Source organism: Lepus europaeus, chromosome 11, assembly GCF_033115175.1.
Source record: "Lepus europaeus isolate LE1 chromosome 11, mLepTim1.pri, whole genome shotgun sequence".
Taxonomy (NCBI): Eukaryota; Metazoa; Chordata; class Mammalia; order Lagomorpha; family Leporidae; genus Lepus; species Lepus europaeus.
Genome location: NC_084837.1, coordinates 76,525,438 through 76,586,385, shown reverse-complemented (window position 1 = coordinate 76,586,385; position 60,948 = coordinate 76,525,438). Strand labels below are relative to the sequence as shown.

At 40.7% G+C, this 60,948-nt stretch overlaps 2 pseudogenes; both read right to left on the bottom strand.

The window, feature by feature from the left end:
• Window positions 1-322: 322 nt before the first annotated feature.
• LOC133769572 (phosphatidylinositol N-acetylglucosaminyltransferase subunit C-like) lies at window positions 323-1,498 on the bottom strand (annotated as a pseudogene).
• Window positions 1,499-8,490: 6,992 nt separating this feature from the next.
• On the bottom strand, window positions 8,491-44,150 carry LOC133770581 (eukaryotic initiation factor 4A-II-like; annotated as a pseudogene).
• Between the last annotated feature and the right edge of the window lie 16,798 nt (window positions 44,151-60,948).

Sequence of the window (60,948 nt, the reverse complement as noted above, 5' to 3'; positions counted from 1 at the left end):
CTGGTCTCCCATGCGGGTGCAGGGCCCAAGGACTTGGGCCATCCTCCACTGCACTCCCGGGCTATAGCAGAGAGCTGGCCTGGAAGAGGGGCAACCGGGATAGAATCTGGCGCCCCGACCAGGACTAGAACCCGGTGTGCCGGCGCCGCAAGGCGGAGGATTAGCCTGTTAAGCCACGGCGCCGGCCTTTCTGTTTTTCTTTTGACCTCTGTTCTCTTACATCAGTCTGCTGCTTCCAGAATGGCATTCTTCCTTCAAATTTTGTATTTGTTAGAAGGCTAATCTGTTAGCTTGCTTTAACAATATGATAATGGTCCCTGATTTAGCTGGGGAACCTGGACAAGTCTTCTTTGATTTCAGCTTCATCCCAAGACCCGTGAATATTTTCCTTAAAAAGCTGCAGGCAAATGAGGTAGAAAGGGCAGAGACACGAGATAGAAATCAGCAGAAGGGCAAAGAGTATGGCTCCCACAACACTAATGGACAGCAGGCCTCCCAAGGTTGAAAATGCAAAAAGCAGTGTGACCCCCACATAACTGCGGGGAGTTCATGCCTTCAGTTTCTTCTGCAACATGGGCCACAGGGCAAAAATCTGGATGGCAAACGTCACCATGATGAAGGCATTCAGGGACCGGGGAAGGTGTAAGGCTAGGCAGACAGAAGCGAAGATGGCCATGTTCAAGGCCATGTGCTGGACACAATGGCAGCATTGGCACCATAATCAAAGAAGATGAGGTGGCCTAAGAGCATGAAAACGGACATGGCATAGATGGTGTCAGTGCTGACAGATTCTGTAAGGGTCTTTAGCACTGGTGAAAAACCATAAGTGAAAGTAATGAAAACCAGAGCACTCTTCAGGTCAGCTCACCGGGTCCGCCCACTCTTCTTCCGCCCTTCACCTCCATCAATGAGATTGAACAAAACGTACCCAATCAATGAAGAAGCCAGGCCAGTCCCAAAAAGCCAGTGAGGTGCCAGAAGACCCTCATCCATATACCACCAAATAACCACAAAAACACAGACACTGCAGAGCTGCTGTACCACAACACTGGACTCAAATACCACAGCCCAGTATTGGTATTTCCGGGCATAGATATTTTTCCGGAGCTCTTCCAGGAACCTCCGGTCCACGTAGTTATCAGGGAAAGGCTGTTGCTCATATAAGACCTTCTGCCACCTGACCTCTTTGGTGTTAGTTACAGGAAGGGCACACATTATCCTCTCCTTCACTCAGGCCAGTTCAATCTCCCTTGCAGAAGTCCATGTGTTCTTGCTCTTTATGAAGTTTTGAAGTAAGACCTCTCTGGAAATTCCATGCTGTGCTGTGGCTGATACTCTACTGACCTTTCCTTGTTTTCAAAGGCAGCAACCCAGGCTAGGTCTGCAAAGATGAATTTGTTCTCTGAGGCAGGATAACACAGCCAAGTTCCTTATTTCTTCCATGAAGACCACCATAGGTTTTGCTTCGCAAGCCCAACACCCTGTGAGCCCCCCTCACTGCAGCACGGCCCTCAACCCAAGCATCTCACGGCTGCCGGTCCACGGCCCGGAAAAGTGCAAGGCACGCCAGCAGGGTCGGGCTGGACCAGGGTCGGCTAACACACCGTAGCGCAGGGTGTCCCCAGGGGTGCCTCACTCGCCCTCCCGGCCTCCCCTGCCCGCCGCCGCCCCTCAGCCAGCCTTGCGCCAGCAAGGGACGGCAGAGGAGGAGCAGGCCGGGAAATTACAGCCCACGGGGGACCCACCTGCCCACGAGTTCCTAGGGCTGCACGGCCGGGAGAGGGCGGCCGCCTGCCTCTGGTTCCAGGTTTTACTAGAAATGTTCCCAGCTTTTTTCTGCTCAGTATGATGCTGGCTATAGCCTTGTCATATATTGCCTTTATTGTGTTGAGATATGTCCCTTCTATACCCGATTATTTGAAGTGTGTTTTTTTTTTTTAACCATGAAAATATGTTGTATTTTGTCAAATGCTTTCTCTGCATCTATTGGGATAATATGATTTTTCATCTTTCATCTTGTTGATGTACTACATATATTGCTTTGTGTATGTTGATTCATCTATGGGATAAATCGCACTTGAGTGAATGATCTTTTTTGTTGTTGTTTTGTTTTGCTTTTCTTTCTGTTTGTTTTTGGATGATCTTTTTGCTGTGTTGGAGTTGTTTTGCTTGTATTTTGTTGAGTATTTTTACATCAGTGTTCATTAGGGATATAGGTCTCTTTCTGTTTTTATTGTATTTTTTCTCTTTTTACTTCTGAAAACACTAGTGCATGGGACACCAGATTGGTTTCAGTTTTTTTTTTTTTTTGTAGAAGTTAAGTCAATGACCACTTCCCCTTTACAGTCTCCAAAGACCATAGACTGTCATGTTTATGCCTCATCTCCCAAAGTCCATTTGCATCTATCATCATCCCTAGACCACAGTCTTACAAAGACTCCTGTGAAAAACAGTTGCATCAGTTTTAAGACTTAACCCTGTAGCCACAGGGCTTGTATGTAGTAGAAGGACTTTAACCCAGTTATTCAGAAATGTTCTGAGCTTGTATATATATGAGTACTTCAAAAATTCATGGAAAATAGAATTAAAAGACAGGTTAATTTTGGTATAAAATTTTTTGAAATCCATGCATACAAGGGCTCTTCAAAAAGTTAATAGAAAGTGCATATTAGGAATAAACTGTGCACTGGTTTATATGTATATAATATTTATATCTTCTCATTACTGATGGCTGTGCAGTTTCTGCCTAACCTGAATGGACAAGGTAATACAGGGCAGTGAAAAAGAATCCCAGAAGGCTGAAAAATCAAATATACTTCATAGAAAACTCAAGTTCAAATAGAATCAATTCAATGGATACTCAGAAATAAATTGAGCCTCTGAACCACTTGAATACTTTCTGATGTCTATGTGTTGGGGATTTCTTTTTTTGCAGACTTCAGTATCTTGGGAAATAGAATATGGCACAGTTTGAAATGATCATGCAACTTTTTAAAGTGGCTTCCTTCTCCTGAAAGATAAAAATCTCAAGGGCTATTGGTTGACGGAGTTCTCACTGGAAACAGTGTGGCCACTGCATTGGAACCAGAGTTAAGCCTAGGAGGATCGAGCTTCCCTCTTCTTCGATGTCCTTGGAGTTCCTAGAATTCTCTGGGTGTGGTGGTTTGCTGGGAACCATGTAGACTTGCAACAAGGGATGCTAGCACTTAAACATCCTCCCTCAGTAGGCAATGGGATCCCATTGGGGTTAGAGAATGGGCTGTTTCTGAAGTTAGTGCTGGTAGAGATGACTTAAGTTAGTGGTTTCAATCTCTCTACAGCTCCCTCTTTACACCACACATTTAGGGATCAAAGCATTATTTTTTATTAGGATAGATGAAAATATGTATACATAAGTTCATTGATTAGCACAAAGATATGTTCTCTTTGCCCTTCATATAGGTACAAGACTACATTTCTAGTTAGGAGACTGAGGTTTATAACTCATCTGAACATGATTTGGATCTCTAGATGAGAAATATTGAAAATGTATTTTTTACTTTCAGAGTAATGTTTGAAGACAGGCTCCACAGAATTGAGTTGAGAAAGAAGGGCAATGCATTTATTTCAGCAGAAAATTGATTCGGTTGAAAGCATGATATATTGACATCTTAGGTCATAAACATGAGTGGTATTAGGAAGAGTGATTTAATTCTTCTCAAATTAAAAAAAAGTTATTGTGGATATTGGTTGGGTACGTGTGATTAATTCCCTCTATCGCTGCATCAAGCACAATTGATTTTGGCCAGAAATGAAGTAACCACAAATATCCAACTATTTGCCTACAGGAAATAAAGCCACCAAAATATTGCATTTCACTGACCAAGACTGATCAGACATGCTGGCAGTGAATCATTAGAAAATAAATGGTTTCTTTTCCCACTGAAAATGAGTTCTCAAAGGGTGTTTGGCTTGCTGTTCCTGTATAGTGTAGATTGGAGGTATCTCAATTATTCTAGATGATTTCTCTAGCAATGACTAGAGCACCCAACTGACCGTAGCAATGGAGGAGTGCAGCAGCCAAAGGTTTAGTTCAAAATGAGTAAGGTTGAGAAGGTCAAGACACCATCTTGCCCCTGCTTCAGATTGGGCAGTTCTCATTGCCTTGAGGGTAATTATATCAAAGATCCTTTTTTGAGTTCTTACTGTGTGCTGCGTTCATAGTAAGGCACTAGGGAGGTGAAAATGAGTGAGGCATCATCCCAGCCCTTGACTCTAAGCGGTAGCAGACATACACAGTCAGAAATTAGTATTAACTATGCTAGTGATTATATGATGCTTTACATGTGTCTAGCACCATTTGAAGAATTTTGTATATATTGACTAAAATTCAAAGAAATAGGTGGGGAGATACAGAATAGGGAAGTGAAATGAAAACTAAGCAATTGGGGGTTAGAAGATGAGGGAAAACCACAGACTGCAGATAACATGTGGCTAGGGCCTTAATGAGTGAGTAGGAGTTGGCCTCATTGATAGGACGTGGAGTGGGAAGGTAAAGTCTTCAAAACAGAAGGAAGAGCTGAAGCTGTGAACGCATGTGGTAGGTTCATTGTATGTCCAAAATATGTGGTAGGTTCAAGACATAATAGAAATTTCCAATGAGGTGAATGATTGTTGGGAAACTTTCATGTGCAGTGGTGTGCATGGTTTATAACACTGGGACTGATGGACGCAGAGAAGGAAAAAAAATATCCCTCCCATCACCCAATAAAAAAAAATCAAACAGGGATATGTTCTGGGATTCTGAACAACATTTTAGAAACTACGTTTTTCTTCTCATAAAATGAACAGATTTTCAGCTGAGAAGGGCTTTGTTTTTAATGCCTCCATTCCCCACCCCTCAATCAACATTCGTTATATCTTTGTAAGACATTCATTATGCCTTTGTAAGAAGTGGATTTCCTTGAAAATCTGTTTCCACAGTTATATAAACCTGCTTTTTTAAGGCAAATGAACTTCTAGAGGCCAGGGTATTTGAAAAGTGTTCCATTTGTATATTCGTGTGCCTGAAGCTGACTGTGGAATCTTGATATGTGAGACTCACATTAGCGCCTGACAACAGCACAGAGGGTCTGATAATAGATGAAAGAATTTTCCTCTGTGACCTTAACCTCAGAGAGCACACACTCTGGAAACCTCAATTTCCCTTAACTGATTATGAGGGTAGGTCTTGTCATCCAGCAGGTTAAGGCACTGGATCGGACACCTTGATTCCATATTGAAGTGCGTGGGATTGAGTCTCACTTCTGATTCTTTTTTTTTTTTTTTTTTGACGGGCAGAGTGGATAGTGAGAGAGAGAGACAGAGAGAAAGGTCTTCCTTTTGCCATTGGTTCACCCTCCAATGGCCGCTGCGGCTGGTGCACCGTGCTGATCCAGCAGGAGCCAGGTGCTTCTCCTGGTCTCCCATGCGGGTGCAGGGCCCAAGGACTTGGGCCATCCTCCACTGCCTTCCCGGGCCACAGCAGAGAGCTGGCCTGGAAGAGGGGCAACCGGGACAGAATTCGGTGCCCTGACCGGGACTAGAAACTGGTGTGCTGGCGCTGCAGGCGGAGGATTAGCCTATTGAGCTGCGGCGCCGGCCTCACTTGTGATTCTGATAGAACGTTCTGCTAACGCATCCTGGGAGGCAGGAGATGATGACCCAAGTACTTGGGTTCCTGCCATCCATATGGGAAACAGGGGTGTGAACCATGTATTAGGGAGTGAACCAGGGGATGGAAGGTCAGTCTCTCTCTCTCTCTCTCTCTCTCTCTCTCTCTCTTCCTTCCTCCCTTCCTTCCTTCCTTCCTTCCTGCCTCCCTCCCTTTCTCTCTCCCCCCCTCTCATTCTACTTTCAAACAAAGAAATAAGTATGAAAAATATAAATTAACTGACTATGGAATGATCAGCCTAACTTGCTTATAGGTCTAGACATTAATGTCTCTTGGAAATCATTTGTTTTCTTAGTTTGTAAGACATGGTGGATACAGCATGTTAAGGGAATATCTTCTTAAACCACATTTCTTTTTATTTTTTTAAGTAGTGTATTTTAAATTCTATGTTTTAATTCTGAGTGAAGAAATTAAGAAGGTATGAATAATTGGAAAATATCATATTATGGTTGATTTTCTTAATGTTATAGGTTTGTCACTTTTCCATAAATTATCTACAAATTAAATGCAATTCTAATTTAAAATTCCAGCAGTACTTTGAGAACACAAAAATCTTACTTTAAATTTATATGTCAGAATACTAAGTCTGTTCTGAATCGCTAAGTAGATTTTGAAATAAACAAGTACAAGGAGGAAGAGCATATATTACCAGATACGATGAAATATGTCAAATCAATAGCAATGAAATCAGTATGGAGGGGGCCCAGAAGTAGACAACAAAACAGAGTTGAGAGAATATAAAGAGAATTGCTCACGTGAGACCCTGGTATGGGGTTTAAAATAGCACCACATAGCAATGGAACATGATGGACCATTTGGTCAGTGGGGCTAAGGAAATGTGATAGGGAGAAAAATAAAGCTGGACTCCTTATTACCCCCACCTTTAACCCCTGGCAATCACCATTCTATTCCCTGATTCTATGAGTTAGACTTTAAAAATTTGATATGTAGAGGAGATCATATAGTATTTGTCTTTGTATCAGGCTTATTTCACTTAGCATGATGTCCAGTGGGCTCATCTATGTTGCAAATGGCAATGTTTCTTTCTTTTTAATCCAGAATAGCAATTCCCTTCTCTCTTTTTCTCTCTCTCTCTGTGTGGATATACACTCACTGTAGGTGGATTCTATATCTTTGTTATTGTGAATGATATATAGTATAATACACAAGTTGAAAAGCAACCTACAGAACAAGAGAGAATATTTGCAAACTATGTATAGGATAAGGGGTTAATATCCAAAATACATAAGGAATTCACACAACTCAATAGCAATAAACAAATCAACTGATCCAAAAATGAACAAAGGATTTAAAGAGATTTCTCCCAAAGAAATGTTATAAATGACCAACAGGTAGATGAAAGAGTGTTCAATATGACTAATCATCAGAGAAATGCAAATTCAGACTGTAATGAGATGTCACCTCAGACCTATTTGGAAGGTTATTATCAAGCATACAAGGGATAACAGGTGTTGGTCATACTTGAGGGGAAAAGGAAATCCTATGTACTCTTGGTGAGAATGTAAATCCATACAGCTTCTTTTAAAAACAGCATGGAGGCTCTGAGTTAAAGAATATGGTGAATCAAAAGTGATCTACCCACCAAAGGCACAGAGTAATACAGTATTCTTTTTAAACTTAGGTTATTGTACTTGAAGTCCAAGGAAAAATGGAAAATTTTTAATCATATACTTTAACATTTTTTAGTTTCCCACTTTGGACATTTATGAGAGCAATTAGAGACTTCAAAAGATATAGAAGTGCACATAGAATTCTTCATTCAGGTGATAGAATTTTTATGAAAGGGCAGAATAACACTTTATTATTTTCGAAGCTTTTTTATTTTTTCCTGGGCTTTTGCTAAGACAAATATATTGAGCTGCTATCTTAAAAGCTTTTCTTTTTTTAATGTGTAATAATTCTTGGATTTCTTTTCTACCTAACCACAACTCAGAGTTTCTCAAATTATAGGTATATTTGAGTTAATTTTCTTTAAGCAAATGTCTTTAATATTGGCCCACACTGCAGTTCAGGTACCAATTCTCATCCCAGTCACAAGATTTGTTCCTGTTGGCTTAGCATTTCATGAGTTGGAAGAACTTAATACCATCTACAAATTTGGAAATATTGCCTTTCCAGATCTTGTAAAAAATGCCAAATAACATAGAAGTCCATTGCTAATTTTTATCCTCAGAGAACAGTAGGTTTAATGTTCTGCTCTATTAGAGTCTACCACAAAATATTCCTCCTTCTATCCTGCTTGAACTTGTGGTGTATTTTGTTGTTCGTTTATTAAGCCTTTTCCAAGAAACTCTTTAAGATATAGTCATTAGGCCGGTGCTGCGGCTCACTAGGCTAATCCTCCGCCTGCGGCGCTGGTACTCTGGGTTCTAGTCCCGGTCGGGGTGCCGGATTATGTCCCAGTTGCTGCTCTTAAAAACAGTCCAGCTCTCTGCTGTGGCCCGGAAGTGCAGTGGAGGATGGCCCAGGTCCTTGGGCCCTGCACCCGCATGGGAGACCTGGAGGAAGCACCTGGCTCCTGGCTTCGGATTGGCGCAGCGTGCCGGCTGTGGCGGCCATCTGGGGGGTGAACCAACGGAAGGAAGACCTTTCTCTCTGTCTCTCACTGTCTAACTCTGCCTGTCCAAAAAAAAAAAAAAAGATATAGTCATTAAAACTAAGTAAATTCTACTTTGCTTCTTATGGAGCCCATAGGTATATATTCATTCAAAGGGGGATGCACAGTTCATGTTGTGACTGGGGGTTCAACAATAGGGAGCCCTGCATTCAAAACTATCTCACTGCAGGAATTCAATAAGGTTGGCCATAGTCACGGACATTTCCGCCTCTGTAGTATTGTAGAAAGCCTCAATGTCTTGAAGAATTCTCTTGTCTTATTCAATAACAAAGCAAGCCACACCTTTCTTTCAAATCCACCCCCCTCTGCCAATTCTTTGAATACGGTTTTCACGATTGCTGGACAGATAGTAGTTATAACCAAAGACACTTGTACATGAGTCCCATGAGCCAACAAGTCAGCAGTGTTCAGTACCCAGCTTGACTCTCATCGCAATTGTCTGATGATGACATCTCTTTGCTTCTGGTGCATGTCACCATGCCGAGCAGAAACTGGGAAGTCCCTGGCATGCATTGTCTCAGTGATCCAGTCCACTTTGCACCTTGTATTGAGAAAAATGATGGCCTGCAAAATGGGTGTTCTTTCCTACAAGTCACAAAGCTTATCCAACTTCTGTTCCTCTCTTTCAATATTAACGTAGAACTGTTGGATTCTTCCATGGGTCAGTGCTTCCTTCTTCACCAGAATTTGAATTATATCTCTCATGATTTTTTTTTTTTGGTCACTTCTACCACATCGATTGGCTTGAGGCAGAAAGCAGCACATGACCTGAAAACTGGCATTTAATTTAATTTAATTTTAACAATTTATTTGGCAGGTAGAGTTACAGACCTCGAGAGAGAGAGAGAGACAGAGACAGAGACAGAGAGAGACAGAGAGAAAGGTCCTCCCTCTGCTGGTTCACCCAAATGGCTGCTACTGTCAGCACTGCGCCGATCTGAAGCCAGGAGCCAGGTGCTCCTCCTGGTCTCCCATGCGGGTGCAGGGCCCAAGGACCTGGGCCATCCTCCACTGCACTCCCGGGCCACAGCAGAGAGCTGGACTGTTTTTAAGAGGGGCAACCGGCACAGAACTAGCGCCCATATGGGATGCCGGCGCCGCAGGCGGTGGATTAACCAAGTGAGCCATGGTGCCGGCCTGGTATTTAATTTTCAAAAAATCTCACCGGTTTGATCCTTAAATCCTTGGGCCAACATTTCTTCTGCTTAATCCAAAACATTTTGATCCATTTTGGAGAAAGATTATCTTCTGTTTACTATATCAAATACTCTTTCTGGGGTACAAACAACAATATGTGGTGTTTCAGGCTGCAATTTTTGCATTTCATGTCTACTGTTGCACCAATTCAGGCATCACAAGTTGCTCCCATGTAGTCTCCAAGTGCCAGAATCATCTTTTGGATCTTCCATGCCAGGAATGATAGCCTTTTGCTGATTAGCTGAAGGCATCTCAAAACCATAAGCATAGAAATTCTGAAGAAGAGACTGCCTTAAATTCTTATAATCAAAGTTAGCAACAACCTCATTCCAGTTGCTCTTGATGCCATCATTGGTGTCCAGTCCCCCGTGCTGCCATGTCCTCTGTTAGAGTCCACAGAACTGCCAAACAAATCCAAAGAGGCATTCAGTGCCTCACTCTAAAAATATTTTATTTATTCACACAAAAGGCAGAGTCATAGAGAGGGAGAAAGAGACTGAGACAGAGATCTTCCATCTGCTGGTTCACTCCCCAAATGACAACAATGGCTAGGACTGCACCAGGCTGAAAATAGAAGCCAGGAGCTTCTTCCAGGTCTCCCACATGCAAGGTAGGGACCCAAGTATTTGGCCACCTTCTGCCTTCCCAGGCATGTTAGCAAGGAGCTGGATCAGAGTGGGGCTTGGGCAGGAGCCGTGGCTCACTTGGCTAATCCTCCGCCTGTGGCGCTGGCACCCAGGGTTCTAGTCCCGGTTGGGGCACTGGGTACTAGTCCCGGTTGGTCCTCTTCCAGTCCAGCTCTCTGCTGTGGCCCGGGAGGGCAGCGGAGGATGGCCCAAGTGCCTGGGCCCTGTACCGCATGGGAGACCAGGAGGAAGCATTCAGATTGGTGCAGTGCTGGCCGTAGCGGCCATTAGGGGAGTGAACCAATAGAAGGAAGACCTTTCTCTCTGTCTCTCTCTCACTGTCTATAACTCTACCTGTCCAAAAAAAAAAAAAAAAAAAAAAAAAAAAGAAGTGGGGCTTGAAACAGCATTCATGTGGATACCAACATCACAGGTAGTGGCTTAATCTGCTGTGCCACAATGCTGGCCCTATTTAAAAAAATAAAATTCTTTTTCGGGGGTATTATCTCCTTAAATCCTTGAAAGAACATTATGAAATACCTTATAGTGCCCACTTTATAGAATAACAATAAGTGGTGGAGGCCAGATTGGAATCCAATGTGCTTGGCTCCTGAGTTTGTGCTCATCAAGTATCTGCTATATGGCCACTCACCAAGCTAGAGAAATTTGTTCAGCCTTGGCTGACTGGGGAGGTGTGTTTTGATTTATCCCAGCAAGCAAAACAAAGCAAGGAGATAACCTCTCTTCCACCTGTTTTCCATACCTGCACACCTGATGCTGTAATCAGACTGCCCTTTCTGATTTTTCTCTTATGCATTGTTGCCAAAGCTTCTGTCTAGAACAAATTCCCTAACTCATTTTTCAAGGTTGAGGTCAAGATTACTTTCCCTATGAGAACTTTTAAAATTTCCTATTTAGAAACAATCCTTTCCTTTTATTTTAAATTTCTTTGTATTTTATTGGGTTGGAGGGAGAGAAGGGAGGTAAGAAAGTTAGAAGGGAAGGGAGAGAGAGAAAATGTCATATGCTCTGGTTCACTCCCCAAACAGTTGGGAGCCAGGAACTCAGTCCTTGTCTGTCATGTAGATGGCAGGGACACAACTACTGGAACCATCACCTGCTGTCTCCCAGAATTCCCATTCCAGGTAGCTGGAATCGGAAGCATAGCTTGGCCTTGAACCCAGGCACTCTGATTTGGGACATGGACATTCCAAGTGGCCTCTTAACTACCGTGCCAAATCCCCATTCCTCCTCCTTTTTGAATGGCAACAGAATTTTACTAGTGCCTCTACAGGGGTATTTTGTTTTTCCTTAGTGAGATTATTTATTTGAAAGTCACCGTGGGGGGAGACAGTGATAGAGATCTTCCATCTGCTGGTTCACTCCCCAAATGGCCACAACAGCTGAGGCTGCCCTAGGACAAAGCTGGGCATTCCATCCGTGTCTCCCACGTGGGCGGCAGGGACATGAGCACTTGAGCCTCCATCTGTTACTTTTCAGGCATCTTAGCAGAAAGCCAAATCAAAAGTGGAGTAACAACACAATCAAGGCAATTTATGACAAACCCACGGCCAGCATCATATTGAATGAGGAAAAGTAGGAAGCATTCCCATTGAGATCCGGCACCAGACAGGGATGCCCACTCTCACCATTGCTATTCAATATAGTATTGGAAGTTTTAGCCAGAGCCATTAGGCAAGAAAAAGAAATCAAAGGGATACAAATTGGGAAGGAAGAAGTAAAACTATCCCTCTTTGCAGATGATACGATTATTTAGGGAATCCAAAGAACTCCACTAAGAGACTATTGGAACTCATAGAAGAGTTTAGTCAGGTAGCAGGATATAAAATTAATGCACAAGAATCAACAGCCTTTGTATACACAGACAATGCCATGGCTGAGAAAGAACTTCTAAGATCAATCCCATTCACAATAGCCACAAAAACAATCAAGTACCTTGGAATAAATTTAACCAAGGATGTAAAGAATCTCTATGATGAGAATTATAAAACATTAAAGAAATAGAAGTAGATACAAAAAAATGGAAAAATCTGCCATGTTTATGGATTGGAAGAATCAATATCATCAAAATGTCCATTCTAAGCACCTGGTTCCTGGCTTCCGAAAGCAATTTACAGATTCAATGCTCTATAAGTTTTATTTATTTATTTTGAAATTCTGAGTTACAGAGGAAGGGGGGAGGAGAGATATCTTCCATCACTGGTTGATTTTCCAGATGGATGTAATGGCTAGAGCTAGGCCAAGCCAAAGATAGGAGCCAGGAGCTAGGAGCTTCATCTGGTTCTCTTACATGGATGGCAGGGGCCCAAACACCTGTGCCTTCTTGCACTGCTTTCCTTAGGCCTTTAGCAGGGAGCTGAATTGGAAGTGGAGCAGCTGGGGCATGGATTGGTGCCCAGATGGGATGCCAGCATCACAGGCAGAAGCTTTACCCACTATTGCATGATGGCAGCCACTGTTCTTATTCTTTAATTTGCTTAAACAGTACTCAGCATATAGGAGGCATTCAGTCAAGTTTAACTGACAGAATGAAGAGGAGTGCAGAGGCAACAGAACATTTTGTTTTAAGCTGGCTTTAGTCCTGGTGCTGCTTTTGCCTAGCTATGTTGCTTTGGATTTGTTATATAATGCTTCTGTGCTTCAGCTTTCTTGGTTATAAAATTGGGAAAATGGTAGCATTGAGGATGGTTAAGGGATTGAATAAGCTAATATGTGTAAAGTGCTTGCTCAGTAACCATGTTTGTAGTATTTAATGCTGTGAGCCATCACTTTTACTAAGTTTTTAGTCAAAAGGTAGGACTAAGAGGGCCAGAGACTCCCTTTTGGTTGGTTACCTTGGGAGCACTGATCTTTGAATTTGCACAGACACAGGATAAGCCTGTAGTCTGAATGCTGACAGCTGATAAAAGGGAATAAGCAAAGAATTTGACCCAGTGTCAAGATTCAGAGTGATTGTGAAGTCTCATTTTATAAATATTATATTTAGAAAAGTGAAGCAACATGTATGTTGGGTCTTACAGTTTGTTTTACTGTGATCTGTTTTGATATCCTCTAATTGTGGCTATTAAAAAAATACTCCCAATGCACTATATGCTGAAACATGAGATTATCCTTCATGGAGTCTTTTAAAAAATTTTTGTTTAAGGTAAACAAAGTTTATATATTTCATATGTACAGATTTAGGAATGTAGTGAAACTTCCCAACCTAACCTCACTTCTGCCCATGCTCCAACCCTTCCTCCTCCTTTTTTTTTTATTCCTTCTCTTAATTTTTTTAATCTTTTATTTAATGAATATAAATTTCCAAAGTACAGCTTATGGATTACAATGGCTTTCCCCCACATAACTTCCCTCCCAACCCGCAAATACTGTTGGAGTACTAGTTATAGCATTAAATAACAGTGTACATCACATTAATGACAGAGATCCTACATGATATTTAAAAAAAAATTGAATAATTTTCTATGTAATTTCAAATTTGACCCCAAATTTTTTTTTCATTTTCAATTATCTTTATATACAGAATATCGATTCAGTATATATATATATATATATATATATATATATATATATATAATTTTCTTTCTTTCTTTTTTTTTTAGTGGGAGGTAAAATAGCAAGGTTTATTCCAGCTGGCACCACGGCTCAATAGGCTAATCCTCTGCCTTGCGGCGCTGGCACACCGGGTTCTAGTCCCGGTCGGGGCACCGGATTCTGTCCCGGTTGCCGTTGTTCCAGGCCAGCTCTCTGCCGTGGCCCGGGAGTGCAGTGGAGGATGGCCCAAGTCCTTGGGCCCTGCACCCACATGGGAGACCAGGAGAAGCACCTGGCTCCTGGCTTCGGATCAGTGCGGTGCGCTGGCCGCAGCGTGCTGGCCGTGGCGGCCATTGGAGGGTGAACCAACGGCAAAAGGAAGACCTTTCTCTCTGTCTCTCTCTCTCACTGTCCACTCTGCCTGTCAAAAATAAGTATATATATAATTTTTACAATGATCAACTTTCAATTTACTTTATACTCATAAGATTAACACTATACCAAGTAAAGTGTTCAACAAATAGGAGATACAAAATGCTATTCCTAAATAGTAGAGACAAGGGCTGTAAAAGATCATCAAATCTCAAAATCTCAATTTCAATTTTTTGAAAAGTTTTTTTTATTTATTTGAAAGTCAGAGTGACACAGAGAGAAGGAGAGGCAGAAAGAGAGAGAGAGAGAGAGAGAGAGGGAGGGAGAGAGAGAGAGTGAGAGAGAGAGAGAGTGAGTCTTCCATCCACTGGTTCACTCCCCAAATGGCAGCAATGGCTGGAGCTGAGCTGATCTGAAGCCAGGAGCCAAGAGCTTCTTCCAGGTCTCCCATGAAAGTGCAGGGGCCTAAGGACTTGGGCCATCTTCTATTGCTTTCCCAGGCTACAGCAGAGGGCTGGATCGAAAGTGGAGCAGCTGGGACACGAACTGGCCCCCGTATGGGATGCAGGCACTGCAGGCGGTGGCTTTACCCGCTATGCCGCAGTGCTGGCTCCTCAATTTCAATCTTACACATTACATTTTTGGTACTCTATTAGTTACCACAGATCCAGGAAAACATATGTATTTTGGGGACTAGCTTATTTTACTAAGCATAATGGTTTCCAGTTGCATCCTTTTTGTTGCAAATGACAGGATTTCATTTTTCTTTTACTGCTGTGTGGCATTCCATAGTGCATATATACTATAATTTCTTTTTTTTTTGCAGGACTTTTTTTTTCATTTATTAAACTTTTATTTAATGAATGTAAATTTCCAAAGTACAGCTTATGGGCTACAATGGCTTCCCCCTTCCCATAACTTCCCTCCCACCGCAACCCTCCCCTTTCCTGCTCCCTCTCTCCTTCCATTCACATCAAGATTCATTTTCAATTCTCTTTATATACAGAAGATCAGTTTAGTACATATTAGGTAAAGATTTCAACAGTTTGTCCCCATATAGCAACACAAAGTGAAAAAAATACTGTTGGAGTACTAGTTATAGCATTAAATAACAGTGTACAGCACATTAATGACAGAGATCCTACATAATATTTTTTTTAAATTAATTAATTTTCTATGCCATTTCCAATTTAACACCAGGTTTGTTTTTTCATTTCCAATTATCTTTATATACAGAAGATCGATTCAGTATATAATTAGTAAAGATCTCATCAGTTTGTACCCACGCAGAAACACAAAGTGTAAAAATACTGTTTCAGTACTAGTTATAGCATCACTGCACATTAGACAATACATTAAGGACAGATCCCACATGGGATGTAAGTGCACAGTGACTTCTGTTGCTGACTTAACAATTTGACACTCCTGTTCATGGCGTCAGTAATCTCCCTAGGCTCTAGTCATGAGTTGCCAGGGCTATGGAAGCCTTTAGAGTTCGCTGACTTTGATCTTATTGCGGTAGGGTCATAGTCAAAGTGGAAGTTTTCTCCTCCCTTCAGAGAAAGGTACCTCCTTTTTGATGGCCCCATTCTTTCCACTGGGATCTCACTCACAGAGATCTTTCATTTAGGTCTTCTTTTTTTTCTTTTCCATGGTTTCTTGGCTTTCCATGCCTACAATACTCTCATGGGCTCTTCAGCCAGATCCGAATGCCTTAAGGGCTGATTCTGAGGCCAGAGTATTGTTTAGGACATCTGCCATTCTATGAGTCTGCTATGTATCCCACTTCCCATGTTGGATCCTTCTCTCCCTTTTTGATTCTATCAGTTAGTATTAGCAGACACTTGTCTTGTTTGTGTGATCCCTTTGACTCTTAGACCTATCAGAGCCATCGAATGTGAACTGAAATTGATCACTTGGACTAGTGAGATGGCATTGGTACATGCCACCTTGATGGGATTGTATTGGAATCCCCTGGCACATTTCTAACTCTACCATTTGGGGCAAGTCCGATTGAGCATGTCCCAAATTGTATATCTCCTCCCTCTCTTTTTCCACTCTGAAATTTAACAGGGATCACTTTTCAGTTAAAATTTAAACACCTAAGAATAATTGTGTGTTAATTACAAAGTTCAACCACTAGTACTAGAACAACAACAACAACAACAACAAATACTAAAAAGGATAAAGTATTACATTGTACATCTAGAGTCAGGACAAGAGCTGATCAGGTCATTGTTTCTTATAGTGTCCATTTTACTTCAACAGGTTTCCCCTTTGGTGCTCAGTTGTCGCTGATCAGGGAAAACAAATGATATTTGTCTCTTTGGGACTGGCTTAATTCACTCAACATGATGTTTTCCAGATTGCTCCATCTTGTTGCAAATGACTGGGTTTCATTGTTTCTTACTGCTGTATAGTATTCTATGGAGTACATGTCCCAAATTTCTTTATCCAGTCTACTGTTGATGGGCATTTGGGTTGGTTCCAGGTCTTAGCTATTGTGAATTGAGCTGCAATAAACATTAATATGCAGATGGCTTTTTTATTTGCCAAATTAATTTCCTTTGGGTAAATTCCAAGGAGTGGGATGGCTGGGTTGTATGGTAGGGTTATGTTCAGGTTTCTGAGGAATCTCCAGACTGACTTCCATAGTGGCTTAACCAGTTTGCATTCCCACCAACAGTGGGTTAGTGTCCCTTTTTCCCCACATCCTCTCCAGCATCTGTTGTTGGTAGATTTCTGAATGTGAGCCATTCTCACCGAGGTGAGGTGAAACCTCATTGTGGTTTTGATTTGCATTTCTCTGATTGCTAGTGATCTTGAACATTTTTTCATGTGTCTGTTGGCCATTTGGATTTCCTCTTTCGAAAAATGTCTATTGAGGTCCTTGGCCCATCTCTTAAGTGGGTTGTTTGTTTTGTTGTTGTGGGTTTTCTTGATTTCTTTGTAGATTCTGGTTATCAACCCTTTATCTGTAGTATAGTTTGCAAATATTTTTTCCCATTCTGTCGGTTGCCTCTTCACTTTCCTGACTGTTTCTTTTGAAGTACAGAAACTTCTCAATTTGAAGCAATCCCAAATGTTAATTTTGGTTTTGACTGCCTGTGCTCCTGGTGTCTTTTCCAAGAAGTCTTTGCCTGTACCTATATCTTGCAGGGTTTCTCCAATGCTCTCTAATAATTTGATGGTTTTGGGTCGTAGATTTAAGTCTTTAATCCATGTTGAGTGAATTTTTGTGTAAGGTGAAAAGTGTGGGTCTTGCTTCAAGCTTCTGCACGTGGAAATCCAATTTTCCCAGCACCATTTATTGAATAGGCTGTCCTTATTCCAGGGATTAGTTTTGGATCTTTGGTCAAATATAAGTTGGCTGTAGATGTTTGGATTGATTTCTGGTATTTCTATTCTGTTCCATTGGTCTATCCATCTGTTTCTGTACCAGTACCATGCTGTTTTGATAACAACTGCCCTGTAGTATGTCCTGAAAACTGGTATTGTGATGCCTCCGGCTTTGTTTTTGTTGTACAGGATTGCTTTGGCTATTCGAGGTCTTCTGTGTCTCCATATGAATTTCAGCATCATTTTTTCCAGATCTGAGAAGAATGTCTTTGGTATCTTGATTGGTATTGCATTGAATGTATAAATTGCTTTTGGGAGAATAGACATTTTGATGATATTGATTCTTCCAATCCATGAGCATGGAAGATTCCTCCATTTTTTGGTATCCTCTTCTATTTCTTTCTGTAAGGTTTTGTAGTTTTCATCGTAGAGATCTTTAACGTCTTTGGTTAAGTTTATTCCAAGGTATTTGATTGTTTTTATAGCTATTGTGAATGGGATTGATCTGAGAAGTTCTTCCTCAGCCGTGGCATTGCCTGTGTATACAAAGGCTGTTGATTTTTGTGCATTGATTTTATATCCTGCTACTTTGCCAAACTCTTCGATGAGTTCCAGCAGTCTCTTAGTAGAGTTCTTTGGGTCTCCTAAATAAAGAATCATATCATCTGCAAAGAGGGATAATTTGAGTTCTTCCTTCCCAATTTGTATCCCTTTAATTTCTTTTTCTTGCCTAATCGCTCTGGCTAAAACTTCCAGAACTATATTGAATAGCCGTGGTGAGAGTGGGCATCCCTGTCTGGTACCAGATCTCAGCGGAAATGCTTCCAACTTTTCCCCATTCAATAGGATGTTGGCCGTGGGTTTTTCATAAATTGCTTTGATTGTATTGAGGAATGTTCCTTCTATACCCAGTTTGCTTAGAGTTTTCATCATGAAAGGGTGTTGTATTTTATCAAATGATTTCTCTGCTTCTATTGAGAGAATCATATGGTTTTTCTTCTGCAGTCTGTTAATGTAGTGTATTACGTTGATTGTTTTGCAAACGTTGAACCATCCTTGCATACCAGGGATAAATCCCACTTGGACTGGGTGGATGATCTTTCTGATGTGTTGTTGCATTCTATTGGCCAGAATTTTATTGAGTATTTTTGCATCTATGTTCATCAGGGATATTGGTCTGTAATTCTCTTTCAATGCTGCATCTTTTTCTGGCTTAGGAATTAAGGTGATGCTGGCTTCATAGAAAGAATTTGGGAGGATTCCCTCTTTTTCGATTGTTTTGAATAGTTTGAGAAGAATTGGAGTTAGTTCTTCTCTAAATGTCTGGTAGAACTCAGCAGTGAATCCATCTGGTCCTGGGCTTTTCTTTGTTGGGAGGGCCTTTATTACTGTTTGAATTTCTGTCTCTGTTATGGGTCTGTTTAGGTTTTCTATGTCTTCCTGGCTCAATTTAGGTAGGTTGTATGTGTCCAAGAATCTGTCCATTTCTGATAGATTTCCCTGTTTGCTGGTATACAAGTCCTTGTAGTAATTTCTGCTGATTCTTTTTATTTCTGTGGTGTCTGTTGTTACGTTTCCATTTTCATCTCTGTTCCTATTGATTTGGGTCTTTTCTCTTCTTTTTTTAGTGAGTTGGGCCAATGGGGTGTCAATTTTGTTTATTTTTTCCAAAAAACCAGCTCCTCGTTTGGCTGATTTTTTTGTAATGTTTTTTTTAGATTCAATCCTGTTGATTTCTTCTTTGATTTTAATTATTTCTCTTCTCGTACTGGGTTTGGGTTTGGTTTGCTGCAGATTTTCTAGATCCTTGAGATGACTTGAAAGCTCATCTATTTGGTGCCTTTCCAATTTCTTGATGTAGGCACCTATTGATATAAACTTTCCTCTTAACACTGCTTTTGTTGTATCCCATAGGTTTTGGTATGTTGTGCTGTTATCCTCATTTACTTCCAGAAAATTTTTGATTTCTCTTTTAATTTCTTCTATGACCCATTGTTCATTCAGGAGCATGTTGTTCAATCTCCATGTGTTTGCATATGCTCTAGGGATTCCCGAGTTGCTAATTTCCAACTTCATTCCTTTGTGGTCTGAGAAGCTGTATGGTATGATTCTAATTCTTTTGAATTTGCTGAGACTTGCTTTATGGCCTAGTATGTGGTCAATCCTAGAGAAGGTTCCATGTACTGCTGAGAAGAATGTAAAGTCTTTAGATGTAGGATGAAATGTTCTGTAGATATCTGTTAGATCCATTTGGGCTATAGTGTCATTTAAATCTACTGTCTCCTTGTTGATCTTCTGTCCTGTTGATCTGTCTATCTCTGAGAGTGGAGTATTGAAGTCCCCCAGTACTATTGTATTGGGGTCTAAGTCTCCCTTTAAGTCCCTTAACAAGTCTTTTAAATAAACTGGTGCCCTGTAATTAGGTGCATATACAATGATAATCGTTATAACTTCCTGTTGAATGGATCCCTTAATCATTAAATAGTGCCCCTCTTTGTCTCTCCTAACAGTTTTGTGGTAAAGTTTATGTTGTGCGATATTAAGATGGCTACGCCCGCTCTTTTTTCATTTCTGTTGGCATGGTATATATTTTTCCAGCCTTTCATTTTCAGTCTGTATGGGTCATTGTTGGAAAGATGAGTTTCTTGTAAGCAGCAAAAAGATGGGTTTTGTTCCTTAACCCAATCAGCCAATCGGTGTCTTTTAACTGGACAGTTCAGGCCATTAACATTCAATGTGACTATTGAGAAGGAGTAACTTTGCCCTGTCATTTGCCAAAGATATTTTCTAATATATGGTTTGAGATTCCTGTGATCTTTTGCTGTGAGGTTTCCTTCCTTTACCTTCTTTCATATTGGTGACTGTTCCATTTCTATACTTTTTTTTTTTTTATCCATACCAGGCTATTTTGGTTATAAATGCCCTGTAGTATATCTTGAAATCTGGTATTATGATGCCTCTGGCTGTTTTCTTTGTATAAGATTGCTTTAGCTATTCTGGGTCTCCTCTGTTTCCATTAGAATTTCAGAATTTTTTTTTCTATATCTGAGAAGAATGTCCTTGGTATTTTGATTGGAATCACATTGAATCTGCATATTACTTTCAGTGATATGGACATTTTGATGATACTGATTCTTGCAATTCATGACCATGAAAGATTTTTTTTTCATTTTTTGTGTCCTCTATATCTTTAATGTTTTGTAAGTTTCATCATAGAAATCTTTGACATCTTTGTTCAAATTTATTCCAAGGTATTTAATTCTTTTTGGAGCTATTGTGAATGGGACTGATTTATCAGCTATGACATTGTCTCAGTATTCTAAGGCTATTAATTTTTGTGTGTTAATTATATATCCTGCCATTTTATCAAATTCTCTTATGACTTTCAGTATTATCTTAGTGGAGTCTTTTGGGTCCCCTATATATAGAATCATGATATCTGCAAATAGTGACACTTTTATCTCCACTTCCCAATTTGTATCCTTTTGGTTTCTTTTCTTACCTAATGGCTTTAGCTAAAACTTCCAGGACTATATTAAATAGCAATGGTGAAAATGGGCATCCTGGTATGGAGCTACATCTTATTGGAAATGCTTCCAACTTTTTCCCATTCAATAAGATGCTTGTTGTGGATTGTCACAAATTGTCTTGATTGCATTGAGGAATGAATGTTCATTCTATATTCAACTCAATGTTTTTTCCATGAAACAATGTTGTTTTTTTTAATCAAATCCTTTCTCGTATGTATTGAGATAGTCATATAGTTTTTTTTTAAGATTTATTTATTTATTTGAAAGTCAGAGTTACACACAGAGAGAAGGAGAGGCGGGGAGGGGGGAGGAGGGAGAGAGAGAGAGGGAGATAGGTCTTCCATCCACTGTTTCACTCCCCAATTGTCTGCAATGACTACAGCTATGCTGATCTGAAGCCAGGAGCCAGGAACTTCCTCCGGGTCTCCCACACGGGTGCAAGGGCCCAAGGACCTGGGCTGTTTTCTACTGCCTTCCCAGACCATAGCAGATTGCTGGGTCAGAGTGGAGCAGCTGAGATTTGAACCAGTGACCATATGGGATGCTGGCACCCATATGGCCGCAATATTACCCACTACGCCACAGCACTGGCTTGTCATATGTTTTTTATTTTTCAATTTGTTACTGTTATGTCTCACACTTACTGATTTGTGTATTTTGAAGCATCCCTGCATACCAGGAGTAAATCCCACTTGGTCCAAGTGAATGATCTTCCTGATGTGTTGTTGGATTTGACTAGCTAGTATTTTGTTGAGGATTTTTTCATCTATGTTCATCAGGAATATTGGTCTATAGTTCTTTTTCTCTGTTGTATCTTTTTCTGGTTTAGGCATTAAGGTGGTGCTGGCTGTATAGAAGGAATTTGAGAGGATTTCCTTCCTTTCAATTGTTTTGAATAGCTTGCAAAGAATTGGAACTAGTTTTTAAATGTCTGGTAGAATTCAGCCATCTGGTCCTGGGCTTTTATTTGCTGACAGGTTCTTTATTACTGATTTAATCTCCATTTTGGTTTTTGGTCTGTTAAGGTTTTCTATGTCTTCATGACTTAATTTTTCATGTGTCAGGAATCCATCCATTTCTTCTTGAATTTCCAATTTGTTGGCATATGGCTCTTTGTGGTAGTTCCTAATGATTCTTTTTATTTCTGCAGTATCTATTATTGAATCTCCTTTTTCACCTGTGATTTCATTAATTTTGTTCTTCTCCCTCTTTTTTATGTTACCTGGGTCAATGGTATGTCAGTATTATTTATTTTTTCAAACAACTTTTCATTTCACTGACCTTTTGTATCTTTTTTTGGTTTCAGTTGTGTTTATTTATTCTGTAGTTTTAATAATTTCTCTTAATAATTCTGGGTTTGATTTGTTGTTTTTCTGTGTCCTTTAAATATGTTGATAGGTCATTTATTTGGTTCCTTTCTAATTTCTTGATAAAGGTGCTGATTGCTATAAACTTCCCTTTTAATAATGCTTTTGCTGTATCCCATAAGTTTTGACACATTTTAGTCATCCTTCATTTGTTTCCAGAAATTTTTTTATTTCCCTTTGACTTCTCTATGATATATTGTTCATTTGGAGCATGTTGTTAGTCTTCATATGCTTGCGTATGTTCTAGAGATTTTTGCGTTGTTAATTTCCAGGTTCATTCCATTGTGGTCAAAAAAGCTGCATGGTATAATTTCATTTTTTTTTGATTTTTCTCAGACTTGCTTTATGACCTAGCATATGGTCTATCCTAGAAAAAGTTTCATGCACTGATGAAAAGAATGTGTATTCTGCAACTGTGAATGAAAGGTTATGTAGATATGTTAGGTCTATGTGATCTATAGTTTCAATTAGCTCTACTGTTTCTTTGTTGATTTTCTGTTTGGTTGATCTCTCCATTGCTGAAAGTGGGGTGTTGAAATACCCCAATACTATTGTACTGAAGCCTGTGTCTCCATGTAGATCCATTAACATTTATTTTAAATCACCATGTGCCCTGGGAATGGGTGCTTATACAGTATTATAGTCATTTCTTATTGTTGAATTGATCCCTTAATCATTACATAATACCCTGTTTAACAGTTTTTGCATTAAAGTCTATTTTGCCTGACATTAGGATGACCACACCTGCTCATTTTTGTTTTCCATTAGCACGGAATATCTTCTTCCATCCTTTGGCTTTGAGTCTGCTTGTATCTTTGCTATGGAGGTATGTTTCTTGTTGGCAACAAATATATAGGTCATTTTAAAAAATCCATTCAGCCAGTCTATATATTTTTATTGGAGAATTTAGGCCATTTATGTTCAAGGTTATCATTGACAAGTAATGACTTGGCCCTGCCATTTTCCCGTCAATATTCCTATTTTTTCCTTTGGATTTCTTTGGTACTTTTATTTGGAGATTTTCTGCCTTAATTTTCTTTCCTAATGATGACTGTCTTTCTGTGCTTCTGTATGTAGCACATCCTTAAGCATCATTAATAAGGCTGGACAAATGGTGACAAATTCTTTCCATTTCTGTTTGTTATGGAGGGTGTTTATTTCACCTTCAGTCCTAAACGAGAGCCTTGCAGGATACAGTATGCTGGGTTGATAGTTTTGTTACTTAAAGACTTGAGGGGGTGGCACTGTGGTGCAGTGGGTTAATCCTCTGACTGTGGTGCAGTGGGTTAATCCTCTGCCTGTGGAGCTGGCATCCTATATGGGTACCGGTTCTTGTCCTGGCTACTCCTGATCCAGCTCTCTGCTATGGCCTGGGAAAGCAGTGGAGGATGGCCCAAGTCCTTGGTCCCCTGTGCCCCATGGGAGACCTGAAGGAAGATCCTGGCTCCTGGCTTTGGGTTGGTGCAGCTTTGGCCGTTGTGGCCATTTGGGGAGTGAATCAGTGGATGGAGGACCTCTCCCTCTCTGTCTTTCCCTCTCAGTGTCTGTAACTCTACCTCTAAAATAAATAAATAAAATTTTTAACAACAGCAACCAAAAGAACATTTAAAGTTAGTGTATTAAAAAAAAAAAGACTTGGACTGTGTCTCTCTATTGTCTCCTAGCCTGTAGATTTTCTGATATCAGCTGAGTCTAATTGGAGATTGTCTGAAAGTAATCTGATGTTTCTCTCTTGCACATTTAGACACTTTATGTTTTATTGCTGAAAGTTTGACTACAATGTATCATGGTGAAGATCTTTTCTGAAGATGTCTATTAGGAGTTCCTGCGCTTCATGTACTTAGGCGTTGCTTTCTTTCTCATAATTAGGAAAGTTCTGCGTAATTATTTCACTGAATAGACTTCTTTCTTTTTTTTAAAAAGATTTATTTATTTATTTGTTTGAGAGGTAGAGTTACAGACAGTGAGAGGGAGAGACAGAGAGAAAGGTCTTCCTTCCGTCGATTCACTCCCCAAACAGCCGCTATGGCCAGAGCTGCACCGATCTGAAGCCAAGAGCCAGGAGCTTCTTCCTGGTCTCCCAGGCGGGGGGCAGGGGCCCAAGAACTTGGGCCATCCTCTACTGCTTTCCCAGACCATAGCAGAGAACTGGATCAAGAGAGGAGCAGCTGGGACTAGAACCAGCACCCATACGGGATGCTGGCACCGCAGTGGAAGATTTACCTACTGTGCCACAGCGCTGGCCCCCGAATAGGCTTTCTAATCCATTCTATCTTTATACACCTTCAGGAACTCCTATGACCAGTATGTTGGGTCATTTGATAGTATCCCATAAATCTCCAACACTTTTTAAATTTTTCTCATTTCTTCTTCTTCTTTTTTTTTTTGTTCTGATTGATAATTTTCAAAGATTTGTCTTCTAGCTTGGATGTTCTTTCTTCTGCATCACCAAGTCTGCTGTCCATGATTTCCACTGTATTTTTTATTTGACATATTGAATTCTACATTTCTAATATTTTAGTTTGATTTCTCTTCAGAATCTCAGTTGCATGGGGAAATTTTTCTTCCATGTCATGTATGGATTTCTTTAGCTCATGAATTTGCTTCTCTTTCTTCTGATTAAAATTGAAATTGAAATCCTATTATCAATGTTTTGAATTCCTTTTTAGGCATTTCATCTATCTCTTTTTCTTCTCATACTAATATTGAAATGTTGTTGTGTTCATTTCAGGGAGTGATGTTGTCCTCCTTATTCTTGTTTCTTGAATTTTTGTGTTTATTTGTGGGCACTTGTGGAAATATGGGTTTTCTCCTCTGATGGCTTTTTGCTTTGAATGCTGTCTCTGTGGCTTAGTGTAGTGTCTGATCTTCAAGTGAATACCCAGAAGCATGTTTTATGTATGGCCAGGGAGCTCTGGTCAGTGCTCCAGGGTGGGGCGTGTAACCAGGATGACACCCAAGTTGGGTGTGGTATATGTCTTCTACACCACAGTGGGGAGAGTATGATCACCACTGTTGTTGTAATCATACCCTCACCTCCTCTGTACTATAGTGATCAGTGCCCAGGGTTAACCCACAGGGGGTGCAGTACTCAGTGCTACCACCTGAACTATACAATGGATCTGTGCAGTCCTCAGCATGAGCATGGATCCCACTGCAGTGTCTCACCCCAGGCAATCAGGGAGTTCTGAGCCTCCAGCACAGCACATCATGATTGCCCAGAGACCTAGCTGCATCTGCACCCTATCCTGCATTCACAGATTTCCCATTGTCTAAGCACACAACACTTGCACAATCACAGGATGCAGAGGATCTGCTCCACCTTGCTAGCCTGTCCTGTCCACAAAGAGAGCAGAGATATTCCCAGAACCCGCTGCCTGTGGGGTGCTCCACCTTGGTGGTTTGAGCCTTGGAGCCTGTGATATGTTGTTAGGCTGGGGGCACCTTACAGTCCTACATGGATACCCTGTACCCTGTCAACCCTCCCAGCCAGATTCCAAGTCGATGGGGATACAGATTTTTTTTCCTCCAGTAAAATACTTGGATCACATGCATGTGCAAGAGCTGCTGAAGCTCCCACTGTTCCAAAATGCTGCCATCTTCCCTCCGGTTGCCGGAAGCCCCTGTGTTGGGCCTCTGCTTCACCTGAGCAGAAGAGAAACCACATTCATCAGATATCACCTTTGTGCTTTTGAGACATCCTCATTTAATCCCACATCTCTTCTTTACACTTTATAGATAAGGTGAATCCAGCTCTAGCCGAGAGGCCAGTGAAGAAAGGAGGGATTGAGCACAGCCTTGCTCGGTGTGCTTTCCCACAAGAGTGGTCTCACTCTTGTCTCTGCTGGCTTAGCTTCCATCTTCAGATTAACTCTAGGACCAATGAAGGCAGCAATCTTCTGGTCTTCTGTTCACCCCTTGCTAGGAGATTTTGTGCCAAGGCCTTCTTCAAATTCTCTGTTCCTCCTGATGTCTCTTGCTTCCTTCGTCTCCCATATTATCAACTTTCTGCCCCAAAATATCACTACTGATGTAGGGAAGAGGTGTCATTTTCAATAAAGAACTGATTTACAAACATAAATTGGGCCTATCCCTGGAGAAAGAATGATCTGGAGGTTCCCAAATACTGGGTAGTAGAGAGGTTGCATGGGAGTCACGTGTGTTTGTGAGTGTGTGTGTGTGTGTACCTTAACCACAATATCCCAGATCCCGTCTCTGGAGAGATTAATTTAAGAGGTTAGTGGTGAGACCAGAGAATGAAAATTAAAAAAAAAAATAACCTTCTCCAAATAATTCAGCCACTCCATGAGGTGTGGTCTTGATAAAACTCCATTGACTAGAATTGGGAAGAAGTGGATTATCCTACCCAGGCCACAGACCAAACAGCCCGTTCCTTCTTGGATTACATCATACACCAGGAGCCAGAAGGAGAGAACCTGAGCAGGCAGTAACAGCAACTGGCTGATGAGACTGCATTGCATGAAGTATCTTGAGAGGCTCCCTGAGTGGGGCAGGCTTTGCTCTGTGTGATTGAAAGTAGATAAATCATGGCCTGTGTCTTCAAGGAGTTTGCAGTCTCGCTGTGGGAATGTGTGTAGCCAACATGATAAGTCTTGCAGTTTGTGAATCACTTTAAACCAAAGACTTTAAGGTTGAAACACTAATAGTGGGAATTCGGAGGAGCAAAAATGATAGAGGTTAAAATGGTATGCCTTCTTATATTCAGACTACAAAATTGACACCCTGGGATTTTGTGCATGTTGCAGTCAGGTGGATGGTCTCAAGTATAAATGAGAAGGGAAGGAATTCGACACCCTGTGACTGAGATGTGCACTTTGGAAAGGTGAGTGTTGTCTGGAATGTCACAGGAAGACAGTTTTGCACTGGTTAACTATGGGCTGGGGTGAGGACTGGGCCTTCAGGAGAAATGCTCAGGAAGACACAGGTTGGATTTTAAGGGGAAGGGAATTCTTACCATTGAGATTGGACAGTCATTTGGAACAAACAGTATTCAAAGGTCAGAGAGTACATGAGTTCTAAGTCTATGGTGTCATGGGCCTAAGAAGGAGCTGATGAGAAAGAGAAGGGAAATAAAAGGGTGACAGTGGGCAAGAGACAGCAGTGGAGGTAGAGAAGGGTGAGGAGAGGGAGGAGAGGATTTGGGAAGGGGTTCCTTCCGAGAGAGCAAAGTTAAGGTGTTTGGGCAGCCTTATGGTAGCCCCTGGAGCTCCGATCCTCTGTGAATCTTGTGTAGCTGGAAGCAATCTCACAGGCCAGGGGAGTGGAGCTGTTGTTGCTCCTCTGATGGAATTTCATCAGGCCTTGGGTGAGTGTCAGATCGTGTGTTTCTGCTCAACCTTTCCTTAATGTGTAATCACTGCTGCTTTTTGTGTCAGGAAGGAGTACGGTTGCTGAATTTAAATTGGCTGTTGGAAAAAAAAAAATCCAGGAAGCACTACCTAACAAAAGAGAAAATAAAGAGAAAGATGTACAATGAACTTGCCTTTTCCCTGTCAACCGGCAATATTCTTGAGCAAAACCTGAGGGCATAAAAATGCAAGAGGTTATTTCCAATGACCAGACATTTATTTTCGACATCATCTTCTCCTTTAGCAGAAATGGTGAAAGGGTAAAAGCACATCCTTAAACTGTTGTAGGCTATTTGCTTGTCAAAGAGCAGCCTGTAAGGTGCTGGGAATTAACGTCCCAGGGAATGGCCTTGGGGACGTTCTTCTTTAATTATAGATTAAAGCAGACCTTGGCAGTGTCCTTTTGGATCAATATGAAATACAGCATGTACATCAATATCACTACACAGCACAGTGCAGAAATTCTTGAAAACAAAGTAGAAATTACAAAGTGTTTTAAACAAAAAGGATTCTTATTGACGGTGAATCCATTTCGATCAAATTAAAAATCATGCTCCTTAGATACGTTTGTAGGTAGATGTGCTGATTGTTCATCAGGGTGCTCCCTTTTCTCTTTGTTGAAAAGGCCTAAGAGTAGAAATGTGTGTTCAGTTCCAGTGTTTCCTTTAATTAGTGGGAAGGTTATTGCTAGGTCACGGCTTCCTTCCTTCTATGAGTGTCGGACTAGATGAGCTCTAAGAGCTCTGTTTCTCAAAGGTTCTGTGATTGTCTCATGAGAAAGATCTTTGAGATTTACTAAGTCCAGAGAGTCTGAGGAAGGACCAGCACCCATGGAAGCATTGAAGGGAGTGCAGGGAAATTTGGTGAAAAACAGTAAAAGTGTTTACTTGCCTGGAGAGGAACAGCTGAAGTAGAGGGAAATATCAGCTTCCCTGGTGGGGGAATTGAACCTTTCATTATATTGAGTTTCATACTTTGCAAAGAACTTTCTGATACATTCTCCTGCTTGAAACTCTTGATGAGGAGTTTCCAAACTGAGAGGCAATTGGTAGCCTGCAGTTTTCTGAGGAGGAAGATGTGTTTGAAATGATGCTGGAGCAATTTGGTGACTTCTAGAGGTAATGTTTGTAAAATACCTGGAGAAGTGCCTGGCATATTACAAATGTTATGAGGTAAAAAAAAAACATTGTGCCCTGGTAGGAAAACGGGAATGCTGTTTGGAAAGACGCTGCTAACATCATCTCTGTCGTCTTTGTGTTGGGAAAGTAGGCAAGTGAGACTTGTTTCCTCTTTCATTTTTATTTTTTAAAAGATTTATTCATTTATTTGAGAGGTAGAGTTTGAGACAGAGAGAGACAGAGACAGAGACAGAGAGACACAGAGAAAGGTCTTCCATCTGTTGGTTCACTCTCCAAATGGCTGCAATGGCCAGAGCTGAGCTGAACTGAAGCCAGGAGCTTCTTCCAGGTCTCCCAAATGGGTGCAGGGCCCTTAGCACTTGGGCCATCTTCCATTGCTTTCCCTGGCCATTAGCAGGGAGCTGGATTGGAAGAGGAACAGGTGGGACTCGAACTGACGCCCATATGGGATGCCAGGACTGCAGGCAGAAGCTTAACCTACTATGCCACAGCTCCGACCCCTCCTCTTTCATTTTCTTTGGAGTACATACATTTTTTCTCTTCTCTAAGTGTGATGTCAACCAACTGGAGCTGAGCCATTCAGCATTTTTTCTTCTCTGAATTTCTTTTATAACCAATCCAAGCACTGCAGGGCATAGGTAGCAGAAGCACAGAGTCCAGACATGGGAAGATTTTTCCATCAAAGCCACTTACCTTGAATAATTTTGATGCAAAGCAAATATACTTCATAAAAAGGGAAGATAATAGGACACAGAACCACACATCAGGAGTGCTAATTCTGGATCCTGCTTTGCCATCAAATGATGTGATCTTGTGCCAATTGTGTGATTTTTTTTGAAAACCTGGATTAAGTCATTTGTGAAGATGGAATCATGATACCTACTCTCCTATTTGCAGTACATGTTTGTCATAGATGAAACAACTGGCAGATCTACTGAAGGAATAAATGGACTGTAAATTAGATAATGTGTAGTTAAAGTTGTATGAACTGATTTACAAGCAAAAGCTATTATTCGTGCAGCATATTCTTTAGAAATTGGAAATTCTTTTTTTTAAAAAAATTATTTATTTATTTGAAAGTCAGAGTTACACATACAGAGAAGACAATATAATACAAGAAGACAATATAAGACAGAGAGAGAAAGGTATTCAATCTGCTGGTTCACTCCCCAATTGGCTGCAATGGCTGGAGGTAGGGTGATCAGGAGCCAGGAGCCAGGAGCTTCTTCTGAGTCTCCCACATGGCTGCAGGGGCCCAAGGACTTGAGCCATCTTCCACTGCTTTCCCAGGCTGTAGAAGAGAGTTGTATTGGAAGTACAGCAGCCAGGTCTTGAACTGGCGGCCATATGGGATGCTGGCACTACAGGCAGTGGCCTCACCTGCCATACCACAGTGCCGGTCCTGCACTTGGAAATTCTTGAACCTCCTACGGTGAAAGAGCTTTCTAGGTTTTTATCATTTCAAGATGGCATATGGCTCATCAGCTATGAAAAGTTGCCAGATGCCTTAATCAAGGTGATAGTCACCAAGCAATTTTCAGAGATCAAGAGGAGAAAATTAGCTTTGGGAGAAAGAAAAGGACAAAAATTAGTGTAATGTGAGAGTGAAATAAAGTTGTTTGAATTTCAGTCTTAGTTTAACTGTACTTGCTGTGGAACTTAAGGAAATTTCTTTTTTTAAAAAAAGATTTATTTATTTATTTGAAAGCAAGGGGGGGGGGAGAGAGATCTCTTCCATCTGCTGGTTCACTCTCCAAATGGCCACAATGACAGGGCTGGGCCAGGCTGAAGCAGCTTCTTCCGAGTCTCACACATGAGTGCATTGGCCCCTGGACTTGGGCCATCTTCTGCTGCTTTCTGAGGTGCATTAGCAGGGAGCTGGATCAGAAGTGGAGCAGCTGGAACTTGAACCTCCCCATAGGGGATGCCAGTGCTGCAGGCCATGGCTTTCATCTGCTATGCCACAGAGTCAGCCCCTTAAGGAAATCTCTTAAGCATGGATGCTTGGAGTTTCTCATCTGTAAAAAGGTATAGTAACAATGTGTTCATTAGTGAATTCTTTTAATTTTTGTTTATCGAAGAGGGTGGCGGGGGGAGAGAGAGAAAGAAAAGAGAGACAGAAAGATAGTTATACTCTCCCATCCCTGTTTCACTCCCCAAATGCCTGCAGTAGGCTGAAGCTGGGATTTGAGACCTCAATCCAGGTTTACCACATGGGTAGCAGAAACCCAGTCATTGGAACTATAATAGCTGTTTCCCAGGGTCTGCATTAGTAGGGAGTTGGAGTCAGGAGCTGAAAGCAGGTCCCAGACCCCTCTCTGATATGGGGCTTGGGTATCTTAGTGTTTTACCTGACAGGCATTTAGCCTGATTGATGCTGATTTGAGTGGTTTTAAGAGAGAGGGTAGAAGGGGAAGAATCAGGGATGTTCATTGTAGAGCACTCTTTTGAGGGGATTTTTTTTCCCAGCAGTTTGCTAGGAAATTGGACAATAAGTTGTGGGGAAAGTCAGCTAATATAGAACTTTTGTTTTTTAGATGGAAAAAAATAATGACATATTGGTGTTTATTGGGAAAGATTTAGTAGAGATGGGAAAGTTGATGAGTGAGAAAGTTGGGAGATGTCCTTGAAGAAGTGAAGAGGTGGAGTTTTGTATGAAACTTTGTATGGAGAGATTACCTTGAGATAGGAATATATTCATCTGATGACAAGGCATAGCCTAGGAACATGAAAGACTGTGGCTGAGGATAGAAAACAAGGCTATAGGGGAGAGAAAGTTGAGAACCATGTTGGCCACAGTGTTGGAAGGATCATTTATGTGAGTGATGAAATTACCAAAGTTGAAAATGGAAGCAGAATTATAATAGTGAGGCAAGAGTTAAACGTGAGTGGGAAATATGGTGAGGTTGGTTGGGGGGTTGTCAGGCAACAGTAAGAATGATGGATAGTGAGTGATATAATCTGATGCTTTGAGATTCAAAGGTGGAGATTGCCAGGAAAGACGAGGTGAGAATGAATATGGTGATAAAGACCAAGGAGGACCCTTCTCAACCCCTAAGCTCAGTGGTTTGATGGCTTTGGAGGAAAAATCAGGCTCCATTGTGAGGGCTTCAGGGAAGTAGGGTTCTTCTGGGAGAGGATGCTAGAACAAGACGATAAAGGGAACCTGTCGAGAGATAGAGGAAGAAGTAGAAGAGGCCGAGGAGGATGTGATTTTGCTGAAGACTAATTCCAGTCAGCACAAAGAATTGGTTTCAGGAGCTGGAAAGAGTGGAAAAGGAGGACTAGGAGAATGGACAGCCCTATGAGGGTTAGAATGCAGCCAATGAGGAATGGTCTTAAAATCTGGGGCTTCTGTTGATGACTGCTATAATATAAAGTTTAATGAGATTAGTTCTGGTGGATTCAAGCAGAGAGAAGCAGCAGCAAGTTTGTGAGTGTTAGGGAGTAGGCAAGGCAATTAATAGCATTTTTTTTTTGTTCACGTTGTTACTGAAGCCAAGTTAAACATGATCTAGTTTATTATAAACAAACAACCCTCACTTGCAAAATAAGACTCTGTTGGAAATGCCAGCTCCCTGTTGGAAAGTCACCAGTGGCTTAGCTTCCAAGTAAAATGTCAAATACTTGGCTTGATCCTACTGAGAAAGAACAGGGGAGTGGACTTTCCTCTGGAGCTATTCTTCCATTGACCAGGTCATCATTGTCTCTCAAGGTTAGGCAGGGGGTAGCCCAAGAGAAACAGGTCCCGTGGGTGTGAGGGACACTGCACTTTCTAAAAGGGGCGGGGTCATCTCTAGGCTGTGGTGCCCAGCCACATGTGAGGATACTGCAATATGCCCAGATGGCTGCATACCTAATATGCTGGGAAAACTTCCAATTCTGGCAGTTCTTGTTAACTCTCTGAGAAACCTTGTAACAACCTTACAGAAAAAGCTGAATGTGGAAAATTTCCTTGAGTGTGAAGAGTCACAAACATGTTGGTAGAATCTCCAAGTATTAGAACTTAAAAATAAAGGGTCCTGGAGGTCGTCGAGTTGGTAGCTCCCAATGCTTTATATTTGGCAGAGGAGGCTTTATCATCTTCTGTATTTTAGAAGATGATATACAAAAAACAGATGGCAATGAAATCCCTTTGGATGATTGTGGAGATACTTCTGAGTTTCAACTGTTTGCTCTCTGTTACTTCATGAGCTCCCCTGACCAACTCTGGGGAAACGGGGTGGGGTTCTGTACTATGTGGTTGTGGCAACCATTGATCAAAATGCCTTGTTTTGGCTTGGGTTGTCTCCTAAGGCAGGCACTCTGACAGAGATTTCACTGTAGTCTGTGTTTGGTCGGTCATCACTGGGTGTACCCATAGGGAAGAGGGAAGGAGACAGGAAAAGGACAGAAGCCAACACAGGGTGTTCTCACGAGTAGGTTAACATTGTAGGCAACTCGGAAGATAGTACAAAACAAGCCTCAGTGTTGCTCCACCCGAGAAAAACTAGGGTGTTTACCTACAACTGCTGTGTGATTTTGGCTGATCAGGGCAAGCTTCAGGCAGAAAGTCATGAGTGATTGTGGTAGGAAACCAGAGGTATGCACTAAAGGGTAAGTGTGGATATATGAGCTGGTACCAATAGTGTCTGCAACACCCCTTTTTTTTTAAGGATTTATTTATTTTATTTGAAAGTCAGATTCACAGAAAGAGAAGGAGAGGCAGAGAGAGAGAGAGAGAGAGAGAGAGAGAGAGAGAGAGAGATCTTCTGTCTGTTGATTTACTTCCCAAATGGCTGTGATGGCTAGAACTGGGCCAGACTAAAGCCAGGAGCTTCTTTTCATCTCTCACATGAGCAGTGAGAACCAAGCACTTGGGCTATCCTCCGCTGCTTTCCCAGGCACATTAGCAGGATCAGAAGTGGAGCTGGCTCAAAAGTGGAGCAGCAGGGACATGAGCCAGTGGCCATATGGAGTGCCAGCACTGTAGGCAGCAGCTTAACTCACTATGCCACAGTGCAAGCCCCATTATCCCATCTCTTCAAAAAACACTCACGTCAAGATGTATGTGAAGTTGGCTGGCGCCGCGGCTCACTAGGCTAATCCTCTGCCTGCGGTGCTGGGACCCTGAGTTCTAGTCCCAGTTGGGGGCGCCAGATTCTGTCCTGGTTGCTCCTCTTCTAGTCCAGCTCTCTGCTGTGGCCTGGGAATGCAGTGGAGGATGGCCCAAGTCCTTGGGCTCTGTACCCGCATGGGAGACCAGGAGGAAGCACCTGGCTCCTGGCTTTGGATTGGCGCAGCACGTCGGCCGTAGCAGCCATTTAGGGGGTGAACCAACGGAAAGACCTTTCTCTGTCTCTCTCTCTCACTGTCTAACTCTGCCTGTCAAAAAAAAAAAAAAAAAAAGATGTATGTGAAGTTGCTCAACAAGTATTTGTTAAGTAGCTATTAGGTGCCAGGAACTCAAGATATATCAGTGAATGAAACAGAAAAAAAAAAATCCTGTCCTTATTATGCATACATTGTAGTAGGACAAAGCAGACAATAGGAGTAAATGGAGTGAATGGAGGAAGATTGTAATTTGCAACAGGGTTGGACAAAGCAGGCATCAGCTGAGGAGGTGAGGTAGCTTTGAAGGTATTTTGAGAAAGTATTTCTAGTCGAGGGAACAGTCAACACAAAACGCTTATGGAAGAAATGTGCTGGATCTGCTTTAGCCGTGATAAGGAAACCAGGGTACTTATCTGGAGCAGAGTGACTGAGGGCCAAGGAGAAGAAGGTGAGGTCTTAAGTGAATGGGGAGATCAGATGATGGGAGGTTTTTGTAGGATTTTGGTGTTTCCTCTGAGCGGGATGGGAACCATAGAGTTCTGAGGACAGGAATAACATTACCTGGGTTAGACTTCCAAAGGTGGTTGCTGGGAAAGGAAACCTTAGGGGTCAAATATGTGAGCAGGAAAACAAATTAGGAGTCTTCCTTGTGATTTAGGTAAAAAATGAGGGTGGCTTGGACTAGGTTGATAGCAGTGGAAGTAATGAGAAATGGGTAGATTCTGGACATATTTTGAGGGTAGAACCAACTGTTTTGGACAAAGTGGATGAGAGAAATAAAGGAGTCAAGGACTATGTCAAAACTTTGTTCCGAACAACTGCTGTCATCAGTTGAAATGGTGAGGATTGCTGATGTTTCTGGGGGAATACCGGGAATTCCGTTTCAAGCTTTTCAGGACTAAGATGTCAAGTAGTCACCAAATGGACATATTCAGCAGGTAGTTAAGATGGTAGAAGTTTCTCTAAGGTCATGTGGGCAAACAGCTTGTCTGAGAGAGTCTAACTGGAAAATGAGAATCATGGGGGCCACCTGTGATGCTGGCATCCCATAGGGGCACTGGTTGGAGTCTTACCTGCTCTACTTCCCATCCAGCTACTTGCTAATGTGCCCTGAAAAGCAGCTGAACATGGCATGAGTGCTTGGGCTCCTGACACCCATGCAGGAGACTCGGATAGATTTCTAGACTCCTGGCTTCGGTCTGTTCTAGCTCTGGCTGTTGCAGCCATTTGGGGAGTGATCCAGTGGATGGAAGATCTCTTTCTCTCTCTATGTGACTCTACCTTTCAAATAAATAAATATAAAAAATTTGGAGTTATGAGAATAAGCATATTCAATTCTTTGCAGAAATTTGTTGTGAAAGAGAGGGATAAATAGGCATAAGATATCATGGAAATGGGTTAAAAAGAGGTTTTAATTTTTTTTCCTTATGGGAATAATTCACTGCAGTGGGAACATTTATGTAGGAGAGAATGGTAAGGACCGCTAGACTGATATGCATTTTGGAGATTGAGAAGAGTAGATATGAAATAGTCACAGATTTATCAGTAGACTAAGAAAATAAAATATGGCTATTGAGGCTGGCGCCGTGGCTCAGTAGGCTAATCCTCCGCCTTGCGGCGCTGGCACACTGGGTTCTAGTCCCGGTCGGGGCACCGGATTCTGTCCCGGTTGCCCCTCTTCCAGGCCAGCTCTCTGCTGTGGCCAGGGAGTGCAGTGGAGGATGGCCCAAGTCCTTGGGCCCTGCACCCCATGGGAGACCAGGAGAAGCACCTGGCTCCTGCCATCAGAACAGCGCGGTGTGCCGGCCGCAGTGCGCCTACCATGGCGGCCATTGGAGGGTGAACCAACGGCAAAAGGAAGACCTTTCTCTGTCTCTCTCTCTCTCACTGTCCACTCTGCCTGTCAAAAATTAAAAAAAAAATATGGCTATTGAATCAAGAACCCATTTGAAGGTCTTATTTGTGGATTTGTAGTGGGCCACTTACCATGGATTCTTTGTTTTCTCCATTATTCCACAGGGAAAGGCATGGTGTCAGAGGAAAGTTGGATTTAATTTATGTTGTGGTTTTGCTTCAGCGAATATGATAAAGTAAGGAAGAGGTGAGGGATGTAAGGGGGTACACAAAGGAGCAAGTTGATTATGTTATTCACCATGGAATAAATGAGGTGAGGAAGGTAGAGGAGATATCGATGAGATGAGAGAATGGGAAGTTTGCAGAATCACTGAATTGGGGGGTCTTAGTGCTAGTGTGATCTGGTACCAGAAGGAGTGAGTTGGAAGTGTAGCTGGTACTCAGAGTGATGAGATACATGAGGCTGAATTTATGGAGATGTTCTATTACTGATAATGATAAGATGTTGATAGACATGACCAAAGGAGTGAATGGCTAAGGTAAGGTGGCTATGCTTGGCTGGTTTCTTGGTATGTGGACGCAAACTGGTGCGGCTGTTAGGTATGCTCAAAATGGCACCTGCCTTCTCTTAGCTAGTTACAGGATGCCAGTGCTGGGTGGTTGGGGAGAGAGAAACGTGCCTCCTTTTTCCTCCTCTAAATTGGCAGGTACACTGTCCCCCACAAAGCTCCAAGCCAGACTCATACCAGCTGCAGGAAGCAGCTTTATCACTAGTGGCTTGGGCTGCCACAGTCTGGTCTCACCTCATTCTCCAAAACCCATGCTGAGGATCTCTGATCCTGGGGTCCTGAGTTGTACATGTCCAGACCCTCTATGTAGATGCATGGTGTCCCTCTAATTTTATGGAGTTTCCTCTGCCATTTTCTCCCTAACTCTTCCCTGAGATTAGACTCCCTCCACTTTTTTTTTTTTAAACTATCTTCCCCTAGACCAGAGCAATAAGCTCTCACCCTATTCTGCCATCTTGGTGTGTTTGTTGGTAGTGCTTATTCTACCACATGCAGGCCACAGTGCTTCTGAAGGAAATGTTACAAAAATAAGAAATCAGCAAAATTCATATCTCTTCTAATGGAAAAATTATAGGATCCCATAGTCCCCTGGTAGCAATTATCCAAATTATCCAATGTTTCTTTTAATCTGTGATCATTGATAGGGAAAAATTTTTCTTTGGATCGTCTAGATTTGCTTTTGTTGACATAAATATGAACCTCTCTCCTGGCCCAGCCTCTGCTAATATGAAGGCCTATGTTCTCTAACGGTATTCTAGGATGGTCACTGCCCTTCCTGACCAATCCACAGGAAGCCTTGAAGATTTTCCAGCCTCATAAGGGACTACAGTTCTTTCCCATTGCTCATGTCCCAGATTAGAAATTTTCTTCTCAAGGCTTATTTTTCCCCCCATGTATGGATAAACATTATTTGTTGAGTAGCAGATGGTGGGAAGAAATAAAGACAGCTTGTGAAGATTTATACATCTCTCTCTCTCTTTTTTTTTTTTTTTAACAAAAGTCATGGTATTGAGCCAGTGCTGTGGCATGGTGGGTAAAGCTGCTGCCAGCAGTGCCAGCATTCCATATGGGTGCTGGTTTGAGTCCTGGCTGCTCCATTTCTTATCCAGCTCTCTGCTATGGCATGGGAGGGCAGTAGAAGATGGCCCTGCTCTTTGGGTCCCTGTGTCTGTGTGGAAGACCTGGAAGAGGCTCCTGACTCCTGGCTTCAGATTGGTGCAGCTCTGGCCAATGCGGCCAACTGGGGAGTGAACCAGTGGATGAAGGACCTCTATCTGTCTCTCCTTCTCTCTCTGTGTAACTTTGACTTTAAAATAAATAAATAAATCTTCTAAAAAAAGTTGTGGTAGACACACAGCATAATATTTACCATCTTAGTCATTAAGTATATAGTTCAGCAGTGAGTACATTCCCATTATTGTAATAGTTCTGCATGTTTTAATCTTGCAAAATTGAAATTCTGTTCTCATGAAACTACTTTCTATGCTCTCACCCTCAGCTCCTGACAGCCCCTGGCATCCTATTTCTATGAATCTGGTGACCTTAGATAACTCATGTAAACAGAATCATATACTCCTTACTTTTTGGTGACTGGCTTTGTCTCACTTAGCATAATATCCTCAAAGTTCTGCATTTTATCAGTCCAACTGTTGATGGATACTAGATTGTTCACATATCTTAGCTGTTATGACTAGTGTTGCAATGCACATGGGTGAGAATATATATTTTAAATATCTCTTTGGGATCCTGCTTTCAATTCTTTTGGGAATATACCCAGAAATGGGATTGCTAGATCATATTGTAATTCTATTTTTAGTTTTTTTTTTTGTGATACCTCCATACTGTTCCGCATGATGGCTACATCATTTTACATCCCTCTTAACAGTGCACAAGGGTTCCAATATTTCTACATTTGACCAATGCTTCTTACATATTTTTTAGAAGTAATAGCTTTCCTAAGAGTATGAGGTGATCTCACTGTGGTTTGGTTTTGTATTTACTTAATGATTAGTGATGTTGAACAATTTTCTTGTGCTTTTTGGCCATTGGTATGACTGTCTTTGGAGAAATGTCTATTCAAGTCTGTCATATATCTTAAAATTTTATTTCATTTATAACTGATAAATAGTAATTATAACTATTTAGAGTACAACATGATGTTTTCATACATCTACAGATGGTCTCCCTTCTTTGTGATGACTCAACTTATTTTTTGGCTTTATCATGATGCAAAAGTAATAAACATTCCATCAAACTGTGCGTTGAGTTTTGAATTTTTCCCAAGGCTGACAATTGGCAGTCTGATAGTCTCTTGAGATGCTGGGTAGCAGCAGGAAGTCACAGTTTACAGTCAGCTGCTTGGTTTTGAGGTTAAATAACTGAGATTCTTCAGTGTATTATGGTGCTCAGCTATGATGTTTGTTAGGTTAGGGTATTGAGTGTATTTTCCACTTAAGATTTTAACTGTGGGATTATCATGATGTAACCCCATAGTAACTCAAGAGACATTTGTGTGCATTGTGGAATGATCAAATCAGACTGATCAGCATATCAATAACCTAACACATTTGTAATTTCATTGCAATGAGAACATTTATTTTAAATTATTTCTCGAATTAAGTTTTTTTTTTTATTTTCTTTCATTTTGTTTGAAAGGCAGAGATATAGACAGATGGAGAGAGATCTTCTATCTTCTGGTCACACCCTAAATGCTCCAAAAGCCAGGATTGGACAGGGCAAAACCCAGGCAGTCAGAACTCAATTCACATCTCCCACATTGGTGGCAGGGACTCAAGTATTCAAGCCATCAGCGGCTGCCTCCCATAAGCTGGATTCAGAAGTAGAGTAGCTGGGATAAGGAGTCTACGTGGTGGCTTAATCACTACGCTGTACACCCACTCAGAAACAAATTTTAAATTCTCCTTTTCTTTGTCTCCCTCTCTCTGCAACTATGCCTTTAAATTAAATACAAATATAAATGAAAACTAAATCTTTAAAAACAAAAACAGGGCAGGCATTGTGGTGTAGCCAGTTAAGCCACTGCCATCTCCCAAGTAGGAATGCAATTTCAGGTACTGGCTACTGCGCTTCCAGTCCAGCTTCCTGTTAGTGCTCCCGGGAAGGCACCAGCACATGGTCTCAGAACTTGGGCTCTTGACACCCATGGTGGGATCAGGATGGAGTTCCAGGCTCCTGGCTTTGGTCTGTCCCAGACTTGGCTGTTGTGGCCATTTGGGTAGTGAACCAGTGGTTGGAAAGTCTGTCTCTCTCTTCTTCCCTCTGTCCACTGCCTTTCAAACAAACGAATCTTTAAAAATTGTTCTTTTTTGAAATATGGAATACATTGTTGTTTAATCATCATTCTGTATAGAACTCCAGAGCTTATGTATCCTAATGGTAACTTTGTTCAGTTATTGATCTTATTGATCCTTGTCTCCCTTTCCCCTCCATCCACCCCAACCCCTCCTGACCACCATTCTATTTGCTACTTCCATGTATTTAACTTTTTTAGATTCCACATATGTGTAAGACAAGTGAACAAGTAAACTTTCCTGTTTTTTATTTTATTTTTATTTTATTTATTTGAAATGCAGAGTTACACAGAGAGGTAGAGACAGAGAAGTCTTCCATCTGGTGATTCACTCCCCAGATGGCCATGACAGCCGGAGCTGTGCTGATCTGAAGCCAGGAGCCAGGAACTTCTCCTGGGCTTCCCACGAGAGTACAGGGGCCCAAGGACTTGGGCCATCTTCTACTGCTTTCCCAGTCCATAGCAGAGAGCTGGATAGGGAGAGGAGCAGCTGGGACTAGAACCAGCAACCATATGGGATGCCGGCACTTCAGGCCAGGGCTTTAACCCACTGTGTCACAGTGCAGGCCCTCATAGCTTTGTTTTTAAATTGGGTTGTTTTCTTGATTCTGAGTTGCAGGAGTTCTTTATATCTTCTTAATATTTACTCCTTACTGTAAGTGAGGTACAAATGTTTTCTCTGATTTTTGTCAATAGACTTTTCATTCTGTTGACTGTGTCCTTTGATATAGATTACCTTCTTTTTTGAAGGTCAAAGTCTGTACTCAGCATCAGAGAATCTTCTTACATTAGGGCTTATTACCATTCCTGGTGTAGCACCTACATTTAAGTATTTATCATTCAATTTAAGATCTGTAAAGGCAAGAACAGTGTACTATTCAACTTAGCATGCCTAGTACTTAGATCAATAAATGTTTGAAATGACAATGGAAGGAAATGAGTCTCCTGTTTACATCTTAGTTATGTACTTGACCTCCCTTCATCCAGAGTCAACTCCCTTTCTTTTTTATTTTATTTTATTTTATTTTTAACTTTTATTTAATGAATATAAATTTCCAGTGTACAGCTTATGGATTACAATGGCTTCCCCCTCCCATAACTTCCCTCCCACCCACAACCCTCCCCTCTCCCGCTCCCTCTCCCCTTCCATTCACATCAAGATTCATTTTCAATTCTCTTTATATACAGAAGATCAATTTAGTATAAAGATTTCAACAGTTTGCACCCACATAGAAACACAAACTGAAACATACTGTTTGAGTACTAGTTATAGCATTAAATCAAAATGTACAGCACATTAAGGACAGAGATCCCACATGAGGAGCAAGTGCACAGTGGCTCTTGTTGTTGACCCAACAAATTGACACTCTAGTTTATGGCACCAGTAACCACCCTAGGCTGTCGTCATGAGTTGCCAAGGCTATGGAAGCCTTCCAAGTTTGCCGACTCTGATCATATTTAGACAAGGTCATAAAAGACAGAGTGAGGATAGTAACCAATGATCCTAAGAGTGGCATTTACCAGGTTTGAACAATTATACAGCATTAAGTGGGGAAGAGGACCATCAGCACACACAGGTTGGGAGTAGAGCCATTGGTGGTAGAGTAGAAGTTATGATTACAAAGGAATGAGGCCCAAGTGTGCTAGACAGGGTCTAGAACAAAGGACAGAGTCATTATTAGAGGTGCTAATAAAGGTGCTGTCTAAGCTACAATTAAGTTTTCTGATTGAGAGGCAAATAGAACCTGATAGAAGGGGCTTGATAATAATCTGGTGGGCTTTAGGCCTTGTAAGTTAAGAGGCCCAGGCCTATCTATCTCTTCACATGGGGTATATCCTAAGGGAGGCAGAGTCAACTCCGTTTCTATGCTGGGACTATCAGAGCAGCTCCATTCAATGGTAGGCCTTGAGTGGGAGGGTCCAACTGGGAGGACTCTTAGGAAAAGAGGTAGTCACTCTCCAGTTTTATTGGTGAGACAGTTTCTAAAATTTTCAGATTCTATTGCACCTCTCCATAGGAATAGGGAAATCAGAGATCAGAGTATTTTTTCTAAGATTGACTGTATTAGCCAGAGATGCCCACTAACTTCTTGGTGGGCCATGATAGTGTTACATTCATTTTTGTCATTCATAGTACCACATGTAGACTGACTGCTGAGATAGTTCAGGAACAATAAAGAGGATTGGGCAGGAAGTCAGGAAATTTGGATTAATTCAAGAGATACTACTTAAGTGAGATGCAATCTTTTTTTTTTTTTAAAGATTTATTTATTTATTTGAAAGTCAGAGTTACACAAAAAGAGAATGAGAGGCAGAGAGAGAGAGTGAGAAGTCTTCCATCTGCTGATTCACCCTCCAATTGGCCACGATGGCTGGAGCTGAGCTGATCCAAAGCCGGGAGCCAGGAGTGTCCTCTGGGTCTTCCATGTGAGTGCAGAGGCCCAAGGACTTGGACCATCCTCCACTGCTTTCCCCGGCCATAGCAGAGAGTTGGATCAGAAGTGGAGCAGCTGGGACACGAACTCGCACCCATATGGGATGCCTGAATTGCACTTGGTGGCTTTACCCACTAGGCCACAGTGCTGGCCCCATAAGATGTGATCTTATACAAGTCATTTAGCCTCTTGGGCAATTTGTTTACTTGTCTGTAGAATGACAGGCCTGAGTTCTAGATGTCTTTGAATTTTTATAATTAATCTACAATTCTCATTGTCATTTTCTAATTTTTCATTGACTTGCTTTGCATTGTTTAGTTGAATTGCAGACTTAGCTCTTTTTTGGTAAGATTTGGTCTTCCAGAAATTTTTGAACTTGTCCATAATCTTAAATTTTAGAAAATAAAGAACTAGGGCAGTTATTATCTCTTAATAATCATAATATAAATTATAATATCTGTGATACACTATTACTTTATGAAGGACATTAATATTACTTAATCTAATTCATTTTATTTAATAGCCACCTTCCCTACTGCTTTAAAATGAGTCTAGAGGCTAATAAATTCATTCCAATTACAGAAAATATTTTCATTTTTTTAATTGACTCTGGAAAACACTAGTCATGATTTTGTATGAGGTTGACATTCGTTTACTTAGTTCCCAGTTTTTAAGGTGTCTTGAGGGACTGATTAAAAGTCTCCATATAGAGTTAGTGTTGATACATGGAGCATTTTTTCTTTTGCCTCTCAAATTATGAAAAATAGTATGTTGTGTTTGAAGTACCTTAGGGTCTAGAAATGGTTCATGGCTCATTCAAAAGGAACATGAGATAGTGTGATCTGGAATGCAGAGAGTCCTTAGTTGCAGTAGTTGTTCCTAATGGGACCCTGCCCCCACGAATTACATTAGGGGAGAGTGCAAAGTCATGGTGCATCAATGCTAAAAATAGACTCAACCATGGATTAGTTCCAAGTCACTGCTGATGCTGCAGCTACATGCCCAGGTTTGTTTTGCTCTGCCTGACACTGGAATATTCTAAATCCATGTATTCAGTTACAAACCTTTCTTCCTCCCTACATGACACACACTACACAAAGCACACATAAATAAATCATATCCTGTACACATACCATATAGATATAGGGCAATCACATACACAGTACACCACACCATACACATACCACATAGCACACAGACATGCACATATCACACATGTACCATGTGGACACACTCCACAATGCTGCACTATACCACACACACGGTTTATACCATACAACATGCACATACTACGAATATACCACATAGACGTACTAAACAATACAAAGCAAGATGTGCATACTACAGTGTGCTACACAGACACTACACAGGATACCACCTCACACGCACATGTGCATATCACAGACACAAGCACCACACTACACACACAGCACATTATATGCACATACCACATATAGACCACACACACACAGTACATATTCCCCCATAGAGAGCACATAGCATACTACACATACCACACAGGAATGGAATGTCAAGTTCATGGAAAAATGGAAATAGAAGATAACACGGATTTCCCATGAATGCTTTGAAGACCCTTTATACGTGTTCCACAACACAAGCACATACCATCCCCACACGATCCACATGGCTGAACCATGCCATTCACATGCAGGACCTGAGAGGTAGGATGTTACACTGAGCATCTGTGTCTGAGCAAGGGCGCCAATGCAGGCAGCCAGGCTGCTGTCAGGCCTCTTCAGGCTCACCTCTCTTCTGTCTTCCCTTATGTGCTCCTGCTTGTCCTTTGCTCTCAAGGTCTTTGCCGGTACAGTGTTCAGAGTCCATGATTGAGTTCTTACTTGGAATTAAAGGACCTCTATGCTCTAAAACACTCCACAATAGCTTGGTGTGGATTATGATGTATGCGGGGGCCAGCCAGAGGCCTATTGCACCTGTTGTCCTGTGTGATCCTCTGAATATTGCATCTGGTTGCAGCGGTGCTGCCCAATGCATCTCATTTTCCTTGAGTGACTGACCCTTCCTCTAGGAGCTCCGTTAGTCAAATCTTTGTCTTATATTTGAGGAAAATGTTTTTAGGAGTCTTGAGTAAGAGAATCCTTTGCTTGAAATTTTAATACTTTGCTGTTCTGATTCAGTGCCCCAGTAGTCCAGTTTTGTGGGTTTTGGCCTGTGTGTGGAGGGGAGTGGTGGGTGAGAGACCTCATGTCATCTAGAACATAAAGCCTCATTCTGCATTGATTTATTAATCAGACAGTGAGGGGAGGAGGGGGCAAGTCTTAGAGCATAGTGTACAAGTCCTGCATTTTCCGATTCAACCTTGCTGGTGGGAGGAGAGTCCAGGGCTGAAATGCGGCAAAAATAGCTCTGGTTGATTATTAAGTCATTCCTAGACGGTTTGTTACTTTTTTTTTTTTTTGACAGGCAGAGTGGACAGTGAGAGAGAGAGACAGAGAGAAAGGTCTTCCTTTTTTCCGTTGGTTCACCCTCCAATGGCTGCTGCGGCCGGCGTACCGCGCTGATCTGAAGCCAGGAGCCAGGTACTTCTCCTGGTCTCCCATGCGGGTGCAGGGCCCAAGGACCTGGGGCATCCTCCACTGCCTTCCCGGGCCACAGCAGAGAGCTGGCCTGGAAGAGGGGCAACTGGGACAGAATCCGGCACCCCAACCGGGACTAGAACCCAGTGTGCCGTCGCTGCAAGGCGGAGGATTAGCCTGTTAAGCCACGGCGCCAGCCGGTTTGTTACTTTTGTAGTTACTGTAACAAAGTATTACAAACTGGGTGGCTTCAAACAGTGGAAATTCTATCACAGTTGTGGAACAGAGAGATTCATAATAAAGGTGCTGGCACGTCCCTGTTCTCGCTGCAGGCTCCAGGGAAGGTACTGTTCCATGATGTTCACTTAATTTCTGGTGTTTCATGCACTTCTCCTCATGCTCTCCATGTGTGTCTGTCCCTGTGCTTCTGTTTTCTTATTTCAACACTTACCATATTGTATTAGAGCCTACCCTAATTGAGTATGATCTCATTTTACTTAACTTTTTATTAATATAGAGAGAACAGCTTTTAAGCATTTCATAGATAACAGTTCTAAGAATAAACCTCATTTCCCTCACTCCCTTGATCCCCACTTCCATCCCCTACCCTCCCTTTCCTCTGTTCACCAGTTTTTACAAAGATATAATTTTAATCTGCACTGTATTCATAGGCTTAATAAACTAACCATAATATTCAAAAGTGAAAAGTAGGAAGGTCATTGTTTCATAGGAGTATAAACATGAGCAAAAATGATAATCTACCCCAAAGTGGCCATTTCATTCCTATATATTTTTTTTTGTATTTTATATTAGCTGCTGTGTATCAGAGAAAATATACAATATTTGTCTTCTTGAGACTGGCCTATTTCACTAAGCCTAATGGTTTCCACTTGCATTCATTTTGTTGCAAAAGACAGGATTTCATTCTTTTTTATGAATGAGTAGTATTCCCAAGTGTATATATACAACATTTTCTTTATTCAGTCATCAGTTGATAGACATCTGGGTTGATTTCATATCTTAGCTATTGTGAATTGAGCTGCAATAAACATAAGGGTACAAATAACTCTTTCATATGCTGATTTCATTTCCTTTGGGTAAATTCCCAGAAGTGGGATGGCTGGGTAACATGATAGATTTATTTTCAGATTTCTGAGGAATCTCCATTCTATCTTTCCACAATGGCTGTACTAGTTTACATTCACACTAATATTGGATTATGGTATCTTTCCCCCACATCCTTGCTAGCATTTATTGTTTTTTAATTTATGAATGATAGCAATTCTAACTGTGGTGAGGTGAAATCTCATTGTGATTTTGATTTTCATTTCCTTGATGGCTTGTGATCTTGAGCATTTTTTCAAATGTCTGTTGGCTATTTTAATTTCATCCTTTGGAAAATGATTGCTCATGTCCCTTGCCAATTTTTTGACTGGATTTTTTGTTATGTTGTTGAGTTTCTTGAGCTTTTTTATAGATTCTGGATATTAATCCCTTATCTGTTACAGTTTGCAAATATTTTTTCCCATTCTGTCAGTTGCTTCTTTACTTTGTTGAACATTTCCTTTGCAGAGCAGAAGCTTCTTAGCTTGATATAATCCCATTTGTCTATTTTTTCCTTTAATTTACTGTTTTTCTGGGGTCTTTTCCAAGAAATCTTTGCCTATGAAAATGTCTTGTGGAGTTTTCCTCTAGTAATTTGATGCTGTCAGATCATAGATTTATATTCTTGATCCATTTTCAGTTGATTGTTATCTAAGGTGTAAGGCAGCAGTTTTATTTCATTCTTCCACCTATGAAGACCCAATTTTTCCAGTCTCATTTGTTGAAGACACTGTCTTTTCTCCAGTGGTTGATTTCAGCTTATTTGACAAAGATTAGTTGGTTGTAGATACATGGATTAATTTCTGGGTTTCTATTCTATTTCTATTCTGGGTTTCATTGATCCACATGTCTATTTTTGTGCCAGTGCCAGGCTGTTTTGATTATAACTGCCCTGTAGTATATCTTGAAGTCCAGTATTGTGATGCATCCTTCTTTGTTTTTGCTATGATTGCTTTAGTTATTTAGGGTCATTTGTGTTTCCATATGAATTTTAGCATTGTTTTTCCTAGATCTAAGAAGAATGTCATTGGCATTTTGATTGGGTTTACATTGAATTTGTAAACTGCTTTGGGTAGTATGGACATTTTGATGATGTTTATTCTTTAAATCCATGAACATGGAAGATATTTTTCTATTTTTGTGTCTTTTTCTATTTCTTTCCTTAATGTTTTGTAAATTTCATCATAGATCTTTCACCATCTTGGTTAATTTTATTCCAAGTTATTTAAATTTTTTTGTAGCTATTATTAATGGTGCTGATATGACCTCATTTAAACTTGATGCCACCCGAGAGATCCTATTTCCAAATAAAAGCATATTCATAGGTGCTGAGTATTATAGATTCATTATATGTTTTTAGGTAACACAATTAACCCACGACAGAATAGTTGCCAGTGTGGCTGACATACATAATTTTGAAGCTTCTATCAAAATCTAGACAGAGGGATGAAAATTTATTGCATTCATTAAACACCTCTTGCAATGCCCACATCCCGTATTAGAAAGATGGGTTCTAGTCGCACCTCTCCTCTGCCTCCAATTCACCTTTCTGCTAATTCACAGCCTTTGAGATTGCAGTTCATGGCTCAGGTACTTCAGACCCTGCCAACTACATGGGAGACCCAGGTTGAGTTCCTGGCTTTGGCCTGGCCCTGCCCTAGCTTCTGCTGGTATTTGGAGAGTATAACAGCAGATGGAAGATCTGTATCTTTCTGACATTCAGCCTTTCAAATTAAATAAAGTTAAAAAAATTGAAAACAGAATCATTTGCATTATGTTCATATTGTTATTTATCAAACTTTTGGCTTTTATCAAGCAAGGACAAATTTTGCCCTTTATTTCTTAAGAAATTTTTTTCACCTATCCCTTTCTTTTTTCTCCTCCAGGAGCTCAAATTACATAAATTTAAGCACTCAAAAATTTTCCAGAGTTCACTGATGCTTTGTTAATCTTTTTCTTTTGTATTTAATTTTGAACACTCTAATGGCATATCTACAAATTTGCTATTTTATGTAAAATCTAATCTAATTCCATGCAGCTTACTTTTAATGTTAGAAATTACAATCCTCATCTCTAAAAATTCTATTTGGATCTTTTAAAAAAGATTTATTCATTTATGTGAAAGGCAGAGTTTCAGAGTGGCAGAGGCAAACAGAGAGAAGTCTCCCATCTGCTGGTTAATTCCCCAAATGGCCACAGTGGCTGGAACTGGACTGATCTGAAGCCAGAAGCTTCTTCTGGGACTCCCATAGTGGTGCAGGGGCCCAAGGACTTGCACCATCTTCCACTTCTTTCCTAGGCCATAGCAGAGAGTTGGATCAGACGTGGAGTAGTGTGGAAGATATTAAAAACATCTAGGGGCTGGTGCTATAGAGCAGTGGGTAAAGCTGCCACCTGCAGTGCTGGTATCCTATATGGGTACCAGTTTGAGTCCCGGCCCATAAGGGATGCCGGTGCTGCAGGTGGTAGCTTTACCCTCTGCTCCACAGCACCAACCCCTGGATCTTTTCAATATCTTCCATAATATTTTCTCTACGTTCTTGAATATATAGAACACATTATAATAACTCTTGAAATCCTTGACTTCTAATTTATCATGTTTATTTCTCCATGCATTTCACTTGATTGATCCTTTTGCTTCATCTAGATTCTACTTTTGTGCTTGTTTACATTTCTGATATCTTTGATGGGATGTTAGACATTGTGAATTTTAAACTAGTGGGTGTTGAATACATCTGTATTTTATACATGTGCCTGAGCTTTGCTATAGAAGGCAGTTGAGCTATCTTCAAACAGTATAATCCTTTCAGTTCTTTTAAGCTTCATTCAGTTGGACTGGAACAGCATTTGGTGTAGGGCAGTGTCTTTCAACCTTACCCCATTGACATTTTAGATTGGATATTTCTTTGTTGGGGGATATCCTCTGTATTGTGGGGTGTTTAAGGGTGAAATCCAACCAAGTTTCTGCAAGTAGGAGAACCAGGCTTGTTGCTAAACATGACTAACCATTAGTAAAGAATACAAGAAGATAACTATTAGTTAATTGTTTTTTACATAATGATTGTGAGTTGATTTCCTTTTTGTTTACCTGAGGAATGGATGACCTTGAAATATTTGTTAGTTCTCTTTGTGTTGGATGTTGGTCTGGCTAGCCAGTGTGTGCAAATTATCATTGCTTTACTTAAGTGTGGTGGGACTCTTTAACCATTCTATTAAACAACTGATAATATTTGATATTCACATATCTTCCCTAGAGAATTTAAAGTTGGCTTTTCAGGACTTAGCACGAGGCTTCAAACACAGAAGTATTAAAGATATTTCCTAAATGAATAAATGTGTCCTACATATTAAATATTTTTCTCCTTTCAGTCTTCTTATAATAGTACAGATTTTGAAAACAGCCATTCCTAGGGAAAAGTGTGAAAAGATTAAATCATTAGCACTGATTATTTCAAGATATAGAATGAACAAAGTGGGGTTTTAAAAAGCTCTTTCATTAGATGCCTCTGTATTATTTGACTGGGTTCCAAAAGTAGCATTTTAAATTTAATACCTATGAAATAGAAATAATTATAATGATTTTTATTAAGATCTAAAGCAAAACTAGAATAAACTACTAGTGGATGCTGGATTCCAGATTGCCTGCTAAGATTGGGACCCAGATAACTTTCTGGAGCTATCACTCTGGATGGATCATAGCCCTGCAAATGGAGGATGGAAGACAAGGAGGGAGAAGGATGTATGTGTTGGGGAAAGTTGCAACTACTACAGTTACTAGTGCTTGTAACTTCTCCACTCCATCATCATAGTGAGAAAGCAATCATAGACGACATGTAGACAAAGTGCTTTGGCTGTCTACCAATAGAGCTTTATTTACAAAATCAGGCAGCTGATTGGACCTGGTTCACACAAGCTAGCATAGTCTGCTGTTACCCCATTCTAGAGGAAGGGAAGGATTGAGGTGGAAGTGGCAGTAATCTGGGACTCCCTGGATTAGCCTTACACGAAGGTTGGAAGTTCTTTGCATTCAGGAGCTCCTTGTGATGTGTTCCTGGCTCCATGTGATGGTTGTCACTAAATGGGAACATAGATATGGGTTTCCATCAGTTACAGGGGACCTGTAATTCCTCTACTTTGCAGAGAGAGGTTTGACTCAAAAATTTAAAATATTTCACCTAAAATACCCTACTTTGGACATTTATACAAAGACTAATTTAGTTGTTATCCACAACTCTTCTCAGACAGACAATTATGAAGCTTGGGTCTGGCAAGGCCAGGAAAACATTGCTTTAGCTTCCTTGATATCAACTCTTCTGTCATTTTCCTGTGCATCTTTCAAGAAGTTTGTAGCATCCCTCTGTAATATCTTCATGTCTGTGGCTTTGTTGGTCTTCACACAGAACTCGCTGGAACTTCTTGAGGTGCTGTTTTCTTCTGGGCAGTTTCTTGCCTGTGGTATCTTTACTTGAGACTGGGTCTTTCCCCTCCTCTTTCTGCTCTTCCTCCTACTCTTGTGACAGCCGTTAGACTGTAACTGGCTCTCATGGCATGATCTTGATGTTATTTCTGTTGCAGTTCTTTTTTCTTCATACTCACATTAGGTAGTATTTTGCTGCTGCTTCTCTGCACTTTCAGGCATATTGAGGATGATTCTGGGGGCATTCTTCACAAAGTGCACAAATAAATAAATGGTCATTTATTTCTCTTAATGGAACCTGCAATTCTGGAGTAAAAGGTCTTGACTCCTACTAATGCGGTACAAAACGAAAAGACAAACTTTCCTTATTGTCCTGAAATCCAAGCTATTTCCTGGTCTCGATTTCAAAGTAACCTTGAAAGATGAGAGAGATCAAAGAGGTTACTAGCCTCTCCCCAATTGCCCAAGCTGTTACCAGCTGTAGATGAGCTATTAGCTTGGAATTCTTCCCTGCAGGCCTGTAGCTGCTCCTGCTCTCTGATGCCCTCTTGCTTAGCAAGATAAGATGTTCTGGTACTGTGGTGCTGAAGCCTGGCAAGGGGATCCCAGGTCCTGACTTGTTCCACAGAGAATATCACAGTGTGAGTATGGCTCTGTAAGACTTTGAGAGAGTTTTACCCATTTGGAGAAGGCCCTGATAGAGGGGAAGGAGTGTTTGCTGTCTGAAATGGTGTGTCATGAGATCTAAAAAAGTGTTCACTTTCCGGGAGAGTCTTCACTGCTGATATCATTTATGTGAATATTGATGTCATTATATGCATTAAAATTGCATGGCTTTTTAGTTGCCAACATAAACTGAGGAACAATAATTAAAAAGTGAGTGACCTTTTCATGCATGTGTTCTGGAATGTGTATACATGGGTAATATTGTAACAGTGTCATATGATTGTGATTACTCCCCTTGGAGGGGAGTAAGTATCTCATAAATACAAAAAATCAGAAGATCGATCATCAGAAGATGATCTGTGGGGAATGATCCCAAAATATGACCATGGGGAGGAATGGCATGATCTGAAATTGTTCTCTTATCCTAATACTTAAAAGTTATCTTCAGAGCATGGAGTCCTATCAGACCTAAGCTTAACAAAAAGCTATGACTGGTCTAATGTAAAACTCTACCCCAAAGCATTCCCCTCATTCTTGGCGAATGGCTAAGAGCATATGCATTTCTACTCTTGACTAATGAACTCCATTTCATAGCTCCCTTTTTTAAAAAAATTATTTATTAATTTGAAAGTCAGAGTTGGAGAGAGAGAGAGAGCGAGAGAGTGAGCTTCCATCTGCTGATTTGCTCTCCAGATGGCCATAATGGCCAGGGCTGGACCAGGAAGAAGGAGGAGCTAGGAGGGGCTTCATCTGGGTCTCCCACCTGGTTGGCAGGGCCCAAGCACTTGGGCCATCTTCCACTGCTTTTCCTAGGTCATTAGCAGGAAGCTGGGTTGGAAGTGGAGCAGCAGCTAGGTCATGAACTGGCACCCATGTGGGATGCTGGTGTCATAGGTGGTAACTTGACCCACTGTGCCACAGTGCTGGCTCCCTCCATTCCATAGCTTTTTACTTAAAACTAGTGTGCCATGTCATGAATGTTTAATTTGGTCAGCCTCATTAAGTAAGAAGAAAATGATTCATAACAGATCACAGTGTTTAGGAGCATCCAGGAATAGATAAGGGCTCATCAGAGATTATAGTTGAGAATCTGGTAAACTAAAGTCCTTAAGGAATGGGGAGTTGTCTTGGGGAAGTACCTACGATTTGTGGGTTTGGTGTTACATGGAAGGTGTGGAAGCCTATTCCAATTTCATTATGGGACTTGGGTATCTACAAAGAGCACCTTTGTAGGGGCAAGTAATGGAGATGGGGTCGTAGGTACCTAATTCTTCTTATAACCATCAAAGAAGCCCTTGATTCAGCTAGGTACACACTTAAGCTCAGATCTGTCCATCTAAGACAATTCTACAAGTCCAAGTGCATGGTCCTAGTGAGGCCCTTCCCTAGGGTGAGGGTTTGGCTGAGGAAAGGATTCCAGATTTAGTGAGCAAGGCTATGGAGTTATTCTCACAGAATAGCGAAATGAAAATAGAACTGAATTTTTCTGGTCCTAAGATCTGTCATTGAGTAAACACGTAACCTTAAACAATGTATTTTTCTGGATCTCATGTAACTTGTATTTATGGAAATTGAAGGAATACTATTCTATGGTTTCACAGATACTTTCCAGGTCTAGAATTGAATTTATTTAAGGAGTTGAGGTTTCAAGAAAAAACTAAAAACCAATGAAGTGGCACGGAGAGGTATGACTCTTTCCAAAATATTCCTGAAGATCACTGGTTATCATGGAATATTCTTTTTGTTTCTTTTTCTTTTTCTTTCTTAGTTGTTAGTTTAATTATATCGTTCTTTTTTCTTCAAAACCAACACCTAAACTTGGAACATGTTAAACAGATGTCTCCTTCCCCATCTGCAAATTATGGCTTTGGATGAATTGGGTTCTTGTGATCAAAATTTACCATTTTTCATGCTATGGTATGGGTCAGAATATTCCATCTAACTAGTTCATGTCATTTCTTGGCTATCTGGTATAGACCAGAGAACCTACATTTTGTCAGTGGTCTGACCAAGCCATAAAGTACAAAAAGATTATATGAAGGGTAGTAAGTACCTGACCCATGAGCTTCCATTGTACTCCTGGGCTCATGAGACACAACTCAGAGTAATCCTCAAGACTGCATTCAAAGTCATCACTTCCTTCTTTGATGGCCCCGTTCTTTCCACTGGGATCTCACTCACAGAGATCTTTCATTTAGGTCTTCTTTTTTTTCTTTTCCATGGTATCTTGGCTTTCCATGCCTACAATACTCTCATGGGCTCTTGAGCCAGATCCGAATGCCTTAAGGGCTGATTCTGAGGCCAGAGTGTTGTTTAGGATGCCTGCCATTCTATGAGTCTGCTGTGTATCCCATTTCCCATGTTGGATCCTTCTCTCCCTTTTTGATTCTATCAGTTAGTATTAGCATACACTTGTCTTGTTTGTGTGATCCCTTTGATTCTTAGACCTATCAGAGCCATCGGTTGTGAACTGAAATTAATCACTTGGACTAGTGAGATGGCATTGGTACATGCCACCTTGATGGGATTATATTGGAATCCCCTGGTACATTTCTAACTCCACCATTTGCGGCAAGTCAGATTGTGCATGTCCCAAATTGTACATCTCCTCCCTCTCTTATTCTCACTCTTATATTTAACAGGGATCACTTTTCAGTTAAAATTTAAACACCTAAGAATAATTGTGTGTTAATTACAGAGTTCAACCACTAGTACTAGAACAACAAGAACAACAACAACAACAAATACTAAAAAGGCCATCAAAGAAGGAAGTACCTTTCTCTGAAGGGAGGAGAGAACTTCCACTTTGACTATGACCCTATCGGAATAAGATCAAAGTCAGCGAACTCTAAAGGCTTCCATAGCCCTGGCAACTCATGACTAGAGCCTAGGGAGATTACTGACGCCATGAACAGGAGTGTCAAATTGTTAAGTCAGCAACAGGAGTCACTGTGTACTTACATCCCATGTGGGATCTGTCCTTGATGTGTTATCTAATGTGCAGTGATGCTATAACTAGTACTGAAACAGTATTTTTACACTTTGTGTTTCTGCATGGGTACAAACTGATGTGATCTTTACTAATTTTATACTGAATCGATCTTCTGTATATAAAGATAATTGGAAATGAAAAAAAAAAACCTGGTGTTAAATTGGAAATGGCATAGAAAATTAATTAATTTAAAAAAAAATTATGTAGGATCTCTGTCTTTAATGTGCTGTACACTGTTATTTAATGCTATAACTAGTACTCCAACAGTATTTTTTTCACTTTGTGTTGCTATATGGGGGCAAACTGTTGAAATCTTTACCTAATATATACTAAACTGATCTTCTGTATATAAAGAGAATTGAAAATGAATCATGATGTGATTGGAAGGGGAGAGGGAGTGGGAAAGGGGAGGGTTGCGGGTGGGAGGGAAGTTTTGAGAGGGGGAAGCCATTGTAACCCATAAGCAGTACTTTGGAAATTTATATTCATTAAATAAAAGTTTAATTTAAAAAAAAAAACAAAGTCATCACTTCCAATTAAAGCTGGCTCATGGCATGAACCTTAGGGTTGTATACACGCTTCGCCTTAACTATTTTGTGACATATCTGACAATTTTGTTGAGCTCTCTGTATTCCTAAAACATTGGTTACTGACCACTGAGAACTTAGCCCTCCAAAACTCTTACTAAGATTGCCTGTGTGTCTGTTAGCATCTTGCTACCTTTGTTTTGCTGCTGTGAATGTATCAGAATAATGCCTGGCATTCTCCAATATGACTGTTAGTCTCTGTGCCTTGGGGAGACACATGACTATTACTGGTAAATATCTGTTAAAAGCCAATTATTATCAATGTGTGGTAGCTGGTGGGAGAAAATAGGTTGCCAAATGGTTTCCATGGTTTCAATGACCTTTAATGAAATGTTTGGTCAGAGAAAGATGATGATTTCAGTAGAACAGAATGACTATTTTGTTATGTAGATTGCAAATGTTTAGTATTCAGCTATAGCAATGAAAGTATCTAACCAAAGTGCTGTTTTTTCCATTTGGAAAAATTTCTGGATGTCCTTCCAACACAATTCAAATGACTGCAATCTTTTTCTCAAGGCGGAAACTCAACTGAAGATCAATTCTGACCTTTACTTACTTGGAATCAAACTAAAAAACTACCATTCTAAAAAATTTTATTCTAACAATAACAAATACTGCATTGAAAATGTCAGGTGCTGAGATCTGATAAAGCAGCACTTCCAAACAAAGTGTTTGCCTTTTCCCTATAGGCATACACTTGTCTTATGCATCCTGCCACAAGGTATGTTTGAAGGTATTAATTTTCAATGAGTCAGCAGGAAAAGACAGTTGGCACCTGTTGAAGAAACATGAGCAACGAAAACTTTTCTCAACCACAGAAGTCTTCTATTCAAAGGTAGAGAAAGAAAACACTTTTATTATTGAATAAGCATTAAACTAAATTGTTATATATATCACAGGCGGTCCCCAAAGAAATTGCAAGTACAGAAAGAAAAGTCATTGTTTTATATAGCCAGGCAGATAAAACCCATTATTAACGGGTTTTCAAAGTAAACAACAACTGGTCCTCAAGTAAAAGGACTTTTCAACATCATTTGTTGCACATAAATCATACAGTCTTTACCTAGTAATAGCAATGTTCATCTGTGCCAGCTAATTAACTTTAATTGGAGAAGAAACAAACTTCTCATCTTGTGATGATGGGAGGTAGTTGGGCAACTTGGAGCAAGGAGCCCACACATGTTAAGTTAGGCTCCTGCCCATCAGTGGAAACTGGGATATAGTGTGGCTATTTCTCAAGAAAGATCTTCCTGGGTCATAAAGTGGACAAGAGGCTAGCTGACCAAAGAGCAATCTGGTCTACAAAAAGGATTCACATACATTATAAAGGGATGAGAAAATATTTGCAAGTCCAGTGTTCTCTGGCAGCACTCAGAAAAAGGAGAGGAAAATATCCTCCCTTGTTTTCATCAGAGACAATTAAGCTGTTTTTAAAGTTTGTATTTGTCTTTATGTATCTAAAAACTCCAGAACCAGAGGACCCTAAGAAGGCTGAACAGAACCATAGGAGCTAGAATGGTAAGGGAAGAATCTACCTACAGAACAGGCAGAGGAAAGAGGTGGACCAAGTGTGTGCATCTCCCACATGCAGATCCAAATCATGTACCCTGGGATAAAGAGCTCTGTAGAATGGAGAAGGAAACTGAAACTCAAGGAACAACAAGGAATAGGGGCAGGGGCAGGGGCAGGGGCAGGGGCAGGGGCAGGGGCAGGGGCAGGGGCAGGGGTGGTGAGCTAGTTTCACAGAAAGCCACCCACTTCTGTGTCTCTCCTGTTTTCTTGCCTATGTATATTAGCTGATCTTATTATTCCATATTTTTTCCCTTTGATAATTAAAATATTTCATTATGTGACTTTCTTTTTACTTTTATTCTTCGTCCCTTTGTTCCTTCCAATTTTTAGTCAACCTTCGGTTTAATATAAGGCTTTAGGAAAATGTACTACTTTTTCTAATGAGACTTCTTATTTATACTTGATTCTGTAACTTATTTTCAACTTCTGTACATTTAAAAAATTTCTGAGCTCACTAGAGAACCTCCTGAACCTCCTGTGTATCTACAACAGTCTCTACAAAATCTTCTCTACTACTTACTTTTCATTAAAAAATCCCATTCAATGCTTACTTGAATATATTGCCTATCTTCTAATCAACATTGAATGCTGTGTGATTAAAATGATTTTAAAAAATATTTTTTGAGTCATTTTCCTTTATGAACATCATAGTATGGAATCAATCTTGCCTTTCTTTTAAATGTTTTAGAATTTGCCTTCTCAGGATGTACATATTCTTGATTGGGTCAACTCCCCCCACCTCTTTTTTTTTTTTTTTTCAAAATCCAGTATTATATGGTTATTTTTCCCCTAGGTTTTTTATATTCAACTAATATGTAATTTACTGTTAGAGAAGCAATTTTCTCCCAGTTAATTTTCCATTTTTTCAGGGAGAAACATGTTTTGGGAAAAGAGAGCCTGAGGTTTCTCACATAGGAATTGATGAAGTGAGATGTCTTGATTGCTGGTCTCATATCACTTGTGCAACTTATCCCTGTGAAGTTTGTCATCTACATCAAGGTTTCATAAATCACACATTTTTCCAATCTGGTACATGGTCTGTTGTACAATTTTGCAACCATTCACTCCTCTGTTCTTGCCATTTTCTTAAATGCTTTGCAGTAGCCATTCATTTTCAAATATAAGTTATGGGAGGGGGAAGCCATTGTAATCCATAAGCTGTACACTGGAAATTTATATTCATTAAATAAAAGTTAAAAAAAACCAAATATATGTTTTTTCTTGTGTATATTTTTGATGGTGAAATTTACTGCTTCCTCTTTTCTAATGAGTTTTTTCTCTTGCATCTAGTATTTATTTCCTTTTTGTTTTCCAGCTGTGTCAGCCAACAAAACTTGGTGAAATCTGGTGATAGGTTTATCATATTCTGCCCAAGTAACACTGCTTTAATACCTTTATTATTGTTCTGCAGCTGACATAATGTGTAGGAACTGTGTTCATTTTTATTTTTCTCTATGGTGCCAAACATGGAGTTTCATACATAAGTGCTTTATAAAAATTAGTGAATACACATTTATAATACTCTAATTCTTAAATAAGCCTAATATTTAAAAATGATCTTTTTATTTTTCTTAAGAATTTATTTAACAGTTGGCTGGCGCCACGGCTCACTAGGCTAATCCTCTGCCTGTGTCGCTGGCACCCCAGGTGTTAGTCCTGGTCGGGGTGCCGGATTTTGTCCCAGTTTCTCCTCTTCCAGTCCAGCTCTCTGCTGTGGCCCGGGAGTGCAGTGGAGGATGCACCTGGCTCTTGGCTTTGGATTGGCATGGCGCGCCGGCCGCAGCACGCTGGCCTTAGCGGTCATTTGGGGGATGAATCAACGGAAGGAAGACCTTTCTCTCTGTCTCACTGTCTAACTCTGCCTGTCAAAAAAAAAATTATTTAACAGTCAAGTAGATAAGGAAAAATATTAATTAATAGCTAATAAAGGACAAGCACAACAAATTCCATTGACCAAAAACAACTTGTTTAGGTATCTTTATAGGAATCAGTCAAGACAGAGTGACTTATACATGACAAAATTAGTTTAAATATTTGTAATTGATAATTCTGTCTTTAAATCAATGCATAAGTGATAAGGCAGTAATAGTGAGCAGAGTGGTTATCCTCCACACATATCATCCTGAACAGAATACTATCTTATTTATTTTTAAACTTTTATTTAATAAATATAAATTTTGAAAGTACAACTTTTGGATTATAGTGGCTTTCCCCCCATAACCTCCCTCTCACCCACAACCATCCCATCTCCCACTCCCTCTCCCATCCCATTCTTCATCAAGATTCATCTTAAATTATCTTTGTATACAGAAGATCAACTTGGTATATACTAAGTAAAGATTTCAACAGTTTGCAGTCACACAGATATGCAAAGTATAAAGTACTGTTTGAGTATTAGTTTTACCGTTAATTTGCATAGTACAACACATTAAGGACAGAGATCCTACATGGGGAGTAAGTGCACAATGACTCCTGTTGTTGATTTAACAATTGACACTCTTATTTATGATGTCAGTAATCACCCGAGGCTCTTGTCATGAGCTGCCAAGGCTGTGGAAGCCTCTTGACTTCACAAACTCTGACCGTACTTAGACAAGGCCATAATCAAAGTAGAAGTTCTAAGAAAGACAGATCCTAACAATTCACCAAGTTTATACTCCATTTGTCAAAAAGTTGTACTTCTATAAATTTTAACCTGCCCAAATCTTGTGGCAAATATTTATAATTCACCCTTTTAAAAATGCTTATTAGGGACCAGATGTATGACCCAGCACTGTGCTAAGTACAAGGAGAGAGGGAGAGAGGGAGAGGGAAAGAGAGAATGAGCCCTTTCACCCCACTGGAGTTGATACTTTACAGCCAAGGATCATTAAACTATCCAAATAAAAGACAAAATGGAGGCTCCACTAGGACATGTGGTGTCTAGCTATGAATTACCAAAAACTCCCATATAGCAAGTAGAGCACCCGCTGGATTTTAACTCCTCAGCAACCCTGAGTTGGGTCACTTGTACAGTGCACAATCTACACAGTGTTTAAACAAAGCTCTCAGGATTAAACTTATTCCATATGGTATGTGGTTCTCAGGCTCACATAAGGATTTTCAAACCTCACAGCACATTTCAAGGTTTTAGAGGTGTTTGCAAGGCAAAGAATAGACCTCAGGTTCAAAGATTGATAATGATACTCTTGTAGCTACTGTCATCACTACTCTCCACAAGTGTCCTCTGAGTTTATTTCCATCCCATCTTCATCACTAATTTTCTTTCTTCTTTCCTTCAAGAAGCTAACAGAAATTGCTTCTATCAGATGTGTCCATGTAACAACCAAGAGTGCATGGATGAGAGAAAAAACTAGAACTATTGAACTTCAGGCTAAACCACTGTCATTTAGCTTATAAATTTATAAACATATGCATACTAAACAAGTAATTGTTACTTTTAGTATCAACCCTTAAAAAATAAAACTCATCTCATTTCTTATAAGGATACTACCCACCTGTTTTAGTTTCTGTCTAGGATAGTTTGAGGGTACTATTAGAGGAAACTCTGTTCTTAATACATTGACAAAACAGACAGCAATTGTATTGACCAATGGTTCCTAATACTACATGCCCTAGAATCACCTATTGAAAAAAATCTAATGCCTGTTCTCCATATTGGGGCTTCTTAAAGCAGACTCTCTGAACGTGAGCCTAGCGTTGATTATTTTTTCAAAGCTTCTCACAGAACTCAAAGTGCAGACAAGACTAGACACAACTGAGCTAGACACTTTTGGTTATAAGTACTCATTTTCCAATTTGGACTATGTCTGCTGCAAGCAACAGAAAACACTGCCTCAAATTAACATACACAATAAGAAAATTCAGCAGCTCACCCAATCACAAATCCGAGGATGGATAATCTTGCATAAAGAGAAATCCAGGTACCAGAGAGCTCTGTCACCCATGCTCTGATGCCTTCAACCTCAGGCAAGATGGTTTGTTATCACTTCAATGTCATACGCCCAAGCAGCCACACAAGTGCTTCTTTATAGCAATGAAACCTTTCTCAGAAACCCACAACAGATCTCTACTCACAGCTCACTCAGCAGAACTGGATTTCAAGCTGGCAAAGGCAACTGAACTCTCAAGACTGATGGGGAGCTAATGGTTTTCAAATGCGAGTGTGTGCTGTAATCACTGGGAGAGCCTTCCAGAGCTCAGCAAGCTCAAGGGTTTCTTATTCACTAATTCTGGAGTAGGACCCAACTATTTGTATACTTGGCTCCCAGGTGATGATGATGCCTTTTAAGAACAACTAATTTCAACCAATGGGAATCCACCTGCTGAGAATGTAATCAGTCTTCCCTAAAGCGCCCAGCAACGCAGAAGGCTAAACACCTGGGGCCAGCTCTGTTGTCTTGCTGGTCAAGCTACTGCTTGACCCATATGGGCACCAGTGTGAGTTCCAGGAGCTCCACGTGCAATCCAGCTCCCTGCTAATGCACCTGGGAAGGCAGTGGAAGATGGCCCAAGTACTCCGGCCCCAGCACCCATGTGGGGGACCTGGAAGAAGCTCCTGACTTCAGCCTGACCCAGTCCTGGATGCCGCGGCTATTGGGGGAGTGCACCAGGTATGGAAGATCTCTATGACATTCTCTCTTTCTGTCTCTTACTCTGCCTTTCAGATAAATACATTTTTCAAAAAAAAAAAAAAACCAAAACCTAAATACCTATGGTCACTGAACTATGTCCACAAATTCTTGGACAC